This window comes from Bactrocera tryoni, chromosome 5 (genome assembly GCF_016617805.1).
Source record: "Bactrocera tryoni isolate S06 chromosome 5, CSIRO_BtryS06_freeze2, whole genome shotgun sequence".
NCBI classification, from domain to species: Eukaryota; Metazoa; Arthropoda; class Insecta; order Diptera; family Tephritidae; genus Bactrocera; species Bactrocera tryoni.
This window is the reverse complement of record NC_052503.1, coordinates 75,247,415-75,319,503: the sequence shown is the minus strand read 5'-3', so window position 1 is coordinate 75,319,503 and position 72,089 is coordinate 75,247,415. Positions and strand designations below refer to the sequence as shown.

The 72,089-nt window shown below is 39.0% G+C and overlaps 1 protein-coding gene and 1 pseudogene across 1 annotated transcript in view; both read right to left on the bottom strand.

The window, feature by feature from the left end:
* Positions 1–380, bottom strand: part of LOC120776669 — a 3,915-nt gene extending 3,535 nt beyond the window's left edge. Inside the window, exon 1 of the mRNA XM_040107543.1 lies at positions 1–380. This exon is cut by the window's left edge and continues 150 nt beyond it. Within this exon, the coding sequence (XP_039963477.1) occupies positions 1–13 (13 nt within the window). The 5' untranslated portion in view covers positions 14–380.
* Positions 381–37,378: 36,998 nt separating this feature from the next.
* LOC120778417 lies at positions 37,379–43,380 on the bottom strand (annotated as a pseudogene).
* Between the last annotated feature and the right edge of the window lie 28,709 nt (positions 43,381–72,089).

The following is a 72,089-nucleotide window of genomic DNA, read 5'->3' as shown; positions in this document are numbered from 1 at the left end:
CTTCTTTTGGCATTGCAACGGTAAATTACTACTCGCAAAGTGAACGACGCTGTTAAGCAGGGCGTTGTAGCGATGAGCGATGAGCGCGCGCACGCGTATTATACTTTATTTGTATGTACTTGTGTGTTGTTTATATTATTTGTTGTACAAAGGTAAGGAACAACAATTTAGCGCTTAAACCGGCAGTTAAACAAATAATGTTGGCGCAAACTTTCGAAAGTCGCAAAAAAAACATAGACAAACAAATGTGGCGGCACTTGAAGCGGAAGTAAAATCGAAAACGCACTGAACCCGGAACTAAATTAACAACAAATTGTTCGTTATCGAAATCCTTGTTAATTATACGCGCCGTATGACCGACGCCGTAACGCGTCCTTTGACATCAATTATCGGCGAATAACTGAATGCAGAGAGCGCGCGAGAATATAGTACGAATATAAATGCGAAAAGGCACTTCGCGATTGGGGAAAATAGAGAACATCGACAACAGACATCGTACAAAAGCGTCTCAAATGCAATAACAACAACAACAATGGCAGCAGCAAAAACAAAACGCAACAACGACAACAACAACAACGGTAATAGCAACAGCATTGGTATTGAGCAAAAGCAAAAACACAGCAAAGAGTGTACGAGCAAAATGTGAAAAATGAATGAAACAAAATCAGACATAAAACGAAGCGAACAAAAAGCAAATAGAAACACAAAACAGCATACCAAACCATAGCAAAAATGAAGCAAAGCGCACTGCAAACGCCGACAGCCAGAGCCGAGCAGCGCGCCAGCATCGGCTAGTTGGTTGGGGCAAAGGAGGCAGCCAAAGCAGAGTGCCAAACACAGCGCGCGTAGCAATGGCAGAAACAAAAGGTAGTTACATGCAGCGTTGGGTACGAGGTGGTGGCGACGCGGCAACGGAGGCACGGCACAAATTCCAGAGGCAGCAACGATGGTGCTGTGGACGGCCGCGTACAGTGAGTGCGAAAGCGCTTAGTCTACGCAGTCATAAAACGGCAATATTTTGAGGGTGAAAATAGTTTCGTAGAACGCCGACCACCACTTAAGTTCGGTTTTGGTAACCGTCTAAAGTAAAACGTAGTTTAAGTACCCATAAAGAAGCTTAACATATTATCTATCAGTCATAAGTTAGGTTAGGTTAAACTGGTAAGCCACTCATAGACCAGTTTTGGTCTTTTGCGATACAAGATGGAGTTCTGTTACTAGGTTCAAGAGATGCAGTCATCCTTTGGGATGCCTGCGCTTTACGCGAATTTTAACGAACTCTTCTCTCAGTCTTAAGAAAGCTGTTTAAAGCTCATAGTATCTAATGATTTTCCGAAGAAGTAACTCACAAGTTGGTTTAGAAGTTTGAAAGCATCTGACAAGATTAACTCATAACCAACACATCTTTTTTCTACTGAATTTACCATCAATAGCAGCACTACGACCAATAAATAACGAAAGTTTTTATTGTTAGTCCCTTTCAAACGTCAATGCCTCTATTAGAAGTGAAAATATTTTCTTCACTTTTATTATAACGAGCCCACTGTGCGCTGCCAACTATCACGGCGTAACCGGCAACCCGGCAGTGGACTACGAGTGACGGCCACGAATGTAACGAACGAAGCGCACGCTGAGATAGAGAAGATATGGCGATACCGAGGGAGACATGCGACCAAACCAAAGACCAGAGCCGGCCTGCGGTATACACAAGTACGTGTGTATGCAAAAACAATACAACAACTAAAATCAGCAAATGAAGAGAACAATCGGACAGGCAACAAACTGGCGAAACTAACAAAAATAGCGCAGAGCAACAGCAATCAAACCTGCACCGAACAACCGCCGCAGCTCCGGAAGCCAACCGCGATGTGCTAACATCCAACGCAAATCTTGGCGAATGACCGGGTAAAGGTGCGACGGAATGCGGCGGCTTGCGCTTGAACAATTGCAAAACAATCAAAAACAACACGCAAATAATGGCGATAAAAAACGAGATGGGCAAAGAAACTATAATACAGCGAGATCGGGTGAAAACGCATAGCCGGATAGCGGAAAGTCTTGCGTAGTGGATGGTGCACGGCCAGTGGGGCAAACGGCCAAGTAGTTTGCCAGTCCGTCAGCCAGCCAGCCGGCTTAACCATCAAGCCACACAACTGACTAGCCGCACAAAGTGATGAAGAACATCGATACCACAGAACAGAGGCACAGCGTACAGCTAAAAAGACGACGAACTCGAATCTGAAAATATACACAAACAAGATTACAGCAGCGAAAAAATAAATAAAGCTCAACGACACAACATTAAATGAAACTAAAAATAGAAGCAGAAATATTGCGAAAAAACAGAAAAATGAAATTCGCGACCGGTGATTTGCTTTGAAACGAACCAAACGAGCCGAGAAGAGCGCACAAAAGCGGATGACGCGAGAGCGTAGAATATGCGAGCATACAAAATACAAGCTAGGTAGACAGTATAGAAAGAGCAGGAATACAGGAAAGCTAAAAACAAAAAAAATGGTACAAAATAATTACAAAAATATTTTATGAGGACAAAAGTAAATGAAGCGTAATAGGCGAGAGCAAGTTATAGTTCGATATTTAAATTAAAGAAGACATAAACTGCAAGTAGAGAAAAGCTGCCACAGTCACCCACGGGCAACCAACTTTTTGGGGTTGTGGAGGATTGCATGCGGAGACGAGGTTGTCTAGGCTACGGCGACTATGCGAAGAAATGCATTTAAATGGAACCAAATAGGCCCAGTGAGCCACATAAGCTAGAGGAATATACGAGGCCTTTATTATAATGTCATAACAAGACTAGCGCTCCGAAATTGCAGTAAGTTGCTTAAGTAACTTCTCCGAAGCGAAAGCGAATTAGCAGTTGCTGGAAGCTAGATGCGATTTTTCGTCTACGGCCTAATCAAAGTGTGATTCGGGCCGGCATTTGGAGTTGGATCTGAAAAAACAAGGGCACTTTTTTGAAGATGACCACGCGATTGTCTTCAACTTTATATAAAAGATGGACTTATTTAGAAAACCCGACATTTTCTTATTGGAACTGAAACAATTGGCGCACTGTCTTCGAAGTCGAGAACGCAATTGTCTTCTACTCCTTCAGCTCTTTCAAGATCTTTCCATTAAGAAAACTTGACATTTTTGTACTGGAACTGAAACAATAGAAGCATTTTTTCGCAGTCGAGAATGCAATACTCCTTTAGCTTTATATAAAAGATCGTTCCATGAAGAATTCCTGGCATAATCATTCTGGATCTGAAACCAGGAGAGCACTTTCTTCGAAGTCGAAGATCTTTTCATTGAGAAAACCATAGCACATTCGAGGTTAGACTGGCCTGTAATGCATATTTGACAATATTACTTTAAATTGAGAAAGAGTAGCACTCTAATGGTGCTTTATACGCCTCCTTTATTTATGAGAAGCTCTGTCTAATGAATATAACTGATTTTGCCATATGATTGCCTATTTTATGACTTTGCCACATCAAGAAAAGTGTTTGTAGGGTTATCGCTTGGGCATAGCATTCAAATAGGCTCGCAGCCGAAGAGTTGTTGCTAATCCAAATACACTACCATAGTAGATACTAAACAACCCAAAGCAGAAAAGTTGGGAGGCCAGTTTGGGTGCACGACGCAGCACGGCAGTCTGCCCGGTCCGACAGCACACTTTGGTGGGGTATTGAGTGCGCTACTTGACTTGCAGCGAATTGGAGGCGTAGAGAGCGCCAATGTGGAGAATGCAAATGTAGAGTAAAAAAACGAAATGGGCCGAGTGCAAAACAGAAATGCAGCAACTGAGAAAAGCGAAAATGGCGCAGAGACAAAAGAGAGAAAAGGCATACAGATAGAGAGATATAGCGAGAGAGAACGAATAGAGAAAACATGACGTTTAAATAAACAGATGCAGTTGAATGTGTGCCTGACGGGTGGACGGACAATTCGTGGAGGTGGCAACGAATGCAGTGAAAAGCGAAGATTTCGTTTGCCAAGCGAGGCACGTTCGCTGTTGCAGATTAAAATATCGCGTATGTGTGTATGTATGTGCCTAAGATTTTGCATGCGAGCACTTAACTTGCATAGATGTGCGTGTGAGAGTGCGTGAGTTGATTTGTTTGGGCACCTGACAACCGGCCGGTTTTTGCAACTGATTGCGGCTGCAGCGAATGAGCATGCATAAGAGACCCAATTAGGGAAAACACATCACGACGAGCAATGTACTTTTGGTTTTCGACAGCAGCCACACGCCCCCACAGCCCCCTTCATATGGGTGGGTACACACTGTCTCTAGGCGACAAACACACACAGCCGCCTGTGCTTTGCTGTAGCTGCAGCATAGGCAAATTTACTGTTACCAACTGCTTACAACAAAATTTCGCAAGCACAGCAAAGCAGAAACCCAAATTGACGATTTGAGATTAGAGAAGTGTCGGAAGCGTCGAACATGCAGAAGAGTGAGAGCGCGAGAGCAAAGCATACTGGTTGGTCGGTGTAACTTAAGGGGGAGTGCGAGGTGGTTGAGAGCTCACAATGTGCAACAGTCGAACCGGTCGGCGACACGACGTTCCAATATAAACAATTATAGTAGTAGTTGCAGTGGCATGAAAGCGGCGAAGCAAGGAAAGGAAGAAAAAAATTCTGCTACAAAAGTAATTTTTTTTTGTTTACAACAGTACTATTTCTGGGTTTCTTATTGTCATATTACCGCCCCCTTGCCACCATGGCATTTGCTATACTTCGGAGTATCGGTTTTGTTTTTTTGTTCCTAGGTGCTGGTCGTAAGCTTGAAGTGTTGAAATGTAAACGAAGTTCGGTAGACCGGCGGAATAACTGCTGATGATTTTTTCGAACATGTAATACCCTTCAGAAGTACATTTTTCATAGCATGAAAGGGTTCACAAAGATATTTAGCACTTAAAGAAAAAGAGTTTCTCATAAGGATTTGGGTTAGATTCGTCAGTTTGTATGGCAGCTATATGCTATAGTGCCCCGATATGAACAATTTTTTCGAATATTGCAGATATGCCTCTGATATTGGTTTACGCCGAATTTTGTGAAGATACCTTGTGAAGTGAAAGAGTTTTTTTACAAGAATTTGGGTTAAATCGGTTAGTTTATAGGGCAGCTATGTGCTACAATCGTTCGATCTCAACCAATTCTTTGTAGGTTGTAGACATATCTCTGGTATTAATCTGTACCGAACTTCGTGAAGCTAATTTGTCAAATAAAAAAATGTTCCATACAAGGACTTGAAATTGATCGGTCAGCTTGTATGACAGCTATATGCTATAGTGGTCCGAAATGGACCGTTCCGACAAAAGATGTGGATCTTTGTAAAAAAAACGATGTATGAAAGTTTTCAAAACGATATCTCAAAAAGTACGTGACTATTTCGTATATATACTGGAGGACCTCAACGATTCCCATCCGGATGTTGCTCAGCCCGATTCACGAACGTACGACGATACTGGTGGTCACGCGGCTTCAGTTCTTGCGTAAATTGTAAGGACGTAGGCCAAGAAATTTTTGCAAAAATTGGCGTCAACGACGTCACAGAGATGCCCAACGCTTGAGAACGACGTGACTGATTTCGGTCTTCCTCAATTGATACGCCAGCGCAACAACATTCTCGACACTACGGGTATTTTTTTTGTCTCATTGGCACGGGAACATTTTGTACTGTGGCCTATGCATTCAAATTTTTCCACTAGACGCTCAATTGTTGATCTGACAGGACGATTATTACGACCATAAATTGAACGTAATTTCGACTCGTATATCTTTCCAAGATTAAATGAACCCTACTGAAGAGAAATGTCAAAGGATCGGGAACAATACAAAGTCGTTTGCAGTCCGACTATCGCGCTGTATCGCTCTAGTTTTGTGGCGTCCCTATTGAAAACCCCGTTAAATGCATAACAACTGCGACGCGCAAATAAATGTGTTTCGGCCCAGTTCCTTCACCGCTCCGACTAAAGCTTATGAGATATGTTCGCCTTTCAAAACTTACAAAATATTCGCTAGAAGGTTGCTCTGAGAAATGTTATTCTATGCTTGGTACCCCTCAGACTGAAGTATAGGAGATATGTTGGACATTTAGGGCTTGGAAATATTCGCTAGAAGGTTTCCACTGGTTCCAAGGTGTTATTCTTTCTCTTTATTGAATTCCTACGCAATGGTGTTGTTATTGATATTGTAACTCTTGTAGAGACAAAAGGTCTTATTAAAGCTTGTTACCGCGAAGCAGACTCAAGTGACTAGCTTTAATACCTTGATTGCGGCAGCAGTTCCTTCGGCACCTTGTGATATTTTTCAGCAGAAAGTACCTGTTTAGAGCAATTGGGTTACCATTTCATTCCAACGGGAATTAATTACTGCCAAGTGACACAAGCTAACAATAACAACATTGTAGTCGGTATTTTTAGTAAACAACGCAATAGTTTTATAATAGCGAGCAAATTTTTTGCCGCCACGGGCAAGCGGATCGAACGTAAACAAGCGTCAACGAGCTATTTGCCCTCGAACGGGCGTTGAACCCAGAAACGGCTTGTGCTGAATAATAATAGCGAAAACTGCAAAAAAACACACACACAGCCACAAATAGGGATATACATGTACTGTTACCTATAAGCGGTTAGGAGGCGCCCGATCGCGACACGTTTTCCCAGGCGCATATTTGTTGTTTTACGATTTACACGAGCTGGCAAATTAATTGCAACAAATTCGGTTTGTAAAAACCCGAGAAGAAATTTAAATAAATTGCATTGTATCTACATATCTGCAGTTGTTTGTTGTAGCTACGGCTAATAGGTAGGCATGTGCGGCGATTATTAGCAATATTTTCGCGCTCGTGCATTTGATTGCCACAATATTTCACCTTATCAAAAAAAAGTAGACTACACGTATGTGTGTATGTGTGTGAGCACTTAGAATGCAAGCCGCTCGTTGTCCGTCTGCGCCAAGCCGCCGATGTCGGTCAATGTGCGGAAGCAGCGCCAACTTACACGTGGTGGGATTATGCAGAGGTGTTTGTGTGTGTTAGTGCGAGCGTGTGCAAGCTCGCCGCGAAGCTGCGGCTGTTGACCGCATTTTCACCGGAAAGTGCGACCGAAAAGTTAATGAACCGCAGAATACATTTCTAGGTGTGAATTGGTTAGATAACAACAACGAGCACAACAGCAACCGCAACAATAACAACAACAACACCTTTGATAAATACCAAGCATGTGACAAATGGCGAAAAGTGGCGGTGCAGCGTACGACACACAAGATGTTTGTACACACACCCACGCGTTCATTGGCCCCTTCCCCAATTAAAGCACTTCACTTCAGTCATGCCGTCGCGTATTTGCAAATTAGCTCAGTCCATTGGGCATTCGCATCATCACTCAAACGCTCGTTGGGCGCTGCGTTGCTTAGTCACTACAATGCAAGCGCGCAAATGAAAACAACAAAAACAATAAGCACAATTTTTAACTGCACAGAAGCTATAATACCCGCCACAGCTGCATTTTTTAAGTCATTAAAGGGTATAACAATATCTGTTACTTGATTTTAAGTGGTCAGTTTGTATGGCAGCTATATGCTATAGTGATTCGATCGAAACAATTTTTGCGGAGATAGTAACGCTGCTAGAGACAATAGACCATGCCAAATTTCGTTCCGATATCTTGTAAAATCTAAGAGTTTTCCATACAAGGACTTGATTTTGATACGTGAGTTTGTGTGGCAGCTATATGCTATACTTGTCCGATCTAAACAGTTTCTGTGGCGATTGTACCGTTGCTTTAAGTAATAAACCATGCCAAATTTCGAGGAGATATCTCTACAAATAAAAAAGTTTTCCATACAAGGACTTGATTTTGATATGTGAGTTTGTATGGCAGCTATATGCTATAGTAGTCCGATATGAACAATATGATTTTAAATTATGGCTATGCCTTAGATAATAGTCTATGTTGAATTTCGTGACGATATCTTGTGAAATAAGCAAGTTTTCCATACAAGGACTTGATTTTTATATGTGAGTTTGTATGACAGCTATATGCTATAGTGAACCGATCTAAACAATTTATTGAAGTATGGTAGCGCTGCTCGTGGTTAGAATATGTGTGTAATTTTCTGTAGAATTCTTAGCAAATCAAAATGTTTTTCTTACACGGACTTGAGTTGGATCGGTCAGTTTGTATGGCAGCTACATATATACTCTAGTTGAAAAGGATGTGACAAACAGACGTTCGGACTGACAAACAGACAGGCGGACATTGCTAAATCCATTTCATTTTAGGGTCTCCGACGCTTCATTTTGGCTTTTACAAAATTCCAGGCCACCTCAAAATACCCTATTCAGTGTATAAATCCAAAAACCGCGGCCAGTGAAGTGCAAATGCCGCCACACTGATAGCGAAAAGTGTATGTACATAAGTAGGCGCCGCCGAAATCCACTAAACAAGTACGTTCGCATGTATGTATGTATGTATGCGCGTAGATATGGCGACAGTCGGAGGCACTGGGACAATGCCTTCGAAGGCTTATGACCCATAAAGTGCGAGATAATGATAAAAAATCAGTGCCGTCTAACTAAGTAAGCTTGTGGCCACACGCACACATGCGCGTATATGTTTGTAAGCATTTATTCACTCAATTGGTAACAGTTAATTATAACCGATTGCAATGGGGTAAATTAATTGCGCCAATTTTACTAAATAGAGCGATGAACAGCTGATGACTACTGTGACTTTGTTGTTTTTGTACATTTATGACACATGTTTGCCTCCAAAGTTGTAAGAAAAAATAAATAGGTGTGGTATTCTGAAGGGGTCACTCTGATCTAGCGTTTACTAAGTTTTTGGTACTTAAGATGCTCTGAGCTGAAGTGTGGACTCTGTGATAAGATGAATACTCTAAAAGAAAGGGAATAAAAGAGGCTTGTAGCACCGTCGTGTTGGAACCAAAGAACGCCCACATCAACAACATGAATCATGGTTCTATAGCATTTCCCGTTATATCCGCCTACATTTTTGAAGAAATTTTAACCAATATTTCCCTCCGTCCATAGAGCACAATAAACACTGACCTTTTTAAGAAGGTAACGGCGTCTTAACGATGCTTTACTTATAATTACAAATAAAAAAAGTTTAAAAGCCAAACTACATCAAAAGTATTTGTTAGCAAAGAAAGCATTATTTTAATTTTTTTAGTTTTATTAATTATCAAAATATATAATTTTAATTAGTTAATTTTTGTTAATTTTACTTAATTATTTAAATATGTCTATACTTTTTGTTTGGTAAAGTTAAAAAAAAATTTAAAAAATTTGTATTTTAACGGTTAATTTTTTTCTAACTTTCTGTAATTAGTTTTTTGTTTTATACAAATATTTTTGGTTAGATTAAAAATATTTTTTTTAAATAAATTTTTTATAATTTTAATTGTAAATTTTATTAATTATCCAAACATTTATTAAAATCAAAAAATGTGCTCTTCCGATAATTTTAATTAGTTAATTTTTGTTAATTTTATTAAATTATTTAAATATGTCGATACTTTTTGTTTGGTATAGTTAAAAAAATTAAAATTTTTTGTATTTTAACAGTTCATTTTTTTCTAGCTTTCTGAAATTAGTTTTTTGTTTTATACAAATATTTTTGGTTAGATTGAAAATATTATTTTAAATAAATTTTTTATAATTTTAATTGTAAATTTTATTAATTATCCAAACATTTATTAAAATCAAAAAATTAATTTTATAATTTTAATTTGTTAATTTTTTCTTAATTTTCTGTAATCGTTTTTTTGCCGTAAATGAATATATGGTATCAATATACTTAAATATTTTTAATTTTATGTAGTTTTTTAATTATTTTGTTATTTTTTGTTTGGTGAAACTAAAAACGCCAAAAACTTTCAAATTTTATAATTTTAATTAGTTAATTTTTATGAAGTTTTCCTAATTTGTTTTTAATAAATATTTTGATACTTTTATTTGGTAAAATAAATAAAAAAAGTGTGTAATTTTATTTAGTTAATAATTTTAAATTTCTTTTTTTTTTCTTTTAAATAAATAATTTAAGACTTTTTGTTTGATAAAATAAAAAAAAAAATTTAAATAAATTTTAATAATTTTAATTTCTTATTTTGTTTTAATTTTCTGTATTTTTTGTGCTTTAAAAATATATTTTGATACATTTTGTTTGGTAAATTAGTAAACAAAAAACGATCTAAAAAAATAAAAATAAAATATTTTTTTTTATTTAAATTTTTTTTTTAATTTTCCATAATTTTTTTTTGTTTTAAGTAAATAATTTGATACTTTTTGTTTTGTAAAGTTAAAAAAATAATGATTTTTTATTTAAATAAAATCTCTGAAAAATTAAGATAGAAAAAATAAGACCAAAGGCAATATTTGCACAGCCATTGCTAAAACTCTTGCATAAAAATGTCTCGCCATTAAACTGCTATTGCCTGTCAGAGAAATAATGCAATTAAATCAAATTTGAAATGCAGATAAATTTGTGTCTCTTTGAAAATCATTTATATTCATCGCTCACCTCGAGTGGTTCAATGCAGTTCAAAAATTGAATTATCGATCAATTGCCAATGCAAACGGCACTCAAGCAATGCAAAATTAACATATATATGTAGATATGTCTGCATAATGTAAACATATGTATGTGTATGCATTTATAGGATATATGTATGTATATGCAATTTATGCACATAAACATATGAATTCATCAAAAAAAAGTATTTTTAAGATACCAAAAAGTGTATGTAGCAACTTTGTGTTTACAGCTACATATGTTAATATGTACATACGTCTGTATGCACGTATAAATTTTTGTACCGAGAATTAATTTATATATGTAACACTGAGTTAATTTAATTCATTTTAAAATGCTCGCTGAAAGGAAGATAAATTGTTTAGAGCGCCACATAAAATCTTTAAAAGAATTTGTAGAAAATTAATAAATTATTTGAAATTTTATTTTATTGAAATTCGAAATTTAACAGTCTTTAAAAGTTTACTTGAATTGCTTAAATTTTCATTTCTGAAAATTTTATATTAATGTTACAAGAACATCAGAGTGAAGTTTTTTTTCAGTTTCAAAATTCGTTCTTTTTTTTAAGTAGATAGATAAACACAGATAGTTTTCAAAATTAATGTAGAAACGTTTTTCTGTTCGAAAATATATATTTTTAAATCCATTATATTTTAATGCATGTAGCTGGATATTACCGTTCGAAAACATAGAGGTGTGAACCTCGCTCTTTTTTAATGTTTGTATGTTGACTGAGTTTTAAGTTCGCAAACCTATTTCTCAAAAACGATTAGTTTTTAATTGGAAATACATAGATTTTCCAGTTCAAAAAGACAGTTTTCAAAATCTATTCTAGCTTAACGTAGACAGATATTTCAGTTCGAAACATATTTTTCAAAACTCGTCCTTTAATGCAAATAAATTTTTCAAAATACGTTTTTTCCATGTAGACAGTTTTCAAGTTTGAAAACATATTTTTCAAAATCCATTATTTTTTAGTATAGATTTTTCTGTTCAAAAAAATAATTTTCAAAATCCAATCTTTTTGTGTAGATAAATTTATTAGTTCCAAAACATATTTTTCGAGATCGAAAATATTTCGAATCTTCTTTTTTAATGTACATATGTAGATAGATTTTTCAGTTCAAAAAAAGGGGTTTCAAAATCTATTCTATTATAACCTAGATAAATTTTTCAGTTCGAAAGCTCATTTTTCAAAAACGATTATATTTACATAATTTTAATAGATTTTCCATTCAAAAAACAAAGTTTTTAAAATCCGTTGTTTTTATGTAGAATTTTCCAGTTCGAAAACATATTTTTCAGAATCCATTCTTTTTAATGTATGTATATAGATTTTTCAGTTCGAAAACATATTTTTCGAAATCAAAAGTATTTAGAGTCTTCTGTTTAAATGTAGATAGGTTTTTCAGTTCAGAACATAATTTAAAAAATCTTTTGTTTTTATGTAAATCGATTTTTCAGTTCGAAACATATTTTTTAAAATCCATTGTTTTTTTAGTTAAAAAAAAGGTTTTCAAAATCTACTCCATTATAAGATAGATAGATTTTTCAGTTCGGAAACATATATTGTTTCAAAACTCGTTCTTTTTAATGTAGCTAGAGTTTTCAGTTCGAAAACTCATTTTTCAAAAACTCGTTTTTTTTTTAAAGTAGCTAGAGTTTTCAGTTCGAAAACTCATATTTCAAAAACGATTATATTTAATTCTAATAGTTTTCAAAATCAGTTGTTTTTATTTTTCAGTTCGGAAACACATTTTTCAAAATCCACTTTTTTGCAGTGTAGATTGATATTGTAGAAATGTTTTGCAATTCGAAAACATATTTTTTAAAATCTATTTTTTCATGTATGTACATACATAGAGTTTTCAGTTCGAAACAAAAGTTTTCAAAATATTTTTTGTAAACAATTTTTGAGGAGAAAAAGTTTTCAAAAAGAATAACATTTTTAAATTAAAATTTGTAAACTATTTTAAAATCCCAATTTTCTATTTTTAAAATTTTTTAGAAGAATATCACCTAAGGCATTTATTATAGTTAGTTAGGATAGGTATGTGTTAAGGGTTAGGAGTAGTCAAAATTTTAAGCTTAAAAATATCAATTTTTTTAAATTTTTTAAAATTGATTTTTTTTGAATTTAGAAATATTTTACGATAATTTGCAGTATATTCGAAACCGACTCTGTAGATTTCGATGAACTTTACGCCGTCACTTTTATTTAAAAATCATATATTTTTCAAAAATATTAGTTTATTTTACCAAAATAGCAGTTTATTTTCAAAAAGTCACAGCATTGAGTTATGCCATTCTCGATTGCATAAATCAGTTGTATGTGCATAGCACCAAGTGCGTCCACTTGCAGACCTCGTGCAAAATGCGCTACGCAATAATAGAAAAGTTGGCATAGGTTGCAGTCATTTCGACTGTTTATTTACATTTCTAAATTCTAGTTTTTATTTGCCAGAGCGTTTTTCTGTTTTTTTGCAACATTTTCGTTTTTATAACAAGTCATGCGTCTGGTGAGTGGGTGCGCCACACACACCCACACCCACATTTACACACACAGTGATATTAATACGTATGCATAATGAGCGAGTGCTGTGCTTGCGAATAACAGCCAAATAGAGGCGAAAAAAAAAGGAACAAGCTAACACAAAAATCAAAAATAAAAGCTTGAAAGTAAAAAGAAAAAAAAGTCGAAAAAGCCAAGCATTTGTTGGTCATAAAAAAGTTTTTCGCAAGTTGTGCGAATTCACAATAAAACTGTCATCCATCCATCCATCCGTACACCCACTCGAGTGGTTTGGGCGCGCGCCCGTATCAGCGCGCCGCTGGCAGTGCATTAGCATGCGCTTGAGTTCGAGTGTGTGTGTGTGTGCGCTTATGCATAAGTTTGTTATGCATTGCGGGGGGTATTAGGGGGCGCGCTGCGGCGTCTGGTCTGTTGGCATTTGTTGTGCGTGCTCGGGCGGGTTTTATAGCTTTTTTGAGGTGCCTATTTTCGGTTTAGTTACCTATGGTTATAACCACATATGTGCATGTGCAGTGCCACAGATTACATACATAATTTTTTTATACATAAATATCAGTGTGCGTGTGTCTGCTAGCTGGGCGCCCATTTGCAACTGCCGCCGCCAGCACACTTTTGACTTTGAGTGCAAAATAATAGAGTTTTTCGGTCGTTTTAAACAGGCAATTAGCTTGCAAAACGACTGCGACGATGATTACAGTAACGGCAACAGCAACAACATGCAGCAATGTTATCTATTTACATACATACATACAAACATACATACATATGCATGCAACAAATACGAAAAATTGCCATAAAAGTTGCAGCACTTGGCTGGGCTTTCGCAGTAACTAGTTGAACAAACTTCCAAATGCACGCACACTTGCATACAAACATACTAATACATATACAGATAAGTGTATAGAAATGCAAGCTTAAAAGTATGTTTGCGTATATATATTTCATATGTGTGTGCAAATGCGTCGTCTCATATGCAACTGCAGCAATGCAACGGCAACACAGGCATATGTTTGTATACTTATAGAAGTGTGTGTATATGGATTAGTTGTACATGTACATACGCACTGCCATTTGTAAAATGTACAAGCACAAACAGCAATTGCAAGCAGCAACAATGCAACAACAACACATTCAGTTAGGCTCACTGTCAAGCACATGCGTTTGCTAGCGCCCCAGTAGGAAATTTTTCGCATCGCAGAGCTTTAGAAAGGGTTTAAACGCTTTATGATCATTAATAACATTATATATCTATATTTTTAGTTATAAATATGCTTATACAGGGTGTCCCAAAATGAACGCAAGATTTAAATTCACCGTTATTTTAAAATTTCTTCAGAGTAGACTAAGTCAAATCACTATTGCGATCATATTTTTTATGTAAATTTCGAACTGCGCCCGCCAAACTTTCATTATTTTTGAAATATGCTAGTACAGGGTGTCACAAAACTATCGCAATATTTAAATTTGCCGCTAAATCAAAATTTCTTCTCTTTCTAAAAACACTTTTTATTGCGTAAAGCTCAATTTTTACTGAACCTAAACCTTCAGCTGTCGACTTGTGTTTTGTTAGGGTTGTAAACTATTTATTATAATGGGTTGTCAAAAAAGTCTTGCGGTATTTTTATTGAATTTTTTTTTTATTGAAATTGAAATGAATTTTTGATGACTCATGCCCAGCACTTGACCGATGCTACGGCTGCTACTATGCCGGTCTCTTTCGACCAATTCAGGATTTTATCGCAATTTTCGACGACAGGCCTTCCGGAGCGTGGCGCATCTTCGACCACCTCTACACCAGAACGAAAACGTTGAAACCATCGTTGTGCGGTGGAAATGGAAACTGTTTCGGGTCCATAAACTGCACAAATTTTATTGGCGGCTTGAGATGCCTTTTTGCTTTTATCGTAGTAGTACTGTAAAATATGCCGTATTTTCTCTTTATTTTGCTCCATGTTTGCGACGCTATAACTCACGAACGACTTAAAAGAAACAACAATCAATCTAACACGTGTTAGCGCGTGAAATGAGCTTTCCAAAAAGGTATAGCATGACCCGATGCGACGAATGAAACTAGAACTACGCGCTTTCAGCGCCAACTAGCGAAAATACCGCAAGACTTTTTACATTAATTTCCCAAAAATGTTTCCCATTCTCATTTCCCGTTCTTTGATTGAATCAGTACTGTTTGAACGCGCCTTAAAGATGAACACCAGCATAACGAAAATGAAATTCGTTCCATCAGGACAGCGGCAAGCAACACATATCGATGGTGGATTGCTAGAAGCAAGCTTAGTAGGAGGACCTCATACGCATCCACTTTATAGTCTGGACCTCAAACTTCGAAATAATTAGACACCTTTTACTGTCTATGGCGATCGCTTTGCTGCTGAAAATTTCGCTTCAAGAGTTTTAATGCAAAAATAATGGGTCCAAGGTCTGCCATGAAATACTGTCTATAACACAAAAAACACAAAACTTTGCTGATTGGCTCAATCCTTTGCGAGACCACACCGTTTGTACATTCCAAGTGCAATTAGGTCGCTATGCATTTGGTCTCTCCATTGGATGCCTGCTTTTATTGTCCAACCACGAGTCACGAATGAAAGAAGCATTTCGCTAGAGCATCATCTTTTATGTGAACGAACTAGCCAGCGTATTTGTTGCACATTTATGGACTTAATTACAGTTAATGGTTCAGCGTTCTTACGAGCAGCTCAAAGCCCCTGCGGAGAACAGTACTTTCGAATGTTTTAAGTGCTTTCTCATCTCGATTCGTCATTGTCCTTGATCTGTGCGGAAAATATGACGTTAATGAAGAGAAACTTATAGAGCGTAATTTTTGTTCGTCGAGCGAGGGATCGGCTTCTCAATTACCTACCGATCCGAAAGTAGCACCTGTTGGCAAGAGTTATTCTGCGCTGGCTATCCAGACATTGATTGCTGGTGGCATTTCTGCTGGTTCTGAGGTAGACAAAGTAATTCACTATTTAAAAATTATCGTTGCGAACAATGACTTCGTTCCTAAGAGGCGAGGATCAGATATTTTGTCTTCCCCTCGCTTACCATAAGCCCGTTTTCCTTCTTAGCTGTGGAGAGCAGCTTTTAAATCAATATAAAGGTGTTGGGTTTCGACCAGTTTGTCGAGCGTCTTTTGCAGTATTTTGACGCATTGTGAAAACCAGCTCTGCATTGGATTTGGCAGATCTAAAGCTGCACTAATATATCCCCTCGGTTTATTTACTGTCGAAAGATGTAAACTGTTTAGTGTGTCCAGTGAAGCCCAATTTCTACTGGGTTCACACAGCGCCTATCACACATGTCGTGCTTTACGCACACATGCACCCGGCTTCATAAAGTTGTACGGCAAATGAATAGCCTAAAAATCGGTCAAATTGGCCATAAAAGCCACACAATTCAAAGTTACCACCCTTTACGCCCGAGCCCGGACTCGTAACTACAGCAACTGGTTTTAAATTGCCCAGCTTACAGCTTATGCTACGTACGTAATTCCCATATGTGTGTTGTTGCACTATGTGCATTATGTGCATATGTATATTTTATTTACGTAAGTGCATTGAGAGTCCACTTAGCAGTTTGTTGCGCTTCTGTAGGTGGCATTTGGTAAATGTTTGGAAATTCGTAAATTTATACAATTTTAGAGAAGCTGCAATTTCGCTAGAATTTAAACGAAAATAGGGATTTTGGTGAACAAAGTAGATTGCCATGTGTAATACTTGAGTTGCTGGGATTCTACATAGTGCTATTAAAGAGCTTTGAAGCCACTCATACTCAGTTCAGAACTGTTAAGGTCCACGGTGCGAAGTCTACTGCATTCATGCGAGCTACTATTAAGCCCTAACTGAGCAGCAGGAATGCATTAATGCATAAAACAATGTAGGAGGGCAATCCGAGACCTTTGAGAATATGTCTACAAAAGTCCACAGGGGTGTCAAGATCTACTTAAAGCGCGCAATTTCGTTATGCTTAAATGAGATACCGCCTCGCCTTCAAGCATTATAGCGATTTCCTATCTCTGTTTCGAAATAAGTTTTCAATTAAAACAACATTCTGAACAACCTTTTCGTTCTACTAAAAATTTCGAATAATTAAGTTTCCATTGGCCAACCTTTTCTTTCTACTAAAAATTTCGAATAATTAAGTTTTCTGAACCCTACATAAACATGACACTGTTGTTAGTACGAGTCGATATTAGAACCTCGGAACTGGATCCGTGTGTATCACAACATGATCGATCTGGTCGGTGGCTTTTCGATCCGGAGACAGCCAGGTGGCTTGCTGGAAACTAGTACTACTCATAACCATATTTCAGACCCCGGCGAAGTCGATCAGCCTCAACCCATTTGGGGATGTCTCATCATGGAGGCTGAATTTACCACCGTTGTGCCAAAGATACCTTTTTTGCCCACCCTGGCGTTACAGTCACCAAACATTCATAGGTGCGCTACAAGCGCTCATAGAAGGCATCGTTGGTCAAATCATCGTTTTATTGCGGCGGGGCGTAGCCGCAAATCAGCGATGTGTTCAAAAAATTTGCTTTGATGCGGATTGTGGCTAGACGTTCATCCAACGGTGTGAATTCCAGGAGTCGGCGACGGAGTCTCTCCCCCACCACGAATCCCACACCGAATTTGCGCTCCTTTATATGGCCACTGTAGTAAATGCCACAAGGACCTACTCGTCTCAGTCCTTGTCCCCTTCATCGCACTTCTTGGACGGCGGTGATGTCAGCCTTTTCTTTCACGAGGACTTCAACTAGCTGGGCAGCGGCACCTTTCCAATTAAGGGACTGGATATTCCAATCGTAATCCTTAATGCGTTTGTAGTGATCGTTCATTAAAAGGGGGGTTTCTCTTCCGAGATCTTTCCTTACTTGCGTGAACTTTGTCACGAAATTTGGTACGAATTATTATTTGAGAGCACACTTTAATTTTCAAAAAAAAAAGCTTGGATCGGTTTACCAATGTACCAAAGGGAACCGACGGATCGGATTTAAGTGCTTCTATGGAAAACTTTTGATATGGGCAAGATGTCATCACGAAAGATGGCATAGGTACCTGGCCATCAACGGTAGCAACTCTTAAGGAAATGGCTGTTAACGTTTTTTCTTGTTATTATTATTTTGATTCCTTTTTTTTGGTTAATTTCAACAGTTAAGGGGCCTAAGCAGTTGTTGTATTACATTTTCGAACAATGTCATACTCTGAACAACTTCTTGCATTTACAGAACAGCCTTCTTGTTTACGCCAGCCTGCCACTGTCATTGGGTCCAATCCAACTCGACTAACGCGATTTTCTTGCAAGTTTTCTTCGATTATTCGCTTGTACCACGACGCCTGCGTAGCTTATTTTTCCGCCACAGATAACCGAGTGCGATAAACTGTTGACGCTGCAAAGCGAGGTAACTGTGACAATAGTTGTACGTAGAACAACAACAACAACGCTGGCTAAAATAAATGTACCTACACCAATGTAAGCTTAAAGGCAGTTGGATAGTCGGCTAACAGCCGATAAATATTGCGCGACAACAACAGTTCCGTCTGCAGCCGCGGCTTACCTATCTTAACGGATGCACATCAGCGCCGCGCCATACGGTGCAAATAGCAAATGGCTGTTTGTGTTTCTTGGTCGCTTTGTTTGTGTTGTTGTTGTTGTGTTTGTGTTTGCTTAAACGGTGCAACGTTTTGGAAAATAAAAGCGAGCAAATAAAAAACGCGCCGAGCCCGTCAGACTGGCAACACGGCTAATGGCAACTTTACTCAGTGCAACGTGCCGACTTTTCAGTTGATTGGACTTAGCTGCCGGTTTGACAGCCCACCGCTGGGCACTTGTTGATACGAGTACTTGCACAAGCTAAACGATGGTGAACTTATGTATATAAAATATATAAGCGCATATGTAAATAAAATGTTGAACAGAGCCAGGGATACTTATACACTCTTTAATTTTACGAGCTTGAATCTTTCTAAAAGCCAAAAATCTCAATATTTTTATTTAGGGTACAAATTATTGGTCATGCTTTGAAATAGTTCCGCTGGCTCATTACTATAGCAAAGCTTGGCTATTTCTGTGTCCCTTTTGGATATTCTAAGGCCTAACCACATAGTTCTGTGAGCCAGGAATCCGTCGTATTTTTAGAGGTCTATAAAGTCACATATTTAAGAGCTTTCCCAAAGAAATGCCTATAACTGCGACAGTTTGTAAGAAAAATGGATCAATGACTTTAATATCGGATGCAAAACGTTGACTTCAGTTCACTTGGGAGCTTTTACTGACCTAATCCCCCACCCCAAAGCAACTTATGAGATTCTACTTCACATCACCAAGCAGAAAATAAAAAAAAAAAAAACATTTTAAAAAAATGGAAGGAAAATAGAAAAACTTCAGATTAAGTTAGTTTATGCTTGATGTCTGATCCAGAAATCGCACTTGGAAAACTATATACGGTCCTTTGTGAAGCCAAAAAGACAGGACTTTTATATTCGAAACTCCAAGTCATCAAAGTGTCTTGTGCTTAGTAAAAATTTGGTCATTTTCTATTACAGCTACAGCAGCTGGTGCCCGGTAAGATTCTTAACCTTACGACATGAACGCCGATAGGTCAAAGACCTGTTAGATTCCCAACAACTAGGAAAAGGCTAGCCTTACTGAAGGCAAAAAGCTTACTGGATTTCTTACGATCCATCTTGGACTGAAAGGATCTTAAACCGATGTAAGCCCAGTGCTTGCGAAAATCCCGAGAAACCCAACTACAATGTGGTAGAAGACACTAGGAGAGAAGAGCACGAACTTGTCCACATTCTACTGATAGCCGGGCAAGGGTGCCCTTCCTTGCCACCTCATGAGTTTTGCAGTTGCCTGCGATTCCATTGTGGCCTGGCACCCATACTACTCTTATCACAAACTGACCCGTTGTCATTGATAACGAGGTTAGGTATTCCTTAACCAGCTATGAACGCACGGTTAGTGAACACAGGGCTGTTATCGCAACTCTGTTAAGAGATTGGATAATAGTCACTTCTCTGAAAGATGCTGCACTGCCAACCTTCATAGCAGAAAGTTCGGGTTGAAAAACACTATCACAGTCAGGAAGTATGAAACTGAATTTGATAGAAAGTTTCTGACAATATATCCCTCGATTAACCTTCCCACTAAGCTTTGATCCATCCATAAAGAAGCTAATTTCAACGGCTTTTACCCAGCATTTGGTTTGGCCTCTCCATGATCCAAAAGATCCGGTATAAAGTCAAAGCGTGTCAGGATTTCCGAACGTTCAGACATGTATTCGTTCAGAAATCCAGATTTCCTGAGTCTAATATCAACTTTCACAGTTATTCACCTTACGACGGCATGACAGTCCGTTACCGCATAAAAAATCCGGGTCCCTCCCGGTGATTGTGATTGTTCTTTTCTAGTCCCTTCCACCACACAAAGGCCCCATAGAACATAATGGACTTGATAATGGTGTCGTAGAGAGCCAGAGCACTACATTCGGTGAAAGACCCCATCTTTTGCCAATGGCTCCTCTTCAGCACAATGACTTCTTGCTGTATCCTCGATATTGGGCTCCCATGGCAACTTCTTATCTAGAACGGGCCCTAAATACTTCACTGTATTCGCAGATTATATGCGGATATTTTCCATTTGCGGCTGTGATGCATGCGGGATCTTTTATCTCCTACTTAGTAAATAAAATCATCTGAGCTTTATTCATGTTAAAGCGAGGCAATGTGAAGAGTACTTAGCAGGAAGGAATGAAGTACTCGAAAAAGCCTTTAGCTACATCTCGCAGGAGAACGGAGTAAGAATCTGCTGCTTCAGCTGCTCGACGTTAGAGTAAACTTTTGAGTATACGGTTCCAAGTATTTGTTAATACAAACGAACTTTCGCGAATACCAGCATTATTTCTTTATATTTTCTCAATCTTCATCATAATGCACTTTATTCATACATACATGTACCACATGTCCACATTTCATATTTTGAATGATCTATATATACTATATATATGGATATATTCCACAAATGAAACTGTTTAGATATTGTCCACAAATGTAAAATCCGATTCCAAATAATCGTCGTCGGTGTACAGCAACAAGTCCAACTGACGGCTTTCCGTGCGCGACGGTGGCAGCGCGCCAGCACGCATGGCAACAAAAATGGCGACGGCAAAACAATAGATACCGAATATTGAACAAAAACAGCAAATGAACTGACGCGATCTGGGGGACGTTAAAAAATTCGCTGGTCCTTGCGTACCCTGTTCCATATTACGCGCCGTTTGTGCAGACAGCATGTTGACTCGAAGAAATCTTCAAACTTTTGGTTATATTGTACTGTGGACGAAATGTCAAAATCCCAGCATTGAAATAAAATTATGGTAATGCCACAGTTTGCTATAAAACGCCTTCCAAAAATATTCTGTTTACGATTTATCGTTTTTTTATTTCTATTTCTGTTTTTTTTTTTTTTATGACGTTTGATTTGAAATTTGAATTTTCATTTTTTTGCTCTGAGAATTCGTAACAATTCTTTTTTATACAGCTCCACTATATTTGTAGTCTTTCATAGCGACCTGTACGCTGCTTACAACCCAAAGAAACAAAGCAGTTTGGCCTACAACTTTATTTTTTCGTTCGCAATTTACATAACCTCCAGAAAAGTAAAACCAATATCCAAACAAACGTCTTCCCCGCTTCGCCAATGTCCGATCGCCAGGCGGAACAGGCAGATGACGCCGAAGATGAACGTTCCCAAAAACGTTAAATAAAGAATCCAGAGCATGCAACAACAGCAACCGCAAGCTAAAGTCATGCTTGTCAGGATTGGTATATCGTTGGCATTGTAATAGACTACGTCATTCGGTGCACTGTATTGAGCACCCGAGCGCATTTGATTGTGGTCTACGACGGCAACAGTTTTGGCGTGCTCAACCGATCCGTTGGGCTCTTGTTGAACTTGTTTCTTCGATTTTTGGGTGCTTATATATGTCGGCTTCTGAGTTCCCACCGCCGATGTTGATGTGTAATTAATTTCTTTATGTTGAATATACATATGTAAATATATATACATAGTATGTAATATATGTGGAATTTATTTTCTATGCCTCTTCTGACTTTTATTGATTTTATTTTCCTTTCGTTATTTTTAATTTTTTTTGGTTTTGTAGTGTTCGAAACGATATTATACGGAACTTGATAAGTTCTTTTAGCATTAGGTTTATAGAAGTTTGTGTTTGCTCACCAAAAAACTTGCTTGGTAATTTCGTAAAACAATTTTTGGGTTTCTACCGCAAGCGGTAGCATTTGGGCCATCATTACGCCCATTGCACTCCAGGGTGGTAATGAAATCAAGCCCTACCTTCCTACTCTTCTGATTTGGAAAAAAAAAAATCTGATTTTTTTCTACCCTATATATCTATTCTATCTGTATTAAGTTGTAGCATTGAGAATATATAGAGAGCCGTAGCATATATGTATGCTGTTTCATTCGGTTGAAGGCTGGACATTCGCAAAATCCACTTTTCGACTTTGTTGGAGTGTGATCTTAAGTTCAGGCCAGATATAATCCCCAAAATATTACAAATTTCCACTTTGTCTGCAATTAGAAGCTTTTTGGTCTATCCATAATTAACAGAGCTCCAAAAGAACCTTTTGGTATGCCCTGTGTGAGAGTGATTGTGTTCCAAGGCCTGAGATTTTCCTCTAAGGTACATTGCTTCAAAAAAACCTTGAGGGAGTCGAATGCTCTGAAGCTTATTGTGTTCTTCACCATCAACATCTCGAAAGTAATTTTGTAATACGCGCTGTGTTGATAGTGTTCCAAGGCCTGAGGTTTTCCTCTAGGATATATTGCTTCAAAAAATCTTGAGGGAGCCGAATGCTGCCCCTGTCTGATTTTTCGTTTCCTTCTATTTTTATACGTCAATGAACTTGCTGGTTAGAGTAGAATCCCACTTGGCACCTTCTATTATGTCAACAATTTTTGCCCGAAAGACAAAATTTAGTTTGAAGCCAGTCTCGGCATATGGATTACTGCAGAAGACGTCCAATCATGTTCCTATTGTACCCTTTGATCCGTACGAGAATATATAGATTTCGCCGTTTCGCCTGTCGATCACAAAACCGGTCCATTCTTTTGTACTGGGGAATGAAAATATTATGTTTAAGTTCTCAGGGGACGGAATATCGAGAACAAGCTCCAGAGCTGAGAAATTTGTTAATGTCGTTTTCATTGCGTTCGTAATCTCTAGCAAAAAGGCCCTGTTCCAGAAGTTTAATGCAGCACATTTGCGGCATCGACATCCATCACACCACTGTTCCGTAAGTTAGTATAGGACGGATGACCCTTGCGAAAGGCAGTGGCTCTTCTGTAAGAGTTACAGATTCGAAAGGCTTTGGATGCCATCTCCGCAATGTGCTCTCTCCAGCTCAGTTTATTATCTAGGATAAGTCCGAGATGTTTGACCGAGCTCAGGAATGTAATAGTGTCAAGGTCCCTTTCTATGAGCCGGAGTAGCCGATTAAATTTATCCCTGATCAAACGACAACTTGGTCGTCCGCTTAGCAGAAGCTCCCGCTGTCGCGTAAAGGTATTAATTCATTCCTTAAGATGACCCAAAGCGAGGGAAGCCTACATGAGGGGCGCCACAAGTGATCCAGTAAACGGTTTTTATACTTTCTCCATCTTATATGGCCTGTCTATTGCTTAGCATATGACTTAACGAGACCATCAGACCCTGATTAAACCATAGATATCTCCTTAGATAGACTTGTTCTGAAGAGCAAAGATCATAGGTCACTCAGAAATAGCATTAAGCTGAGTTTGCCGAAGTAAATATACCCAAATGCCCGTTAACTAGACATCGGTTCGACAGAAATAGTTTTCTGTCAGGTAGAAAGCTCTGCTAAACATATATTTATGCAAAGTTCCTTATTCTCTTTCCTACTTAATATATATAGTTAATAATCTTCAGAACTTGAGTAAATTTCTCGCTCTCACACCCTCTCAATGATTACATATATATCTATTTTTAAATAACCAATATACATTAGTAATTAATTAATATACAAATAACTATGGGCATAAATTAAGCTTCGAAAAGACATCATCACCTAATAAATGACAACTGTGGCAAAACGGAAAAAGCCGCAAACAATCACTCCTCCAGAATTAGGTGACTACTAGGCCATACTCTGCACTTAACTGCCACAGCATTTGCCCAAATTAAAGCCGTAACGAGCACACCATCCACTTAGTATTCCACACTCCAACCGCGTACACAGATTTCCTCCAGCATTAGCGTTACTTATCTCGTAAACACTCGTATTTGTTTTGCAATTGCCTCGGAGTGTATGGCAGATATGTGCGCTCATGGCATGTCATAGAAGTATTCCGTATAAAGCGCTCCCCAACGACAAATCAATGCCTTGAATTATTCTAATTGCTCTTCTGTTTCGAATATGTTGGTTTTGGAATTACTGCGGTGCGCCTGCTCTTCATGTGCCGCACGACATTGCTCTCGTTACTCAAGCGCCAAGTTGTGTTTGTGAAATTTCGAACTTTCCGGGTTTTAAATAATATGCATGCCGCGCACAAAAGTAGGCTTCTCTTGTGCAGAGACTAAATGCTCACGGCTTATACTTGTAAGCTTATGTGTACGTTTGTTGGTATGTGCTTGTAAGCAGCGTGTGCCACTTAATTGTTTCGGAAAACATTATTGGAAAAGTTTCGCCATTAAGCCGCACTCTACTACAAATCGATATGTATTCACACATATACACATACATATGTACAACGGCATAGCGTACGTATTTACATAAAATTATTGGCAATATTTGCATACAGTAATTTCCATTGAAATGGAGTGCGCGCAGGCATTAAAGGAGGCTGTGGAAAGTACATATGTAGGTGTGTGTTGCACAAGTTGGATTATGTGGCGTATCTAATTGTGATTTGCGCTTGGTGGCCTAGAATTGCATATGTATGCGCAGATAAGCTATAGATATATAAGATGTGTAAGGAGCAGAGAAGCTCTTGCGGTACTAAAAAGTTTGGTTTAAAATAAAAAGAAAAAAAACAAGGCCAACAACAAGAAAAAAATTTGGTTTACAAAAAAACTAAAGAGAAAAACTGTTTACTTCGGTTTTTGTCGGATTTCGTTGAGATATCGCCTCTTATAAAAAAAGTTTCCATACAAGAATTTGGTTTTGATCGGTCAGTTTGTATGGATGTTATATGTTATAGTGCTCCGATCTGAACAATTTTCTTGGAGATTACAGTGTTGCTTTGGGTAGTAATTCATGTCGAATTTCGTTCAGTTATCTCTTCACATAAAAAAGTTTTCCATACAAGAACTCGATTTTGAACGCTCGGTTTGTATGGCAGCTATATGATATAGTGGTTCGATCTCAACAATATCTTCTTAGATTATATTGTTGTAATAGATAAAAATCCAAGCCGAATTTCGTGAAGATACGTGCTCATATAAAAAAGTTTCCATACAAGAACTTGATTATGATCGTTCAGTTTGTATGACAACTATATGCTATAGTAGCCCAATCTGAATAATTCCTTCGCAACTTATACCGTTACTTGAGGTATTAACCTGTGACGAATTTCGTGAAAATATCTCTGCATATAAAAAAGTTTGCCATACAAAAGCTTCATTTTGATCGCTTCCACAAATGAGTAGCTTCTTGTGTAGAAAAATACGTCTAAAAAACTGAGGAACTAGCTCGTCACGTTAATCATTTATAGCACATACATTTTCATAGGGTCTCCGAAGTTTCCTGCTGGATGTTACAAACAGAGTACTAGGCCAGATAAAAGAAACCTTACGATTAAAAAATGGTTTCAAGTAACTGGACCCTAATCAGTGCTAGATAAGAGTTATTGATACTTAGTACATGCTGTTTATTAAGTAAAGCTCTGTTAAATCTCATCTTTTGTCTTCAAAAATGAAAAGCTTGTCAATAACAGAACATTTTCAAATAATATTGAAGAACAACCTGGGTAACCAAATAAAAGGTTACCCTACTTTTGAAAGAAATAACACAGAAACTTCAAATTTTATGCGTATGTTTATTATTATTCAAATTAACATTATTTGTCATTTACTTCTTGAAGATTATCTTTTTCAAATGTTGGCCGCGGCTATGTCTCAAATGTTTCATCCATTGAGTCCAATTTTCGATGACTCCTTCCAGCATTTCAACTGGTAACTGGCGAATGACACACGTGATGTTTTGCTCTATATCTGAATCGAAGCGGAATTGTCTGCATAGACTTTATACTACATGTCCACACAAGAAAAGGTCTCACAAGGTGATATCACACGATCTTAGTGGCCAATCGACCGACCCAAAACGTGAAATTATCTGCTCACCGTGGTATTCTTTCACTAAATTCATTGCTTGATGCGATGTGTGGGAATTGGCGCTGTCTTTTTGAAAGCAAATGTCGCCGAGATCACGAGCTTTAATTTTGTTCATCAAATACTCTGTTGTCATGGCGTGATAACGGTTAGTGCTCATCGGCATCATTTTTGAAAACATATCCACCAGCCCACAAAACACACCAAACCGCTGTTTTATCCGGATGAAATGCCAACTTTTGAAACTCTACAGGTTGCCTTTCGTCCCAAATGCGGCAATTTTACTTGTTTACATACCCATTGAGCCAGAAATGGGTCTCATCGTTGAAAAAAATTTGGATCGAAAACGTCCGATCTTCTTGAAACTTGAAAGATAGAGCGAAGCCATGTCGCTTTGGAAGGTCGAGCGGCTTCAGTTATTGCACAAGCTGTATTTTGTACGCTTTCAATTTAAAATCTCGATGTAAAAGGCACCGAGTCGTTCTATATGTTGGGTCTCAAGATGAGGCCACTTCCTTAACACAACAACATTAAATAAAAGCTTAACAAAAACAAGTTCCTCAGATCAATGTAATGATCTCTATTATATATTTTTCAAGCATTCCTGTTATCGACTTATTTAAAAACCATCAGTAAACCATTAAAGTACACAAAGACTGTCTTTCAAGAAATTTGTACGCCAAAGCTAAATCAAGAAGTAGTGTCTACGGATTATGAAAACAATTCACTTATCTGCTAAACCTAAAATGAAATAAGAAGCACTAAAAGCAAAAATATTTCAAATTATATGGAACACTTCAACTTTTTAAGCAAAACAAACACACGCACACACACACGCAAATCAGTAATAAAATGTCTAAGAAAAGTTGATGCAGATTTAGGCAAGAAAGATTGCTACTCGAAATGCCTCCACACCCCATAAAAATATGAAATGAAACAGCAACAACAACAACAGTAAACAGAAAAGCAAGAAGTAACCAAATCACAAACCACAATTTTCAAGGCATCGACGAAAGCAACAAAACACAACCAACAGTGAGCGCTGAAAAAGTGCTGCACCGCAAATGGCAAGACCGAACACCGACCGCCAACTGTCCGGCTGTCCAAAGTGAGCGCTAAGCAAAAGGCGGCAAGGGAATTGACGTTTATGGACACCGCGGACTGCTGGTTTTCGGAAAGCATACAGCGTCGGCGGAGCTGGGCACGCGGAGGGTGGCAAGCGCGCTGAATTGCGGCACACTGTTGAGTAGCGCGTTGATTGGCGTGGCGTTGGTGATGGCGTTGCTGATAGTGATAGAGCAGCTGCTGTTGTTGCTGCTGCTACTGTGCTGCTGTTGTTGGTGTACGCGCCCGACGCTGCGGCCTATAACGCTCCACCAAGCCGTAGATTGCTGAGCGATGTAGAGGCACAATTTTAAACTGGCCTATGTTGTTGTGCTCATTTTATTGTTGTTCTTTTTGTATTATTGGCATTTGCAGTGTTGATTTTGCTGCTGCTGCTGCCGGTTTCTCGTCTTCTATTGCATTGTATAAATAAATTAAAGCGAATTTATTATGCGTAACGCACAACGATTTTGGCATAAACGATGAAATAACTACAACAACAACAATATACGTGTGCATGCAACACTAAGCGTGTTGATGGCAGCAACGAAAAAAACTCTTACAATGCCTGAAGCGATGAGCTCGGCTAACGCGTACATGGCCTGTAAGAATTCTGAAGCGTTGAAATTAAAAAAAGAACTGAAAATGGATCTTCAGTAGTTATACTTTCGGTTAAGTCATAAAAAATTAGGGTAAGTTAGTTTACATTGGACGTTGTAATGACTGAAGTTTGGAGCTTGCATCAAAGCTTTTTGCAGGGTTTAATAGAGGCTTGACATCTAATTCTGACAGTTCATCCAGTACCTTGAACTGCGAAGCTACTTGATATCTAAGCCGCTTTCTAGATACGGCTGGATATAAGCCGAGGGGCTTTTCCAGACTATTTCTCATGACTGCTTTTCTATACGTTCTACATATGTCAACGACAATAGACTCCATACAGCTCTCATATGATGCCAGAAAGTCGTGACCACTGACTAGTTCAACAACCGTAATGCAGTCTTTTCGAGACCTATATAGTTTGCTTGTTTCCTTCCGCTTTCTGGATATGATTTTTCGAGATCGTGTGAGTAGAAGTTTGTGAGTTTTCCTTCTGCTACCGTGAACAAGATCTTTGCAATTCTACACCCTAAGGAATTCCATCTCACTTTTATCCGTCAGTCCTTTCGAAAATTTCATTGTGTATCGTTTTTAGCGACTTGCATATTTCGTGAACTGGTTCGATAGCTGGACTGTTGGCTCTTTTCACAATCACATATTCTATTTCATTTCCTGCTATGCCCTTGGAGCCTGGTATGCCCAGTATGAATTCTGCTGCTTTCCGATAGTCACTATATCTACTCTCCTACGGCTTCTAAGTACTTTATCTGACTCTTGGTTAACGGGTACCATCGTAAATATTTATATATTTCCTGCGTTATTAGCTATCTCTGCAGCTTTCATGATCGCAAAAGCTTCTACCTGGAAGATACTGCAGTATTGCGGCAGCTTCGAGAGTCACATGCGGTCCAGCGCCGCGCAATAGAACTCGGCGCCCACTCCGTCAGCCATTTTGAATGCGTTCGTTTAGATGTTGAAAGCTGGTGCCTGGAAGATACTGCCGTATTCCGGCAGCTTAGAAGGTCGCATGAGATCCATCTCCGCGAACTAGAGCCCGGCACTCACTGCATTAGCCATTTGGGATCCATTCGTATAGATCGTAAAAGTTCCGCTGGTGTTTTTCACACTCCTATAACATTAACCATCATCCTGAATGACTTGGAACCTTTTCTCTCAAATAAAGGGTGAATTTTATCTATTTTATTCACCGAAACTGGCCCATCCAGCTATGCCCGAAGGTTCTTGCGGCTTCTTTCACTGTCGAGCTCTTCACTGCAATATTAATTGGAGGCAGTATCATTAACCCTTCAGGAAATTATACCGAAAATTCCTTGACCATTTGCTTAATCTGTGGGTGATAACCAAAACGAACCAGACACCAGTTTCTTAGTGGGCGCTAGCAATATAATCCATAAGAAAATTGATGAAAATATAAGATTACATATATTATATATATAAGGGGTATGTGCGTTGCTGCATTTGCAATACAAATCCGAAAAGAGGCAATTTGAAGTCGTCAAGCATCACAGCCGCTATGAAGCTTACGAATTGCAGCGCGCAGAGGGAACGAAGTGGCGCGGAGTGTTGTGAGTGTAGGCCACGGAAAAGACGGTCGAACGCACGCACTGGGCATTGAAGCGTTTGAAACATTTGATGCTGTCCAAACGCATTGAGGTTAGGCGCGCTTGAAGTGCCCGAAGTGGCATGAAATCAATAGCAGCATCAACAAGCACACCAGCAACAACACCAAGAACAGCATTAACATGAGCGGCAAAAACACAACGCAGCATACATACAATGGGCAACCGAATAGCAACGTAAATATATCAACAGGAAATATGATACCCATTTGTGCAACGCATTGGACGCCGCTCGCTGGCTAATGGCTGGGCTTCGCAGCTGACTGGCTGAGGTTAAATATTGGACGTGACGTTCTGGGTCAGTCGTCCGTCAAGCCGTTAGGCAGACGTTGTGTGGCGCGCCGACTTGCCGCTCACTAAGTACTGCTCAACTTAACTGCTTAGCAGGCATTTGTATGGCAGTCAGCCATTGTTTTGGGGTCGCTGCTTGCTAGTTGGCGTCGTTGTTTATTGCGCCACAGCTCCACTGGCACAAAGTTTTCTCAAACGAAACTTTTTCCTGCTCACTTCTGCCAGTTTTACAAACACCCGCTTACACATACTCAAACTTAGCTGCGTTCATTTGGTCGTCCGACGGTTGGATCCACAGCCGATATGCCAGCCATTTGTGCCTTTCATGCTTAAGCGAAAATTTCTGGAATAATTAAGTAAAGCTGAGTTGATTGAACGGAATTGATGCTGAGCGCGTTCGCATTCACTGCCTGTTGTTGTAGTTGTTGTAAGTTTGCTGAAATTCGATAAGTGCCTTCATGCACCGTGGATTTCTAATAGCGCTCTACCCAGAACTGGGTGAATGTGGTTTGTTTGCTCGCGTTACTGCCGGGCACATGTTGCAAATCACATCTGATGCTAGGCGTACGTAATTAGCGCTGTTGAAATCGTACCCTGAAATTTTAGCAAAAAGGTGGCGAGGAGTTAGTGGCAGCTGTTAACGGTGCTCCTAGTTTTAAAGAGCTGCCGAGCTTAATTTATATTTGGTTAAGAGCGTTGGGAAATTTGTAAGGAATTTTAGTTTCCCAGTTTGATTATGGTGATTCTCTGAAGATGTATAAGGTGTAAAGTCGATGATAAACCAAGAAAAGGCACCAAATTACCACCAGGATGGCCACGAGTATTGGTTCCCCTGTCTCCCCGCGTTCTAGCGCTGGTTCTATGGGCTTCACGTGAGCTCAGCAAGCGTTGGTCAGCAACCAGCATTTGTAGGGGTTCGAAACCCTTCTGCTAGCTCTTAGCAAGGCTCACATCGCCGCACTAATATACGTTCTACTTGGATTATATACCATTGGAACTCACACTTTGAGTTTAAAGATTTTGTAGCACAGAATTTGTCGAAAGTTGTAATGACTAAGATGAGGTGGCAGCATGAGGATGTGGAAGATAAGATGAGGTGATGAACTAGATGTTTCTTAGTTACTTTCTTCTTCACTGTACAGCTTAAGACAGACTGATCTTAAAACATCTCGACTGTCATACTTTTACGGATTCGGCGATGTGGCTGGAATTGATATATAGTAAGCCACCTGAATAAATTTGTAGCAGGCTCTAGACGTTTCGTTGATATGCGACAGTATCTTTGATCCATGATTACGGTTTCTGTGCATCTCAACGGACAAACGTCTCTAGCAGTCTATGTGAGAAATCTGCCTATTCACCTAATCTAACCTAACCTAACCTGTGATCGATATTCCATTTCTATTTGAAAATTGAAGAATATTGTAAAATTTCTTCATATTCCTAAAGCTTAAGACGTGCTAGATCTTTACAAAAACGGTCTATGTGGGCTTTACTAGACATCTGCCTATTAATCTAATCTAACCTAATAAATTCGGCGCTAACATCTATTAGTCAATCTGGGTCAATATAAAACTAGTAGTTCTTCCTTTGCGTTCAGTCTTAAAGCATTGGTTCTGAAGATCTGTTCAGGAATCAGCATAAAGTATTGCGTAATGGAACCGTTTGGAGTTCAATTTTGGTATCGTAATTAAGTCTGAAGCTTCAAGTGCCTTCTCTAAAAATACAAAAAACAATGATTACCTCCCAGCCACAATATCAGATTCCTGTTTATACCTTCAACGGGGTATATGAAGCTTGCCGCAAAGTTTATAACACTCAGCAATAAACGTCAAAAACAACAATAACTGTTAGCGTGACGAGTTACGTCGATTTAGTGTTGCGCGTCTGTTTATCCAACTGCCCGTTCGTCTGGCTGTGTATACGCAAACTTTTGCCTCAGATTTTGAGATATCGCTCTAAAATTTTGCACCCGTCCTTTTCTCCCTAAGAAGCTGCTCATTTGTCGGAGCCACCACTAACGGACGACTATAGCATATAGCTATCATACAAACTGAATGATCAAAATAAAGTTCTTACATGAAAAACTTTTTTAGTTGACGAGATATCTGCGTGAAATTTTTCATGAGTTATTGCTGAAGAAAATGCCATCGTATCTGAAAGAATTTTCTGGATCGGATCAGTATAACATATAGCTGCCATACAAACTGAACGATCAAAATTAAGTTCTTATATGAAAAACTTCTCTAGTTGATGAGATATCGGCACGAAATTAGACATAGAAAATTTTCCAAAGCAGCGCTACAATATCTGTTAAAAAAATTTCAGATCGGACTACTATAGTATATAGCTGCCATACAAACTGAACGATCTAAATTAAGTTCTTATATGAAAAACTTCTTTAGTTGATGAGATATCTGCCCGAAATTGGACATAAAATATTTTCCAAAGCAACGCTACAATATCTGTAAAAAAATTTCAGATCGGACTACTATAGTATATAGCTGCCATACAAGTTGAATGAACAAAATCATGTTTTTGTATGGCAATTTCTTTATTTATGTAGGGTATTATAAGTTCAATGCAGCCTTTGTTACGATTTTCTCCACTTTTATATTAGGTATGTTAATAGATATGATCTATAGTGTACTGGTCACTTACATAAACAAAATGTGCTATCCGATCGAGTAGAACTGCCGCTTACAAAGAGAACTTCACTGGTTAACACGAATAATAAGGCAATTAAGATTTTATCGAGAATGAAATGTGATAAGATGCAAATAATGGCATTTAATTAACATATTAACATACATTAATGATAACACGCAACAAAAAAATCAACTCAAATGGCGAAGCAGTAACAACAAACAATAAAGAGAGATAGAGAGAGAGATGCGGAGTGATAAAAGCACAGAAATTCGCAATGATTACGGGCATGCAATACGAACACGGTTAAATTTCGTATATAACTACAATTATTTATATATAGATATATATATATATAGTATGTATATAGATACAACAATTGAACATTTCAGCGTTTCAGCGAGCGACCGGTGCACAAATAAAGATCTTATCGTATATAGCCGGCCGTATAGAACAGCGTATATCTGGTTATGAGCTGTGAGCTGTGAGCCAACAACCAACAATGTTGCTCAACTGACGGCCTTCTCAATGCCAAACTAAAGTAAACACAAAAACAACAAGTGACATACTATCTTAAAGCTACACCAAACACTATAAGAGCGCTAATCGCCGACGAGTCGACATTTTAAATAATAAACTGACGCTTAGATAAATGCGACGAAAAAACTATTATTCATATACATATGTATGTATTTAACGCAACACAAATGCACACGAATAATATACACTAAATGGCATTTAAGATAAGCCACGCCAAGACAACGAGCCGCATTTAATATGACAACATGCGCTGCGCTTATCGCTAAGAGGACGTCGAAATATATTATATGTAGGTATAGCTTACACATACGCGAAGATATATAAATAGGCGCTGAAACAGAAAGTTACTAAAGAAATTCAAAAAAAAAAAAAAACAAAGAAATGAAATACTAAAAAACAAAAACAAGTGAAAGACAAAAACAAAAACTAAAATCTATTTCGGGCTTTATGATGATAAGAGTAGTCTGGTAAATTTGAGAGACAGTTGAGGTCGTCATAACAAGCAGTGTGCAGCGCCAAAAACAACAAGAGTAAATTAATAAATAATAACAACCGAAGGAAAACAAATATATAAAGGATAAAAGCCGTTAAGATATCAGCGATAAGCCGTGAAATGACGAGCATGAGACGCCTGATTGGCACGGCAGTAAAAGAGATGAGAACTGGTGGCAAGAAGGGCAAGAAAAAAAATGTATTTCGTAGATATGAGCATAAATTAGAGCGTGTTTTGTTTTCATTTTTTTTTCTGTTAAAACTTACTAATAGGTTAGGTTAGATTAATCTGATAGGCCAATAAGCCACCCATAGGCTAGTTTGGTCCTTTGTTTGGTTCTTTGCGATGGAGTTGCGATACCAGATGTAGTTCACTTGATAAGTCCAACAGCAGTAGTCATTGCAGTAGGTTGCCTGCGCTTGCCACGAATTTTAACAGACTCTGCGGCCTCACTGCCAATACCTCCTCCAGTGTATCATACAATGGGATCCCTAGATGCTTACAGCGTAGTCTTACCAATGCGGGACAAGTGCACAAGTGATGCTCCATTGTTTCCTTGATGCCTAGCTCTAGGCATTTCCTGCAGTATTCTCGATTTGCCAAACCCATACTGTGGGCATGTGTCTCTATCAGACTGTGACCAGTTAGTATTCCATTCTTTTTCCTACAGTTTCTTCTATCGAGTGCCAATAGGAATTCTATGTACTTCGGATCTACCGTTTTGCAGATGACTTTTGCAGTTTTGCAACCAGGTAGCTCGTTTAATCGGGTTTTGATTTTCTTTACCAAGCTTCTGTCCAGCTTTTCGTATAAACAGTGCCTGGATTGCCCAATCACGTTTTCGGTTGTTAACCGTGCTCCATTTTTGGCAATCTCGTCCACTATTCCATTGCCTTCGATGCCTGGCACCCAGTAGAAGTTAAGTTGCTTGCTTCTGGCACACTTTCCACTGCTATCCTGATTTTCAAGACACTTCTGGGCGATATGCAATACGAGCTTACTGCCTTGATCGCTGCTTGGCTGGCTACGACCTCAGCTTGAAATATACAGCAGTGGTCCGGCAACTATAACTTAACTCTGGACAGTACATTCCCGCAGCAACTTCATCGTTCATCGTTCGAGCCATTAGTGTAAATGTTTAAAGTGTTGCGCGTAGCAAACGTACCTTTTCGCCCGCTATCTTTTTCTATGCTTACCTTAAACCTTCTTTCCCAGTTTAAAAGTGGGGTTATGTAGTCGGTGTTTGCCCAACCACCAATACCCATCGAGCTATGCTCGGAGATTCTATATGTAAATTCTCCTGCAGGCAGTAGTCGTCCCGCCGATTTTGCAAATTCGCAGTTTCCAACGAAAAGGTCTATAGTTGGCAGGTCTAGTGCCAGCTCAAGAGCGGCTGTTGTAGTTGTCTTTATAGCTCCCGTTATTCACAGCCAAGTGAGCCTCTGAACCTTTTCCACTAACTTCCGCTAAGTGGATTTTCGTACACCTGCCTATCATACTACTGCTCTGTAGAGCAGAATTGGTCTAACTATAGCTGTGCAGCACCAGTGCATGAGAGAGTATGAGAACTCTCAGTAATGCCGATAAAGAACGCAAGTTACTGGAAATTATATAAATTTCTTCTTTAATTACTCTTGACGAGCCTAACAGCTTCCAGCTTGACCTGGCAAATTATGCAATAGAAAATTGTAAATAATTCCAAATAAATTACGAAAGCAAATATTGACTTAAATAACTAGAAAGCAACGTTGTTTATATGTAATATATACTACAAAAATAAATAAAAAAGTACAAAAAAAATACTAGAGAAAAAAAACAAAGGAACAAAAGTCAACAAATCGCTAGACAAAACAAATAAAATGCAACTACAAGGTATTTCTGTGTAAACAACAACAACATACACACATATCATACAAAGGTATGCAAACATACCGTTACACATACACATGTTATATAAATATCTACCTAAGCGTAAGGCTAATTAAAACTTAGTTGGTTATAAAATAAATTACAATAGTTAGCGCTGCGCTGCAAAAACAATAGAAATGCAACTGCTGCAGTGATAATTCAACTAACAGACATGTAAACAAAAAATTGTTACAATAGTAACAATGAAATTGTGCTGCATTAATTAATTCGGCTTGTTAGCAGGCATGCGAATATAAATAAATGTAAACAATAACTTGCTGTAAAAGCAAAATTAGTTCCACCATTTTTGCGATAACGAGCTGGCATTTCTCACACGTGCTTTTCTACACAAGAGTCTTTTTTTGTCGGGATTGGCCATATCGAACCATTTTAACATATACATATGTACATAGCTGTCATACAAAGTGATCGTTCAAAATCAAGTGCTTGTATGGAAAAATGTTTTATTTTACGAGATATCTTCACGAAATTTGGCACAGTTTACTTTCTTAGGCAACTCTAAAATATCTGAAGAATTTTTTTAGATCGGACTGCTATAGCATATAGCTAGCATACAAACTAAACGCTAATCCTTGTATGGAAAACTATTTTATTCGACAAGATATAACCACAAAATTTAGCACGAATTATTGTGAAAAGTAACGGAACCATTTGCGAGCAAATTTTTCAGATCGCCCTACTATAACATATAGCTGTCATACAAACTGAACGATCATAATCAAGTGCGCGTATGGACAACTTGAATTATTTGAATACGTATCTTCATGAAATTTGGCGCGGGTTATTGTCAAAGGCAGTGGTGAAATCAGACCTGCTTGTGATGCTCACTTCTGGGTTTTATTGGGAGTGGTGGTCAAAATATTACTAATGGCCGGTAGACACCTACTCGTTACTACTACTATCTTGGGGGCCTTGCCTTCAAGTTGCTTAGCAACTTATTCACCACTACATAATTTCCATAGAAGCGGAGATACATGCATAGCACTTCACCTTGTGGAATACCTATACATATTTCCTTTGTAATTTTAGTGTCCTTCCATTTTGCTCGTCTCCGTCTAGAGGTCAAAAAGCGTCTGATCCAGTGCTGTATAGCAGGGTCAACACTTATCGACTGTATACTATTCAGAATATATTTTGTAGAGACGTTGTTCAACATACCCGAAATGTCCAGGAATGAGCTATTACTTATATTCAAGAGCCCTTTCGGCTTTGAGATTTGTATGGGTGGATTGAGCTTAATGCCCATTCTATTTTATTCTCGGTAAATATGGTAAATATGTGTTAGGAAACGTTCACTGCACTACTCTCTTCATAGCTGGAACTTACCGCGTCCTTACAGCCTGGAAAGTGCATATTCTCTCCAATGAGTCCTGGTAGTTGTCTATCTACTTTCCGCAACTTTTGCGAATTAGACCGAGCGTGGTGGGGCTTTTGGACAACAGTTTCCAAAGTTTCGCCACTTCGTGGGTCTTTTCAAGGTCTAAGTCTCTTGCTTTTTGGTATCTGCCTGTAGAGATTCCAGTTTGTATTCCTGGGATTTCTCATAACCTCGTTTCTGATCTTTGCTTTCGATTAATGGAGAAGTAGATGTATCTATGGTTAGAGAACGACGGTGTGCTTAGCACTCTCCAACTTTAATGTTGAGTTGTTTAGTCGAAGATACCGAAACCCATGTCGTCGTCTTCCTCGGACTCCGACTCCTCCTTTTTGGCTTCTTCCTTCTTTTCGGCAGCAGCGCCCGTACAAGCAGCTGGAGCAGAGGCAGCAGCAGTAGCAACAAACTTGCTAGGGTCCTTGATGAACTCCGTGATGGTAGCAGCTTCCTTGCAGCAATAGCCAACAGATTCTTGAAACCTACTACTAATGCATCTCTACTTGTGTATAGAGTTATGTCTTGAACGTACGTTTCTGGAAGTTGGTCTTATATAGATAGGTTCCTCACCTCGATTAGCTACCACTAAACTGTATAGCTTCAGTGCAACCGAAGTCTTACATTCTCTTCGAACAGTTTGCTTAATATGCCTTTTCAATATAAAAAAGCACTGAAATCATGTCTTTGGTATTGCTCAGTGTCAGTTTACACAGCCGTATTAGTTTTGCGGGGTTACCAAATTCAAACATCGTGGCATAAAGGCAGCTCCTTTTCGTGCTGTCAAAAGCAGCTCTAAAATTGACGAAGAGGTGGTGTGTGTCGATCCTCTTTTCATGAGTATTTTTCAAGATTTAGCGCATGGTGAATATCCGACCAGTTGTTGATTATCCAGACCAAAAGCCATAGTGATAAGGTCCAATCAGTTTGTTTATAGTGGACTTTAATCTTCCACACATTACGCTCGATAATATTGTGGGGTCTGCCTTTTTGTGAACTGGGCAGAGCACACTTAAATGTCAATTGTCGGCCATGCCAACTATATTCTACAAAGAAGATAATGCATGCTTCTTATCACTTCTTCGCCGCCATGTTTGATTAGTTGCGCCGGCAATCCATCGGCCGCCGCCGCTTTGTTGTTCTTCAGACTAAGAGGGTAATTGCTATTCGAACCTCATCTTAGTCGGCCATTGGAACATCCACTCCATCGCTATCGATTGGGAAATCGGATTCACTAACACCTGTTAACTCTGTGTTAAGCTTTCACTGTCATTCAGCAGGTTGGGGGAGTGTTTCCTCCATATTTTAATTTTCCTTTGGGTATCAGTTGCTAGATCACCTCTGGTGGTTCTACAAGAGTATGCTCCGGTACAATTTGACTACAATACAAAAAATCTCACCTGCTATGAAATTTTTATCAACATTTCGGTTTTAGATATCCAAACTTAACAGAACAGAGCCTCTAGTATCGCAATCATAAATTACTCTGAACCAGAATTCCAGTCTTGAAACCTTCTGCTGGTCGCCGCATCGTTTCGTAGAATTTTCAAGCATTCCCCTGTCGGTCAGCTTGTCAAGCTCTTCATACTTAAACAGTTCGACCTCCCTCTCAATTTTTATCTATGTATGTATATTTATTTAAAATTATTTACTTTTCCAAAATTTATATTTGTATTAAGGCATAAAATAAACAATAAGTGAATATCAGAGCCACACTTCTTCAAGGCCCTCGTATCAACACTTCAGCTGAAGCGCATCACTAATTATCATATCGCCATTAACTCGAAATATTTTGTGCTTTTCTAGAACGCTTGAAGTACCTTAAAGTAGTCTTGGCTTTGGACGAGGTCACTAAAATAATGGGGCAGGTGCTTAAGTGCACACTTTCGGGCGCGTTATAGTTGGTTCGAGTGCGGCCGACATGAATTCTTAATAATTAATACAATAACTGCGGGCTAATACTTAGAATAGGCGCATACTCACAGTGTGTACGTTTGTAAGCAGAATTTATGTAGGCAGCATATGCACGCACTGAAACTCTAAGAGGAGCCATCAAGGAGGCACTCGACAAAACGATCGTGTGTAGAACGCGTGCGTGAAGGCGCAGACAGCGCGAAACAGCAATAAAATGTGCGGAAGTAGAGCTATTTTTTTATTTTAGTGCTAGTGTCATTACATATGTACGCATGCGGCGAATTAGCATAAATGAAGTTGTTACAGTGGCGCAAAGAGCCAAGAGGCAGTTATGGGTTTGTCATGTAAATAGTTATGCCAAGCATAAAATTAATTTTTAGTTATCTTTAAGTGTTGTATTACATGCAATAGCTGGCTGGCGGTATGCGCGGTGCGTGTGTTTGTATGTGCGCAGGTGATTAAAAATTAAATATATATGTATAGCGCTGGAAGGTGTGCATGAAAAGTAATGTGAAATGCATTTGCATGCAAATGCTAAAATACATACGCAGCTTGGAGGTATGAAGCTGAATGTGGCGCGGCCAGTCAGCTGCTGGGGACCCGCATCAGCGTCATGTAAGCGCGTCGCGCTAGTGGCTGCCTTTAAGTTTTGGCTAACATACTAGCGCGCACTTCGGTTTGTCAGCGCGCTTTATTTCGCATAAAACTGCGGTCGGCTGCGCTTGCATGGCTTGTGGTTGTTGCTATTTTAATTTGTGGTATCATGAAGTGTGTGCAATGCAGCGCGAAATTCCACTCATATTTTCCACTTGAGCTTCTTTTATTTGTTTGCACGCTTGCGTATGTAATTTACATGCAAACACAGTGCCTACCGCACCCTTTGCGCGCCGCGTCAGCGCTTTCTATGTCGTTGGCTTGACGACACGGCCGCGTTGTATGGCTTGCCTTTGTTACAATTGCCTGCATACTTTTTTATTGTTATTGTTTCGTGCTTTGTGTCGCACAATGTGAAGGTTAAAGTTATCAGCAGCGCAACAACAAAGGCAAGCAAATAAAAGTGGTATGCAAAAAAAAAATCGTCAACAAAAGGGACTTGTAAATTGACGCAATGAGGCTGCAGGCGCATGAAGCAGCAACGCGCTTGAAGCCAGTACGCGCACGAAGCAACAACGCGCACGAAGCAAGAACGCGCTTGAAGCCAGTGCGCGTATGAAGCACCAACGCGCACGAAGCAAGAACGCGCTAGAAGCCAGTGCGCGTATGAAGCAGCAGCGCGCAGCACAAGACCGCAACGCAGCGCTTTCAACGCGTCGCAGCGCACACACCACAACGAAGCGCGCTGCCACGCTAACAGCACAGCTCAGACCCGCATAGCCCGCAGCGCAGAATAATTATCATTTGTGGCAAGCGCATTCTACTGCGCTTCGATTTACACACCAAAGCTACCGACTGCCAACCTGATCAGCAAGTTCCTGCCAACCTTATCGTGCAAACCAGCTGTATTGCGCCTGCTGCCGCCGCAACCCGCATAAATGTTTACACGCTAGAACTTTTTCACTTGGCAGTTAATCAGCTGTTTGGCTAGTAGCTGCCGCTACTCCATAGCAAGCACAACAACAACGCCCGCTTACATTTACCTTTCAAATCAGCCGATTCACGCAAACGCCGCGCCCGTACGCTACATCGCCCGGCATTCCATGCGCTTTTCAGCTGTTTTATCTTCATGCCAATTCTACGCTGTTTCATCTCTGCCGCCGCCGCCTCGACTCAGCTGTACAGCGTGGAGACTACGCATTTGAAAGGGTAATACCGGATACCCAACCACTGGCATCCACCTAAACACACACACACATGTACTGCGGTTCATGTTTTCACCGCGCTACGCCGCGCAGCTGTATGTGCTACGTACGTGTACTAGCCAAGCAACAACACACACTAGCATTGCAACAAAGTCATGTTGTATGCGCTCGTCAGCAGTTTTCAGTATCTCTTGGTTCCTTGCTAAGAAAAAAGAAAAAAGTTATTTTCACATTTTTTGCGCCCGGTGCATATCTCACATGCCTTGGTCAGTGAGGCGAGAAATATGCTGCGCATGTAAAGAAAGAAGAAGCAGCAGCAGCAAGCAAAAAGAGTTGGTCTACAAAAAGCTTCTGCTTATTCTGACATAGTAACACAAACTTATTTAGAAGTAGTTGGAAATTAGCAGGAAATGCAATTTTCCCTTTCACTTTGAGTTCATAGCACAAAAAAAGTCACTGCCAACAACAACTGCAATGTTCTCTATAAACGCACCACTGTTTTATAAGAAATAAAGTTAATTTGTGTTGCCATTTGCAGAAATGAAGTCAGCGTTAAGCTGAACGCGCTCTGTGTGGTCTTTTTTATGCATTCAGTAAGCCATCGCTGCGCTGACCCTAAATGCATTTGATGGCAAGTAATGATGGTTTTTATGCCACAATGAATGTCTTCCAACAACTTTTATGCACCGAAATTGCATTTTACTGTCCAGCATGTGGGTAAGGCGTTCGATTCAAAGTTTCTTCAGGTTTTCTTGCTAGATTTTCCTTGTATTTTTTTTAGTTTCCTTAGATTTTTTTCTATGGTTTAAAAAAGCCTGCTTAAATCCAACAAGAAAACTTTTTAATTTCGGTTACACCGGAGCTAAAATGTCCTTCACAAATACAAAAGTTCCATACAAGAACTTTATTTGGATCTGACAGTTCATATGACTATATTAATCCGACTTGAACAATGTCTACGAAGAGTGCACTGCTGTCTTAAACAGTTAACAGGTTAACTGAATGTTCAGAGGTCTAAAATTATATGGAGATCCGTTCAAATTTTCGAAAATCGCGCTCCGTGAGTTTGTCAGCTGATTATTGCGGAATTTAGAGCCTTATTTAGGCAGTTCATGAGATTCTATGAGAGCACTTGCGGTCAAAAATATGCTAGAAGAGAATATCCGACTGTCGTATGTATAGAATGAAAAAAAGAACCCGGAAATTGTAATTAAATTCCTCGAGTAACTGAAGTTAGTAGGACTGTCCTTAATTACTATGCCGAATAGCAGTTTCCTTACATCAGCAGTTTAAATTGGTACACATCTGTAGTGGGTAACGATTTTTACAATAGATAGAACTATCGAAGAAAGAATTCGTCTAAAATTTTGTATTTCTACCAAATTTCGTATTGCGAATGTTGGAGAAGGCTTACGGTGATTCAGTTTTATCAAAAACACAAGTTTAGGAGTGTTACAAAACTTTCAAAGACGGTCGAGAGGTCGTTGATCCTTCGACCTTTTCAATTGATGAAAATATTAAAAAAGTGACGGATATGGTGCTAAAAAGTCGTCAGGCTAGTGTTAGAGAGATGGCAATAGAGCTAGACATCTCTCGCGAACCCATTCGAATGATTTTGGTGGATATTTTGGATATGAAACGCGTTCTTGCGCAACTCATACCGATAAAGCTGAATTTTTTGCAAAAAGCGTACTGTAAATAGGTCTATTTGGACAATAGATAGGTAAATGAGACACACCGCGACTTTTAGTCTATTGTGCTCTCTCCTAAATCACAAAGACTCACCTAGCCTCAGCATATTGATATAGTCCAATATACTGCTGGATGCTAGCGAAGCGATGTGATCTCTCTTTAGAAACATGGATCCAAAGGCTTGCAACCTGCGTCTGCAGACTGCTAGGCAGTCAATTTACAGGTCTTTTGATATTTTAGGCTCTCTGTCGCAGAACCGGAAATTTACGCAAGAAGTTAGGCCCATGCTATATAAGTGCTCTTTCAGTTTACAGTGCCCAGTGTAGAATGCGACAAGTAGTCTGGAGAATGGTTGCGTTGGAGGTTTATTTCTACATACCGACTTATGGAAAAGACTTCTGCGTGAAAAATGATTGGAAAACTTCCCTCAGGTATAGAGAGTTTGGTGCGCGGTCCTGCGATTCCTGCACCAAATACCTCCGACATTTTCGAGCCGTCAGTGTACCACTTGATTGTACTATTCCTTAACGGTAGCTCTAGAGTGGAATCATTTATTCATTTACTGCTAAGGGTAACATTGAACTTCTTGTGAAAGTTAATCCTTTTGATAATGCTGTATCTTAGGGAAAGAGTATTACACCACTTAACTCTTTCATCCGCGGGGACGAGATTACCTTACCTCTGCCACACTCTTTTGCTGTCATTTGTAGCAGTTGATGTTTGGCTACCTGACCAATACGTCGCAGAGAGTGTCCTCGCAGAATGTGTTACATCTGTCATCCGCCCAACCTGGTGGCTCCTATCAAGGTTTCAGTGCGCAGTACGGCCTCAATACATCTGCGCACTGTGCTGTCACTTTCCATTTCTCCAGTGCCCTGGATATGCTCTTGTGATACGTGTTGTCAAAAGTACTTTAGATGTCTTTGAAGACCCAAACCATCACTTCCCCTCCTTCCAGCGAACTTTCTATCTCCGAAGTTAGGTGATGCAGAGCAGTATTGGTTGGTCTGCCTGCTCTGTAAGCATGCTGGTTCACATGTAGGGGTGCATTTTTCAGCGCCTTCGACATTATTTTACCCTTGGACACGCTTGATCGTGCGAATTCGGTTCCCACATTAATGGAGAGCAATATTACTGCTGACGAGACATGGCTTTATGAGTTTGACATGCAAATAAGTCAACAATCATCAGAATGGAGGAAAAACACCAGCCGAAACCAAAAAAAAACACACCAAAGCTGCTAAAAAATCAAGGTGATGCTCACTGTTTCTTTCGATATTCGTGGTTTGGTGCGTCATGAATTTACTGCGGAAGGACAGACAGGCAAATGGGCCTGGCAGTGAACGAGGGCAAGACGAAATATACCACAAACGAACAGTGGCTCTCACGTCACTGTTGGCAGTCATAACTTTGAAGTTGTAGATAATTTCGTATATTTAGGAACCAGCATTAAACACCACCAACAATGTCAGCCTGGAAATCCAATGCAGGATAACTCTTGCCAACAGGTGTTACTTCGGACTGAGTAGGCAATTGAGAAGCAAAGTCCTCTCTCGACAAACAAAAACCAAACTCTTTAAGTCACTCATAATTCCCGTGCTGCTATAAGGTGCAGAGAATTGGACAATGACAACAACTGATGAGTCGACGTTGCGAGTTTTCGAGAGAAAAGCTCTGCGAAAGATTTATGGTTCTTTGCGCGTTGTCCACGGCGAATATCGCATTCGATAGAACAATGAGCTGTACGAGATATATGACGACATTGACATAGTTCAGCGAATTAAAAGACAGCTAGGTCATGTTGTCCGAATGGACGAAAACACTCCAGCTCTGAAAGTATTCGACGCAGTACCCGCCTGGGGAAGCAGAGGAAGAGGAAGACCTCCACTCCGTTGGAGGACCTGGCTTCGCTTGGAATATCCAATTGCGCCACGTGACGAAAAGAAGAAACGACTGGCGCGCTGTTGTTAACTCGGCTATAATCGCGTAAGCGGTGTCTATGCCAGTAAAGAAGAAGGACAGACAGGCAATAAGAAGTTCTATCCCAAGTGTATTATAGTTCATTTAGTGGGAATTTATTTTAAAGCGAAAACACAAATATTGCTGAATAATTAAATATTTTGCTTTTATTTTAAATTTCTGGGCACTTTTTTTTTACAATGTATACCCTATTCATTCTATACCTTGCTGGTAAATTTTATATATTTCGTATTTGACGCAGCTATGAGTCTAAACTATTTATTTCTTTAAAAAAAAAAAAAAAAAAACTGTGTATCTGTTAAGCACTTGAGGCAAGACAGAAATTTCGCCATCATTGTATTTTGCTATTGTGTCAACACAAATATTTTTTCATATTTTCAGTGTAGCTAATTAATTGTGTTAGCTTTGCAGTCGCGTCACGTCAATTCCATTTGCAATTTTAATTAAAATTTTCCATATTTCCTTTTCGTGAAATTACTTGCAGCTTTTTAGTGCCACAGTCGCTCAATAAAAATAACAATAAATACTAATAACCATTATTGCTTGTAATCCACATAATAATGACAACAAGCGACGCTGCAGCAATAGCAGCAACAAAAACAACATACGTCACATATGTAGTAACGGCACTTTGGTTGGCTGCATGGCGGCCGGCTAAAAGGCATTTTGCGCGCAATTTTTGACAATTTGCCAAAGCACGCAGCGTCACGCAACGCATGCACTGCGCTTCCTACTTGGCCACGCCACGACAGCGGCGGCAGTGGCACTGTGTGGCTATAGCGCTTTGCGTTCGCGCTTTGGCCCATTAGAATTCGCTATTATTTATATTTTATTATTGTTTTTAAGTTGACAGGCGCGCAAGAGCGATAAACAAACAAGCGCGCGCAACTAAAATTAAAATATGAAGAAAGCGCAGGCAACAACAACGGCATAGAGGCGAGCGCATTGCACCCGAGGCCCTCCTCAAAGCGGCCACATTGACGCGGCTGCCATGACGCGCCAAAACAACGCAATGCAAGGCAGCGCAAGACGAGACGCGCATGGCGCGTGAAGCGGCCGCGGCCGCGACCGCCTGGCATTAGGTGGGGTTTGTTATATGCGCGCTGTTGTTTTTGTTGCCCACTGACGCGCGTATCCGCCTCAATTTTATTAGTGGCGCCGCAGCCGCTGACGCTGCCTCTAATGCCGCCGCTAAAATGTGTGGCATTTAAGATTTTCACTTGTGACAGGCGACATTACTACGCTGGCACTTAGCGCACATACATACACATACCATATGTGTGTGCGTGTAGATATGCGCTCGCATACTTATGCGCATACTTAGCCACTTATGGCTGCGCGCCTTCATTGCTGCAGTCGCTTTCGTCCTAGGAGAATATATCCATTGCATTTCTAATTGTTCGCCGTTGTAATTTTGCTGTCATGGATTTTAACGGCTGACTACTGACGACTGACGGCTTCTGCAAATGGCAAATAGTAACAATAGCTGCTGCAACAACAACCATATCTAGTAAGGAATATTGTTGGCTGGCAAACAGCAAATATTTTGAGGCGTTAGTGCAGCTGTTTTCTGCCGGTTTGCTATTGTTGTTATGGTTGTTGTTGTGACTGCTGTTTTGCTTTGGTTGCTGTTGCTGTTGTTGTGACTGTTGTTGTTATGCTTGTTGTTGCTGTGATTGCTGTTGCTGTGACTGCTGTTGTTATGCTTGTTGTTGTTTTCGCCTTAACTGCCACTTACTCGTAATCACGGCGATTTGTTGCCGCTTCAGTCCTGTGGCTGCGCGGACGGACGTGCCGTTTTAATTGCTGGCGCTTTTGTTGTTACTGCTGGTTGTTGTTGTTTTTTGTTTATTATTTAGCTGCTTTGATTTTGGCTTTTCTCCAAGGTATATTTTAAATAAATTGTAAGCACTTTTGCCTTGCACATATAAGTGAACGCAGTCATACGCTTAGAAAGTGTGCGCACAGTGGGCTAAAATGCAAACAAACAAAGCTAAAAGCATACAGTAAGGAATGTTGCTTGTAATATTTGGAAAAATTTTAATTTGGTTACAACTACAATAAGCCAAATTAAAATATTTTATTTATAATTATATGTGGTGATTTAATATAACATGTTCATTAACTGCTCCTAAACGGACTTAAGGCGGCACTGAAATAGCTGCAATATTACTTGGAATGCTTTCTTGATTTGGTTAGTGATCTAGTCATATTACTGTTCTCAAACTCAAACCGAAACTCAAATACATACATATGTACATATGTGCCAAGTGGCCTTGCCTGGTATCACTACTGAAGCATACTTTTAGGCTTTGAGCGCTGATATTTACCAAAACAGCGTTGAAAGCCTAAAAATATGCTTCAATATGATGATCCCAGCCAATATCATATGGAACATTTATGGAAAAAAGTCTATTTAAGAATGCAGGTGCTGAACAAAACTTGAATTTGAAGCCTACTTTAAGGCGTTGAGCGTTCGTTTTGCTAATATCAACCTCATACGTGAATTAAAATGAATTTGTTGTGAAACTAACTTGAATTTGAACAAAATATTTATTATATTTTAGCACAATCGGCATAATACAAAATAACATAACCTTGCGTAGTATAACTTAGAATAGAATAACACAGAACACCCTAGTGAAAACATGGCATATTCTAGCGATAATACTTCTTAGAATACAAATAAAATAGCAGCATAACATAGCACATCAGAAAAAGAAAATAACATAACATATTATAACGATAACATGGTGTAAAATAACATAGCATTATATAACATGAAAAACATAACTCAACATAGTGTAGCGTAACATTAAATAACAAAAGATAGCAAAGCGATAACATAGCAGTTCCTAGCAAAGCATAACATATCATATTGAAGCGAAAATATTGCAATGGATAACATGGCAAATCACAACGTAACATAGCATACCACAACATAACATGGGGTATCATAGTATAACATAACATAATATAACTTTGCATAGATAACATAACATAGCATAGCATAAGATGGAATATCATAGTTAACATTGCACATCCTAGCGAAAACTAAGCATATCAGTTATAGTGATAACATGACATGGAATAACAGGACAAATAACAACATGACATAGCACATCGTAGCGAAAAAATAACATAGCATAACAAAATCTATCTTAACATAACATACGTAAGATGGAATAACATATAGTTTAACATATCTTAAGAGAGCAAAACGATAACATTGCCAAACATAACATAGCATAGCATAACATAGCACGAAATAACATAAAATATCATAGCAAAACAACAAAATATAACATATAAAACCATAACTCAACATAGCATAACATAGTATAGCGTAACATTGAATAACAAAAGATAGCAAAGCGATAACATAGCACATCCTACCAAAACATAACATAGCATATTAAAGCGAAAACATGGCAAATCACAACGTCACATAACATACCACAACATAACATAGCATATCATAACATCGCATCATATATATAACATCACAAGATAGCATCGTAACATAACATGGCATATCATAGTATAACATAGCATAACTTAACATAGCTTAACATAACATAGCACAACATAACATATCATGGCATGACATAGCGTGACATAACATAGCATAACATAAAATAACATAGCACAACTTAGCATAACAAATCACCACATACTTAGTATTTAAAGCTCATTATAATAAACCATTACCCAGCTTAACTTATTTGCACCTCATACCATTTCTATTTGCTGAAACCACACTCTCAGCCCACTTTGCAAGACCTCCGCAAGATGCGGAAATATCACAGCAGATTTACCGTCCAGTATAAGCGCTGATATATAACTTTTCTGCGTGGTGGATTTCAGATTTCATGCAAAGTTTTCGCCGTTTGGTCGCCGCCGTCGTCGCAACACAGGTGCGGCCAGCAATTTTAAGTTTTCCAACGAAATTTCCTAACATTTTGAATTTTTTATGATTTTCACCAGCGCAGAGCAGCGAAATACGGCAAATGACAGGCCGAGATAGCTGCAATTAAGCTTACTTATAAATAAATACAGCTCGGCCAGTACTTGCCACACACACGCGCACACGCAAGAGGCGCGCGTTACAGCAGTACTTGTACTTTTAAGTGCAAACAGTTGCTGCAGAAAGTGTTTGCATATTCATACTTATGTATGTTAATACACATACATATGTATGTATATAAGTATGTACACACATGGCGGCATATATGCAGGAATATAAATATTTATGGCCATTAGCTGTTGCAGAGATACATTTATGAATTTATATTTGATTAGCAATCGTGTACTTTGGCTTGCTTTAGTGCACACGCACACACACACACACATAGTTACATATATACACACATGTGTACTTGTATGTGTATATTTATTGCCGTGGCGATCTGTATCTACGCACATATGCGTATCCAAGCGAGTCAATGCACCTTCGCCGCAGAGCGTACATCGCCACAGTTGTTGCTAGTTTGTTGCTTTTACTGTTGCTACGTAGTCTTCTGCGGCAATCTTTGCATAAGCACATATATTCATGTATGTACATACATATTCATATCCATATTCATATTCATTTTGATATTCATATTCATATTCGAAGTAGTGTGTGTAGCAACATAATTGACTCAGTGTGTAATTTCACCGTAATTAGCATTTTAAATTTGCTAAATGGAAAGCGTTATTAGCAACAGCTAGCGATTTAAGTTCCCGATAGCTACGGGCAACCGCATGGACACACACATATACATATGCATTTTCTTTTAATTGCATATGCATGCGTGTGTTGAAGATTTGTTTTCTAAGTTATATAAAATGCCAATTATTTGTGGAAAATCTGCATGAATTGTTAATGCCACGCTTCTCTTACAAATTTGCTGCCGATAGCTGGTAACTAACTGCTACGTGCATAGATATCATTGCAATAGTTAATGGATGCGTACACGCACAACTACATAGAAAATTTTTGCATTTTCAATGACTGTATTTGGTTCATCATAATAATGGGCAAAAACTAGTAATACTTTGTTCATAATTATACAACTCTTAACTTATTCTTCAAAATCTATATCGTTCCCCTCAAAATAATCTCACTTGGTCCCGATACACTTCTACCAACGTTTTTTCCAATCTTCGAAACAGTTTTATAAATTTCCAGAATAGCCTTTAATGCGCTTAGCGATTCACACTTAATGACTTCAATTGAATCAAAACGGTTTTTACGGAGCGATCATTTGAGTTTGTTGAATAGCCAAAAGTCACACGGCGCTAAATCAAGCGAATTCGGGGGTTGTGGCACGATATTGGTTGAAAATTTGGCGATAAACTCATGAAGAACCAAGGCGGCATGCGACGGTGCATTATCGTGGGGCAAACGCTACGAGTTGTCGGCTCATAACAAGAGGTGACCTTACGGCTGGCTGCTAACTGCCTCTATAAAAGAAATGTAGACCCCGTGCCTGGGCAGTGCTTGTGTGGCTCTCGCGCCGCAATGTGATGGGATATAGAAATCATGCGTTGACATCATGGAAAAGTGCCTTCCTCTATAAAAGAAATGTAGACACTTTCGAGATGTGATGTCATTTAAAAGTGATGACGTGACCTCACGGAAAGCTCGTTGCCAGCTGGCTTCATAAAAGAAAAGCAGACGCCATGCCGGGCAATAGCTTATGTGGCTCTCGCGTGTTAAATTTATGTGATTTCAAATTCTAAAGGTGAACTCACTGAAAGCTGGTTGCCAGCGGGCTGTATAAAATATTGACCCTAGTAAAATATAAACTAAAGGGTGTTTGATCTCTTAAAATGTAAACAAAGGTGTCCGTGACTACATAAACTGTAAAAAAAAGGGTCAGGCACCGCAAACGTAAACAAATAGTATTCCTTGTTGACAGTTTGGCCAGTCGAAACGAATTCGGAATGCACAACACCTCGTTAAACGAAGAGAACTGTCAACATAACCTTGACTTTTGACCTGCTTTGACATGATTTTTTCGGTTTCGGCTCACCTTTGGCATGATGTTTGACCGATTGATCTTCTGTTTCCGGGTCTCAAGCATAGATCCAATATTCCTTACCAGTAATATAACACGTTACCTTACATCCTAGCAATCAGAAAGCATTTTTTCACAGAAGTTAACGCGTCGCACTTTTTCGACAAAATTTAATGATTTTGATTTGAAATGTTCTTTCAAAATGGTTTTAACTGATCCTTTCGATATACCAATGCTGCCAGTAAGACCTCTGACATCAATATCATTATTTTAATGACGTTTTGATCATCAGTTGATGTTGATGGCCGTCATAGACGTGGTTCGTCGTCAACGCGTTGTCGACCCTCTTTAAATAATTTGTACCTAATTGGTACACACCTGATCGCGACAAACTATTATCAACGAAGACTTTTTTTTTAATATTTTGAACGTTTTAAAATTAAAATAGAATTCCGCTCACAAAACGTAGTGGAACTTCTTTGTTGGTATTTAACAAAAGTCGCCGATTCCACCTTACGTACTTCACAAAGCCAAGCCTGTACCATACATTAATGATTAATTTGATGCGACATTTGTCATAGATGTCACTGACAGTCATACCAAACTAAAAACAAAAAAAATATTTCCATGATATTTTGATCGATTATTGATTTACTCGTATAAGCAATAAAATTAGGGTTCTGCGCCCTTTTTTTTTACATACAAACATCACATGATCCCCAAGCTCAGGCTTTTTACTAAAAAATATGCGAAAAAAATATATATAGAAGGTTTACTAACAAATCAAACTTGGAGATATATAAACCTATACTTTTTAAATGCAGAGTGGCAATCTCTCTTTTCGTTTCAGAAAGAAATTCTCATGCAATTAGAAGCAATTTCGCCAAATTTCCAGAAAGCGCTACAATCTATCAGCGGATGTGAAAGGTAGGTGGAAATATCTATACAAAAATTATTTTCTCAAAATGAACTTAAGTATTTTAAACTTGATTTATTCACGAATGATAAAGCAATTTGCCAAGCGTTGGGTGTAGAAGATTATTGTTTTAATTGCATTTTTGGAACATTTCCGAAACTTGGTATGAAAAAGTTGAAAGGTGGATAATTTGTTGACAATTCATGAAAGATTCAAACTTTATCAAAGTTATGTCTACTCCGAAAAGTGAAGTTTGCACAAGTTTAGTATTGGTTGTCGAACTTTTCCTAGGTAAAACAATATGGCACCAAATTATGAAGAAATTGTCGAATATACTGGCAAACTTTAATATTTTGAAGGGCTGGCTATACCTGTGAAATCGGCAAGGTCGTACATTGAATAGTTTTTGAATGGCATCCTTCTAAAAAGCGACCGCTCGCAGGTACAATCATATATGAGTGAAACTTTAAACGCTTTTTTTCTCGAAACGACATTTTTCAAAATTCCTGACATCATAACTCAACGAGATATTGACCGATCGTCTTCAAATTGGTTGAAAATTGTCAATTTGGCAATAAAAAAGACGACGTTTTTTTTTATCTAAAAAAACTGTTTTTTTCCAAAAGTAGGAAATATCTTCAAGTTTAATAAGCTTTTTGATTTTTTTTTTTTGATTTTTATTTATTTGATTTTATTTATTAATGCACTTAACTCTGCACATATTTCCGAGAGATATGACGGTCGGCGGAGTCTCTGAAGAAGAATCAAAGTGAGCTTTTTCACTGCTAGATCGAAGCTCAAGGGGAAGGTTAGAGGTGGTGTCTTCTCCTCTTTTAGGTAGTTACGCATCCACTTTAATATCAGGGATGCCATACAGACCTTTTGCTCGCCAACATTGAGCTCAAAGCTAGTCAAGGAGTGCTTGATCTCATATACTACTTCCATATTAAACGTTAAAGGCCACAGCGGAATCGTCGAATGGGCTTTTAAGAAAATACACCCTCATCTAAATTTTATCAAGTTGGGAACCAGCAGCGACTCCTCTGTCTCATACAGCCGAGCGTTGAATCTAAGGGTTTCGCGTCAGCAATCAGTACTGGTGGGCTTTCGAAAGCCTTCTGGCCGAGAATAGTACATAAAATATACATCGAAGGCGTCCTATCTGGTCACTGTTACATTGCGGCTGAAGATTTTGAAGGACGCAATTTGTCAAAAATTTTTACAAACCCGGTGAATTGGCTGGAATTGATATTAACCGAATCAATAAAGTTGTGGCAGGCTCTAAGCATTTGGTAGTTATGCGACGGTCTATTTGATCCTTACCTAGGAGTTCTAAGGATCACAACGGAGTAGCGTCAATAGTATTCCAAGAGGCATTATTTGTGGTCTGATGTGTAATAAGCCTATTCATTCAATCTAACCTAACCTATACTAATGTTGACCACATGATTCTATTTCTATTTGAAAATAAAAGAAAATTGTAAACTTTCGTTCTACTACTAAACTCTAAGACATGTTCGAGCTTTACAAAAACAAAGTTTTAGACAAAGTAATTTCAAGTAAAGTATTCAAAAGAAAATTCTCCTAAAAATTTTCTCAAGCGAAAATTTCGAAGATGTGACATTCGAACTCGAACCAAATTTGCGGGCTTCTAAATGATTGCGTGCCACAGCAAATTCAACGTCTGTTATATAAAAGACTTTAGAAGTCCGCAGCGTTTTGTGTGCCTTTCGCCAACGTCGAATATAAATCACTCAAATTTCTACAATTCTGTTTATTATTAGAGCGTAAAATATCTCCGCTGGGAAAATAGAATTTCAAAGGAAAATTGCTCAATTCCAGCAACTGCACAATAAGCGCTGTGAAACATTTGATTTTAATTAAAATTTCCAAAACAACAAGGAATTTGTGGAAGAACTCACTTGTTGTCGATGGCGTGGAGATAAAAGCAGCGCTCATTAAAATTGATTTGGAATTATGTGCGAGTATTTGGTTGAGCTGTCTAAACATGCAACATTGTGAGGAAGACGCACACACTGGCAGTTAGACATAAAGACGCACATATAGCACACACATACCCATATACCACATATATTCATACTCCCGACGCGACGTCAGCAGCAAGGGGAGCGACGGGCAGGCAAGCATACGGCATGGAGTTGTAATGCATACGAAATGTAATTATTCCGAATAATAAATCAAAATGTTTGCTTTTTTTCACATCTAAATCCCTGCCACAGTGATGCTGCAGAACAAAAGTTTCAATTACAAATCAGAAATAATGAAGAGAAAATCAAATGTAATGCGGAAGCAAACAAACATTGCCGCATAGTGGCAACTAACCGGCAGCAGGAGTGCGGCGCGCGGGCGTGCGGCAAGCAAATGTGCCACGGTTGCTGCCAGCAACATATGTGAGCGATGCGCGTTTAAGCTGGTGGCAGCGCAGGCAATTGAGCGCGCCACAAAATGTGGCATGACAACAGGCGCAACTCGTGAGAGGCCAATAAATAAACGGCGGACAGGCAGTGGCACAGCATAAAATGTGCGTGAAAAGTTGTGGAGCTGGGTCTGTGGTGGTGGTGGTGTGAAGCAAATATTTTTTGGCAGATGATTTACGACGCGCGCAGCCGAGAGCCGAAACCGTTTTACGCTTGCATGGCAATGTTGCAAGCGCGCAAACAAGTGCATTGCAACACTATGTTGCACATATGGTGTAAGGCGCAAAATTTCAATTTCATACAATGCCAGCAGCCGCCCTAAACCCGACCTGCCGTCCGTCGCTGGCAGCCAGCAATCGCTATCAGCAGAAATATTGTGGCGAAACGCCAAGTGGACACTTTAAATTAATTTTATTTGCGGTTCAGAGACACACAGCGCTTGCTGCATATGTGAGTGAGTCTATATTTTTATATATGTGTGATATGTGTGCGTGTGTGGCAAGTGCAACGCATGTTGCACCACTAGCATGCCACAAAAAGTGCATTTTTCAAGCAAACAGCAACTGTCACCAAGCACCAGCTACTCCACCGCCCCAACTCTGCCTCCCGCGCTGCCAGCATGCTTTCGCCTTGCCCGCGCCTTCACCAACGGCGTGCATGTTTAGCCTACAGCGTACATGCTCCGCTCTGCCGCGCTGTAGCTCCACAATCGAGACGCATAAATCTTTCACTTTTGCCAGCGACTGCCACATAAATAAATATTTCATTTCATATCATTGCATTTTAAAACTGTTGTTGTTGCTTTAGTTTGCTGTTGCAACAGCTGCTATTTTTATTGTAATTAGACGCAGCGCTCTAGCAAGTTAGTGCCTGCAATCACAACAACAATGTGTTAGACTTGGCCTGTGTGACAATGCGTGTTCTGCTCATTGCTCGCTGCGTGGGTTATTGTAATTGTTGTTGTTGTTGCTGTAGTACTAAGAATCATTTCTCAAAGCATATGTGTGTTGTTTGCTGTTATTGTTGTATGCTTTGAAACGAAATATGGCAATTAATATACATATGTATGTGTTCAACAAGTGAAACTCTCACTTGCAAGTGATTAGTGTTGCTGCGGGCCCCTCGAGTGCATAGGTTGATAGGGTTAATTAGGTGCAAGCGAAATACATCACTTCGGTAGGGGAAAATTTCAGAAAATAAAGCAGGCAATCGTCGTACTAATTCTCTTCTGATTTCTGAATGATCTTGATTTTTTGAAGTTTTTTCTTTAAACAAGCTCAAACCCTCGATCTGATTGGAGTTATTAAAACGTGATTGTTGAAAGGACCCTCTTCTTCTTTATTGTCGTAGCCAAGTTTACAACAGCGCGCCAGCGCGCGTTTTCCCTCTTCGCCAATTGGAGATTCCAAGTGTAGCCAGGTCCTTCTTCACCTGATCTTTCCAACGGAGTGGAGGTATTCCTGTTCCTCTGCTGTCCCAGGTGGGTACTGCGTCGAATAGTGTCAGAACTGGAGCATTTTCATCCATTCGGACGACATAACCTAGCCTGCGCAGTCGCTGTCTTTTTATTCGCTGAACTATGTCAATGTCGTCACATATCTCGTCGTTCGATCGACTGCCGTATTCGCCGTTGCCAATGCGCAAAGCACCATAAGTTTTGCCCAGAACCTTACTCTCGAAAACTCGTAACGCCGACTTATCAAATGTTGTCATCGTTTGGTCTTTGTTTGTCAAGAGACGACTTTACTTCTCATTTGCCTAAAAGGCCCGAAGTAGCACCTGTTAGCAAGAGTTATTCCGCGATGATTTCAAGACTGACATTGTTCTTGGTGTTAATACTGAGTACAAGATAGACGAAATTAGCTACGACTTTGAATTTATGACTGTCAACAGTGACGTGGGAGCCAATATTTCGTCTTACACTCATTCATTACCAGACCCATTTGCTTCGCTTACTTATCAAATCTGGAGAAAGCAGAACTAACGGCAGCTGTACACTTTTGTAGAAGATTGTACCTTCTCTATTTAGCTTTGCAGCTCGGATTATTTTCTCCAGCAGTAGTTTGAAGAAGTCGCACGATAGGGAGTCGCTTTTCTAAAACCTCGTGTGGTATCGAACGGCTCGAAAAGGTCCTTCCCGTTCCTGATGGAGCTTACGGTATTGCTCAACGTCAGTTTACGCAGCCGTATTAGTTTTTCGGGGATATAAAATTCAGACATAGCGCATTACGCCAGAGAATATACTGGGTTTCAGTCCACATGGCTGTTCTAGGAAACAAAGTAGCTAATAAGACCAGTTCAGGAAATATGCAAATCGTTAAAAACGAAACTATGAAATTTCCGGATGGGGATGACAAGAGGCTCACGATGAGATAAAATACCTTAGGGGCATGGAGAATTGCTAAGATCCAAGTTTCCAGAGTTTACAATATACTGGCATCACATGGGAGCCGTATGAGCAATATAACCAATGACACAGTGCAAGGAAGTAGGCATAAAAGAGACGCTGGAACACTTCTAATTCTAATGTTTGGCCTTATCTTGAACTTGTCTTAGATATCTAAGAGCTTCGTAGTTGCAGGGACTGGAGGAAGTATTAGACTTGTTTATAAAAAGCATTGACGTACTTCTTCACGAATACTTTAGCTCAAATTTAAGTGGAAATACTAAGTGTCAGTATGGCGTGTCAGTCGGCCAGTACATTCGCGTGAAAATCTGCTCAGCTCGGCTTTAAGCGTTTACTCTGCGTGCCCCCTAATCTAACCTGTACTATTTGGGACATATTTTATTTGTATACCCTGAACAGGGTATATTAAGTTTGTCACGAAGTTTGTAACACCCAGAAGGAATCGTCGGAGACCCAATAAGGTATATATATAAATGATCAGTATGTTGAGCTGAGTCGATTTAGCCATGTCCGTCTGTCTGTCTGTCCGTCCGTCCGTCTGTCTGTATATATACGAACTAGTCCCACAGTTTCTAAGATATCGTTTTGAAATTTTGCAAAGGTCATTTCCTCTTCAAGAAGCTGCTAATTTGTCGGACATACAGCTGCCATACAAACTGAACGATCGGAATCAAAGTTCTTGTATGGAAAACTCTCACATTTGACAAGATATATTCACAAAAGTTGGCACAAGTTATTTTTTAGGGCAACAATGTAATCTCCGAAAAAATTGTTCAGATCGGTTAACTATAGCATATAGCTGCCATACAAACTGAACGATCGGAATAAAGGTCTTATATGGAAAACTTTCACATTTGACAAGATATATTCACAAAAGTTGGCACAAGTTATTTTTTAGGGCAACAATGTAATCTCCGAAAAAATTGTTCAGATCGGATTACTATAGCATATAGCTTCTATGTAAACTGAACACCTAGTTACTAAAAGAAAGCAAATGTGAAGGGTATATTAGCTTAGGTGCAGCCGAAGTTAAAGTTTTTTCTTGTTTTGGTTAACTAGCGCCACTTTCTTCACTGTTTTACAAAAGAAAAAATATCTATTGAAGAATCGGTAACGTTTATGGAAAGCCCATCAAACCCAAAAAATGGATGAATATGCTTTGTACGTGTATTTTCAGAGATTATTAGAACATTTTCTCATAGATTTAACAAAAAGTCGACAACAATGCAATAATCTAATAGAAAAGAATAGAAAAGCGCAGAAACACCCATGAAAAGCGAATGCAAATTTCCGAAAACCATTTCTTAGCGAATGTAAGATCTTCAGCGCACAAAAGAATAGGCTTTTCAGTAATGATTTGTGTGGATTGCAACAGGACGCGCTTTCCCACATCCATGCTCGTGTCATTCAAATGCTAAATAGGCTGCGCTAGGGAGTGGTAAAACTTGTTGTTAATAGGCAACTACATATGAATATGCGTTGTGTGCGGGGCATGCGGACAATAGAAATATGAGAATATCAATGGCAATTCGGATGATTAATTCGATACACAATAAGCCGAGGGTATTACACAAACAATAGCGCACCGGCGACGCTGAGGTAGGAGAGCGTTTTTTTGTGGCACGGATTTCCTTGTTAAGGAAATGTAACCCTTTTGCATTACCACTTTCACCCAAATGCACAGGAAGGCGAACGGACGTGCGAGTACAGGCTGTTGATTGAAAAGCAGCGCATATGAGTAAAAAGCATTTTTGTAAGAAGAAATTTTTAAGTACGAATATAAAGGGAAAGGATTAAAGGCATCTATGGCATACATAAATGCACACTAAAGCATACTTATGAAGTTGGCTATTATTGTAAGGACTTTTCAATAGTTTTACTTTTTATACGGCATATTTTTTCAATATTTTTTTTTTTCGATTTTGCTTTGAAAGCGCCAAACAATGCGCAGCTTAGCAATAAATGCCTGGCAACTAGTTATTATTATTACAATACTTTTCATTTCATTTTGCTGGGGTTGTGCGCTTGTGTGCGTTATGTGTGTGCGTTGCGCTGGGAAAGTCTTACTTTCAAGTATGCAGTTACTATCCTTAGCGAATTTGCTACACAATGTTTTTCCCTAGCAATTTTCCTCGCTTACGTACAGTGTTACATTGTATGTGTATATGTATATGTGTGTGTGTTTTGTTTGTTGTACTTCACGTGCATTTTTTTTATTCCACCTTATTGGAAAAACTTATGAAATTCGTTTGGGTATACTTATAAATGCGTTTCGTTCATTTATTGTTAGGCAAATTTTCTATTTTCAATCTTTTCATTTCGACTTCATACTTTTTTCGGCAAGCAAAGCGCACAAAAGCAAAAATTTATGCACAAAAATATTAAAAATGGAAAATGTTGTTAGGGAAATATAAGACAATTGTTAACTCGTACTCTTGTGGCACAAAAAAAAACAAACAATCTCACATAAGATATAAAATATTGGCTAGTCGAAAAAGTTTTTTCGTATTTTTAATTAAACTTCAACTTTTTTTTATTTTTAATGAGCTTTAATGAACCAAATATATGCCACTTTGGTCGCCAACTTATCGCCATTTTTCCGCTAGATACATTATTTTATCAGTGTTAAACTTTTCTTGTTTCTCGGCAAAAACCTGCGACAAGTAGTTTTCACAGTCTGCTCTTGAAGCCAACTTTACTCCATTAAGCGAGTTTTGCATTGACCGACACAAATCCATTTTTAACAAATAGTAGTCCGATGGTGCAAAGTCAGAACTATATGGTGAGTGTATCAAAACTTCCCAGCCAAGCTTTTCCAATTTTTGCCGCCTCATCAAAGATGTGTGTGGTCTGGCGTTGTCCTGATGGAAGACGAAGCCCTTTCTGTTGCTCACTTCTGGGCGTTTTTCTTCGATTGCTTGCTTCAATCGCATCAGTTGTTGACAGTAAAATGTAGAATCAATCGTGCGATCAGGCTGGAGCAGCTCATAGTGGATGATTACTTTCCAATCCCACCAAACACTTAGCATAACCTTTCGAGGCGTCAATCCTGGCTTTGTGACCGTTTGTTGAGCTTCACCACGCCTGGACCATGTTTTCTTTCGCGCATTATTTGTCGTATTTCATCCACTTTTCGTCTGCTGTTACCATTTGCTACAGAAATGGTTTGATTTCATTTCGTTTCAGCTAAGAATCGTAGATGTTAATTCGGTCCATTAAATTTTTCACAGACAATTCATGTGGTACACAAACATCGAGCTTCTTTTTGTAGCCAGCCTTTTTTAAATGAAGCAAAATCGTTGGATGATGAATGTGAAGTTCCTTAGAGATGTCATGGCTGTTTATGTGACGGTCCTGGTTAATATTTGCCATAATTTCATCGAATTGCTCAACGAAAGGTCGACCAGCGCGAGGTGCATCCTTCACGTAGAAATTTCCAGAACGGAAACGAGCGAATTATTGTTGGGCTACACGAACTGATACAGCATCGTCGTCTCCGTAAACTTCACAAATTTCATTGGTGGCTTGCGTGGCATTCTCGCCTTTTTTATACCAAAATTTCAAAATATAGCGTTCTTCATTATTTTCACTCATTTTTGAGGAGCTGTAACTTTTTTTCAACTTTCCCGAATTTAATTTGGTTTAATGAAGCTTAAAATCTCATCTTTCCAGCACTAAATGGTATGAAACAATGTGATCGGTAGCACTGGAGATATGCGTCTGCAATGTCACCTATTGACAAAATACGAAAAGACTTTTTTGACTACCCAATATAAATATATCTTTTAAAGCTGTGAAATAAAATGTGAATTGTCGACTCAAGACAGTGGCAATAAATAAATTTCAATTTCTCAATAAAGCTGTTTGCAGCCGGCTTAGACTTTCCGCCACAATTTCTGGAGAATCATTTTTTTCACACTTTTTTTCAGCTTACTTTGCTGGCTGCCACTTTTGTGCGCCTTACGTCGTAACTCCTGTGTTTTTTTCTGTTTGTGCTGCTGCTACTCCGTACTTGTTGTTGCTGTTGTTGCTTCACTGTGGTTGTTGCTGCTGTTTTTCTATAGTTGTTGCTGCTCCTCCGTGGTTGTTGTTGTTGATGACGCTGCTTGTTGATGTTGATTGCATGCTTGGTTGGCTCACAGCCCGGCTGATTATGCGTACCCTGCTGCCTGCTGCTGAGGCCCGCTTTCGCGTTGCCACAACGCACTGTCTCACCGCCACACCGCTTTCCTATACAATTTATTCCCGCTGCTACACGAAACGAAATTTCTTTTCGCTCCTTTTGCTGACTCCGTTGCTGTGCTGCGGCAGGAAAGCCTATTACCAAGAAAAATATATTAGCATACTTTATTGTCGACATATTATACTGCTACACGCAATTCTGCAGGCCACTCAATGGCGTTATACAAAGTCCTGCTCTTCAGCAGCAAGTACATATATATACATATATATATACATATATATATGTATATACACATATATATTCTCTGTCCATATTCCATATGTATGTCCGCTTTAATGTTCGGCACAAGTGTGTCGACGCATTGCCGCCTCAAGTTGTTGCCGTGAGCGATGACTGCGTATATTTGCAGTCTTTTGTTGCAAGGAGCTACAGCACAACACCTTCAAAACGATGATCAGCTACCCTGTAAGGCAAAGTAAAAGCATTCGAGATCTCGGAATTTTCTAATAAACGGTTTGACAAGCCTAAATTTGGCATCCATAAAGGATAAAATGTTTTTTATCTGCCAATTCATAACCTTTAACAACAAACTTCGGCATCCATTGACCTGTGAGTTTGCGACCCACTAACAGTGAAAAGTTTTCGATCGACTTATAGCGTTTGTTCCCAAAAAATATTTTTTCTCGACCTATACTCGAGTCCTTACTTATGAAAAACTCAGATATTTTAGTGTGAATCTGGAGCAGAGAACACTCCTTCAACTTATACTTGAGTTCTTACTTTAGAATAATTATGGGATCTTGTGGAGTCGAGAACATTCCTTCGACCTCTGCTGGAGACCTTACTGGCTGGAGCGTTTACTTTAGAAAACTAAGGTATCTTGGTTCAAATGTGGAGTGGAGAACATTCATTTGACTTATACTCGGCTCTTACTTTAGAAAAACTCAGTTATTTTGGTGTGAATGTGGTGTTAAGAACATGACTTCGACTTCTACTCGAGCTGTTTAGAAAAAATCTGCTATATTGGTGCGAATGTGTAGTAAAGAACAGTCCTTCGACCTCTACTCGAGCTCTTCTAGGTGATAGCCTTAACCTGAAAATCGGTTTTAAATCCCAACACAACAGTCTTGTGGATCTAGCACTAGTTCGACCATTTTACGCTAGTTTTATAGTGAGGAGAAGCTTCGTTGCCTTAAAAAATATTAAAGGTTCTTCAAAAATATCTACAAATGATTCGGCAATCAAGCCTTATTTCGATTAAATACGCTAAACACCCCAAAGACAACATCGGAGGCACATAACACATATTTATATGTATATAAAGGATTAGCGTAACGAGCTGAATCGATCTATCGATCATCCTTCTACCCGAATTACAGTATAAACGCGAACTAGTCCAACAATTTTTGTGACATCGTTCTGAAATTTTTCACACGTCCTACGCTCCGCTAGAAGCTGCTCATTTGTCGGATCCACTGATATTGTATTACTATAGCATATAGCTGCCATACAAACCGAACGAACGGAATCAAGTGCTTGTATGGACAACTTTTGTATTTGTCGAGATATCTTCACGAAATTTGGTATGGCTTATTGTCTATAGTAACGGTACAATCACTGTAGAACTTGTTGAGATCGAACTATTATATCATATAGCTGCCATACAAACTGAACGATCTAAATGAAGTTATTGTATGGAAACTACTATATTTTTAAAGGGCTTCTTTGCAACAGAAATTAACGTTTTTTCTTTATGAGTATGAGACATTATGTTGAGAGAGCATTTTTTCCAACTTATTTAAGGTTTTCATTGAAGTCGTCTTGTTTTTGATTTGAGAGAATTTTAAGTTTTTTTAAGCATTATTCAGAAGTTCAGTAGAAAACGTTTTACGAAAGCTTTCTATCACTCGAGCATACAACTTTCAACCATGGATCATTTTAGTGGACTTAAACCATATATTATCACTCTTCAAACATGCCGCTAAGGTTCAAGCAATCCGAGGTCAGTAATAGCCGACAAGATATTCACGTTTACATGCTTTGCATAAAATTTGTAAAACTCTTAGTGCCACCAAATGAGTTTTGCTTCTATAAAAGTAAGAAATGTTGCAAGAAAAATTAATTCCTTTAACGCAAATTTTTTTTTTCAAACTCTCAACTTCCCGGCAGGGTTTGCCTCACAACTCTTATCTCATTGTATGCGTGTATGTATGCACATATTGACACTGCTATATCTTTATTCCACCTTTGAATTGATGCATTTATTTGTAGTCATGCCAAGCCTTATATTTTTTATAAACAAACACATATGTTTGTATGCACACAGAACAAGAGTAAACACACACACATGCATACATAGATCAGCCAAGCATACATAGCAAGAACAGCCTATTGGTGTCTATAAACTCACCTTCTTTGAAAAAAAGGAATCAAAAGCAGCATAAAAATAAAGAATGAAATGCAGCGCATGCAAATGCTGCACACAAAAAAGTATGCCTTTCTTCGCCAGTTTCTAGATTTCTTTGTATTTTGTTGTTCTATCTGTTGTTGTTGTTGTGTTGGCTATGCGCCGCTGCTGTGAGTAGGCACAATGATGACATTTAAAGTATCTTTGCATAAAACAAACAATGGATTCTTTTATTTCCTTTCAACACCGTGTGGCCCTACCTCAAAGCGCAGTCAACCTCAACGCTGCTACTCGTCACTGCTGGCCTGCCCCTCCGTTGTCTTCGTAGTTCGCTGCTGCAGCGCTTTGCCGGCGTGTTGTGCCTTCGTTATCTCCTAGTTTATAAACAATTCCATTTGCCAGGTTTCTATTTGTACCTCGATATTTCATTTGAATTTCATTGTTTCGTGATTTCGCTGCTTTGTTGTTGGTTGTTATTTTTGTTGTTGTTCTTGTTGTGTTCTTTTTGTCATTGTAGGTCTTTGCTTAACCACTTTGCGTAAAGTGTCAACGTCGCTAGGTTTTCCAGCGTCCAATTACAATTTTTCCACAAACTGCACACACTTACAAACTTTCTTATTCATATACATATGCATACTTGTATGTGGCTGTGTGCGTGTGTAATTTTTCAATTTGCGTGTCTTTTGCGGTTTTGGGTTTCTAATTAAATCTAGAGAAATTTGTTCGGAATAATAGGTGGCATTTACATTTCGTTAGTCTTCGTCACATCCCAAATTCTGTCTCGGGCGTATTTCATTTCTATCATTCCTCGAATGCATGTTTTTCAGTTACTATAACAGTGTATGTATGTGTGTGTGAAATTAAGGTATTTCTTTGAATCATAAGGTGTTGAATTCTGCATAATAAGTTTTTGTGTCGAACAGTGAAGTTGGAATGTGACACTAAGCATTCTCACGTGATTCAAAATTTATTTTTTTTACTACGAATTACTTTGCATATTCAAATGGCTTCTTTTCAACGGTTTTAAGGACAGCTTAGACCAAAATTCTTTAATTTGCCATGTAAAGATCTCAGCAGAAATATACTATATGAGAGTATGGTAGATTATATTCTCTGGAATATCCTCAACTGCAGGAAAAATTATCTCAATCCAGGTTTCCTAATGTTTTAAAGAAAAATAACAGAAACTTCAAATTTAATGGGCGGCGGCAACGTCTCAGATAATTCATCCGTTGAATCCAATTTCCGATGACTCGTTCGAACATTCCGACTGGTAACTGACGAATGATGTGCAAGGCCTGAATCTAAGCTGTCCTTAAAACCCTTGAAAAGAAGCCATTTGAATATGACGATGCGTAATGCTATGCTCCAAGGCCTGAATCGAAGCGGGATTGTCCGCTTAGACTTTAGACTTTACATATCCCCAGAGGAAAAAGTCTAACGGCGTGATATCACACGATCTAGGTGGTCCATCGACCGGCCCAAAACCGTCTTGTTGAAACCAAATGCCACAAATATCACGAACTTCAATTTTAGACATGAAATAGTCCGATATCATGGCGTGATAACGGTCGCCACTGATGGTCACATTCTCACCGGCATCATTCTTGAAGCAATATGGACCGATCCACAAACCACACCAAACGGTTGTTTCCTCGGAATGAAGTGGCAGCTTTTGAGTCTCTTCAGGTTTCTCTTTGTCCCAAATGCGGCAATTTTGCACGTTTACATACCCATTGAGCCAGAAATTGGCCTCATCGCTGAACCAAATTTGGCTCGAAAGCCTCGGATCTTCTTGAAATTTACCAAAAGCCCAAGCGATATTGCTTGAGAAGATCGAGCGGCTTCAGTTCTTGCACAAGCTGTATTTTGTACGCTTTCATTTTAAGATCTCGACGGAAAATACGCCAAGTCGTTCCATACGTCAATCGGAGTTGCTGCGAACAGCGCCGAATCGACTCTCCACGGTCTTCTGCTGCTATAGCGGCCGCGTTTGGTAGGTCACGTTGTCCGCATGGATGAAGCGAAAAGGAAAAATGACTGGGAGCTGTTCTAAACTCGGCTGTAAAATATAAACCTGTAGAAGTTATCTACACCAGGTAAGTATCACACAAATGTTGGTACACGTATTCTCCTCGCTGAACCCGAGTGACCAGCAATGACATCAGCTAAAAGGAGTGAGCTTTTTTATTTCACTGAATAAAGTTGCTCAGTTGGAAGCGTAGTTTTACATGTGGCATCAATGGATTTCTAGGAAATTTCATTCCAAAAAAAAAAAAAAAAACGGAAAAACTAATATTTTTTTGCCGTTTAAACTCCTTAGTGATCCTCGCCTTTTCAACAGAAAATTAAAATATTCGAAATTAACTCTAATACAGCATCAATTTAACGAATTTACAACTCCTTTAGTGGTTGCCACAAAGCATGTGCATTTGTCTATAGTAGATATAAGTAAATGTGACCTTACAAACAGATTAAAGAGGCCATACGGCAACATCTGGTAGCAGTTTCTCCTGCCTGCCTTAATGCTGATCATGTTTGCATGTATGTAGTACACATAAGCCTAGGCCTACACATGTACATATGGCTACACATAATCAGACCGAACTAAACAAGTCAAATCAAGACGACCAGCAGCGCGCAGTGAACGCGCAGAAAACCCGAGAAACGCCTATAACAAAGCGTAATAAGGAGGAGGGGGAAGAAAAGCATCAATTTACAGTATACAAAATAACGCCATAAAACACTTAAGCGCGCCACGAATCTAGGGCCGCGCAGCACCCAGCATAGCAAGACAATCAGCAGTTTATAGCCAGCCTAAGCGCGGCGGCAGGAAATGTTGAGCGCATACAATTAGAGCATCGTATCTGAAATTGTTTAGTACAAGCATGGCATGGCATTGCAGCCACCTCGCTGCGCGCAACATTTGATTGAGCGCGGATGAGTTTGCGTCAGTTGCTGAGCAGCATGTGGCTGCCAGGCCGCCGCCTGCAACATATTTTTATGCGCACATTACATTATCTAAAAGCACAGCGCACACATTTTGGGCCAGCAATTGCTTATTTCCTTCATAAATTTCACTTTTATTTCTTATTTAATTTTTTTTTTTGCTTTCCTCCACTTTTTTTCTCCTGATTTTCGCGTTTTTATTGTAAATTTTCATTGTACTTAATTTTTGTTTTTTCGTGCAGCATTTTTCCAATCAAATTAATGTTACATGAAGCAATAACAAAATTGTGTGCGCTTGGGGGGATTTAATATTTTGTAACGAACACTTGTTAATTTTTTCTCAATTTACTTTTTTGTGTGTGTCTGCTGCCAGCGAAGCGTTAAGTAACCCCTGGGGATGGGCGCGTGGGGTATGTGCGACTGTGGCACAAATCCACAAATCGCAAAAGCGGCAGAACACCAAGTGGTGTTTGTGCTGCCACTTTTTGCCACTTCATTGCGTACAACATGAGCACTGGCAAAATTTGATGCCACATTCCGTGAAATGGTTTCGTGGCAGTTGTAGGCAGTATGTAGGCTCAGGCTTTACCAGAGTCCAATGTATCAGCGTGAAAGATATTGAACTACATTCCCTAAAATGCAAAATAACGTAACATCACTTTTCATAAGTTTACAGGCGAAGGAGAAACGCTATAATAGAAACCAGTCATATTGTTAAAAATTCGAGTTTTGGTTATAAAATGGTTATATATTGGTTATATATTGGGTATACATTGGTTATATATAAAGAAAAATCATTTAATAGAAAACACTCATACTATTGATACAAAATTCGAGTTTTGGTAATAAAGTGATTATGTATTGGTTACATATTGGGTATACATTGGTTATGTATAAAGAAAAATCATGTAATAGAAACCACTCATATTGATAGAAAATTTGAGTTTTGATTACTAAATGGTTATATTTTGGTTATGTATTGGTTATACATTGGTTATATATTGGTTATGTCTAACAGTGGAAGCTGAAAATGTTATGCTTCTATATGTAATATGATGTAGTGAATCGAAGCAATAAAAAACTCAATTTCGATTTGTTTGATGATACGTTGTTTTGCATTTTAGGTGTCTATGTACTATAAATTGGGGAGTCGAAAAAGTTTTTTCGTATTTCTAATCAAACTTCTACTTATTATACGACGGCAACGGCATCTATTAACAAAATACGAAAAAACTTTTTCGACTACCCAATATATATGTATATATATAAATATTTGTCAATACTTTGCAAAACAAATTAATCTATTTTTATATGAAAACCTCATATCTAACTTCACTTTGTTTAAAATACAATTTTCTTTCATATTCTCTAACATTAGAGCCTCTACAGCACTTGCTTGATGAGAAAGCCATTATCGCCATATTAACTATGCTTCAAATACCTAAGTACCTGCTAAGTGTATATGCATAACAGTATTCTTTCTATATTTTAATCGTTACACACCGATAATGACACCTTATCCATGAGCCATGCCTTGTACTCCCTCATTATTTTGTGCATTATACAAGTATTTTTGCTTCCTCATATCAAGCGTTATTTTTATTTACTGCCAAGTAATCCCAGCGGGCAAAGAGTGACAGCAACGTGCAACTGCAATTGCAGAGACAGCGAACGTATCTCAACTCCAATCACATACTGGCAACAGCAAACATACTCGCACGTATGCCAAATGAAGAATCCCCCACTCGGTGACTGCGGCAGCGTTTTACTGCCAAATGCGTATACAAAAATCTGCCACTTTCTGCAGGCCTCATTACTTGTGTTGACGTGGCGTGTCTGCAAGGCCTCCCGCAGCGACACGAGAGAATGAAATGAGTCCGTAAATGTCAGCGCGCAAGAATCCAAGTGAAAAATGTGTTCCACACATGAAATATAAATAAAATTCTCGATATAACACAGCAGCAGCTATCGATGAAGAAAGTAAGCAATAAAATGGTACATATTTATATCCTACAATAAGTGCTTGTACTGACTATGAGGTTAAGGCTATGTTATGTTAGATGGCCGAATCTGCAGCATGACAAGGAAAGCACACTGAGACTGCTTTGTTCCGTACTTTGACGAAACACTTCTTTAGTTTGTTATTAGCTTGGAAGTCTAGTTGCCTTTTTATTTAATTTAGAAATTTAGAATCTTGGGGCTGCTCAGCTGCTAGTAGTTATCCAACAATAGCTGAGCTGGGCTGAGACCCAACAGTCCCGTAATAAATCCTTAGAAGCCAATAGAAATTCTACCCCATTCCGTTCCCATTCCGCAGTTATTGTGACTCAAGTGCCTGTTCTGGCAAGCTCATCAGCTTTACTGTTTCGTGCAAAACCGCTGTGGCCAGGCACCCAAGCCAGTTTATTCATAAAATAGCTCGATACTAGCGTTGAGGAGTCACTAGTCTTTGGTGCACGGTCAGCGAACTCATGACTAATATCACTGCCCTACTTTTGGAGTGCATAGTCACAAATCTGAAGAAGACTGCGATTTGAAGCAGTAGAACTACTGGCAGCCACTGCCGCTTGGAAGTCGTTGCAGTGGTCAGAAAGCCTAAAACAGGAGCTGGTGGAAAGTCGTTATAAAATAAAGAATTAATTGACATTGACTCTTTGTGGAGTCCATAGGTTCGGCTGAACTTCCCATGAACGTGGCTTGTGCAGATCATCTATTGATTTCGCTAAAGAGCTGTAACTGCGGGATATTCAACAGGAAAAAATATAGATCACATAACTGGATATTGAAGACGCATTCATGGCAGCTTTTCTAGGACCTGTAACTGGTGGATATTCCAGATGAAACTGCCTGGATGTTCCATAGGAAAGAATATAGCTCTTATAACTGGATATTGAAGACACATTCATGACAGCTTTTCTAGAATCTTTAACTGCTGGATATTACAGCTGAAACTATGGGATATTCCATAGGAAAGAATATAGCTCATATAACTGGATATTGAAGACACACACACGACAGCTTTTCTAGGGCTTGTATCACTACTGCCGTAGACTATACAATTCTTGAACATTTTAGGTTATATTAGGTTATACTAGTCTGATAGCTGCTCGTGAGTCCCCCATAAAGCAGTAAAGTAAAAAGTAGAAATTCTTCATATTGCCAGCGCATGACAACAGTTAGTGTTGAACTTCTTTTATATTAGGTGTTTAGGAGATTCAAGAAGCTCTAAAACGATTTCTAACGAAGGTAAACGGACCGACTATAAGTCCAAGACTAAGTCATACCAAAAACTGTACCAAAACCTGACTATTTCCTACTGAAGTTGGTCAAATCAAGCCAAGTTTTGCTGACATTGTTTTTTTTTTGAAGTTCCAAGAACTTCAATTCATTTTATATATATATAAATCTGTGCCAAAGTTGGTATTGGTATTACTTATGTATCTATATGATAAGATTCGAACGATCCGCAAATGAGCTATCGCTAAGATGGACTGAAACAACAGCAAACGTAATACTCTATTAACATCAAAAGGTATGAAGAGGCCGTGCCAACCAACAACTCCAACTAACCAGCTTTCTTCGCTATAAAGTTAATGTTGTTGATTGTAATGGAGATGAGCTCCCGCCACTGCTTTTGTACTTCAGCTGAAGATGATGATGAGAATGTTTACCTCTACCGTACTAGCACAACAACAGTCGGCTGGCTGTACTCAAGCACGGCCGTCAGCGCCTTTTTGATGAAGCTCACGAGAAATCGCCGTGTTTCGGCAAATCAGACCGCCAACCTGCCGGCAAACCGAGGCCAAACAATGATAGTCGCAGCAGCCGGGAGAATGAAGTGGAAACGCAGAATTAACGCGCTGCGGATACTAAGCTAAGGCAGCTAGGGGCGGGGGTCAAGCAGATGATGGCAGAATGATGATATGCTGGTTTTGAAAATAATCACGATTACTTACAGCAAAGAAGCATTAGCCATAACATTAGCAATAACAATAACAGAATAATAATAACAATAATAGCAACAACAAATCCATTGTGCTACAATAATAATGCAGTGATGCGAACAAGCGCAAAGCCATTGGAAAACAACTTCACTTCAATTAATACTAATCTACAAAATTATTACATGCTGGACCGGACGGTGGGCGCGCTACCACTGTGAAGCCACTAGAAATCAAGAGAAAATAAAACATAAACGAAATATAGAATATTTCAGCACCAAACGCTGGCTGGCTGAAGACGTGGATGGGTGGATGGGTCTAAGCGGAAAGCAGCAAGAGCGGCACTGGGCATTAAGTTAGCATTTATGGCGCCATAAAGCGTTGTAGCACCGAGTTGAAGATAAGCGTTTGGTTGGAATCAGCAAATAAGCGGCACTAGCAGAAGACGGAGTAGGGCATTATGTAGAAAATTAATTTCATCGTTAAAATTAAGAACAAATTTATCTACTATTACTGCGCGTTAGCGAAAGGTATATTATTTACTTTACTATTGCTAATATATAGCAAGATATGTTTATGGGTAGTTACATACCGGTTGTTGATTGCTCTCCAAGAGGTACACGCATGTACCTTTAACAGCGCTTTGATGGATAAGCACACGCTGAATTTGAGGAGCATCAAAAAGAAAGACACATATTTAATGAGCACATAAGGTGTAATGCTACGGTTATAATGCCGGTAAATGTGGTCATAAGTGGTGCTGGGAAAGAATTATATGGCAATTTCTGCATAAAACGTTATATGCGTCCGTGCTATGTAGAAAACCCTGCGCCTGGGAGGGTAAGGAAAGTGCCTGGGAGGGAAGAGAAACTGTTACGACAGCAGAAATAATTTCGATTATGCCAAATATATAACCTTTACATGTTATTTATGGCTACTAAAGTAAAAGTATTTTCACTACACATATGTAAATGCAGTAAAGCTTGGATATGATGAACACTGAAATTTCGAAAAAACTGCGAAATTTTTTTTTTGCACAAGTTCGTTGAAACAAGAAAAAAACGTCTGTTTTGGATGCATCGAAGCTATAATACCGCCACAGTTGCATTTTTTATAGCATAAAAATATATATATCGTGATTTTATCATTCAGTTTGTATGGCAGCTATATGCTATAGTGGTCCGATTTGAATAATTTCTATGAAAGTTGTAGCGATTCCTAAGGAAATAATTCGTGCCAAATTTCATATCGATATCTCGTCAAATCAAAAAGTTTTCTCTACAGCGACTTGATTTTGATGGGTCGGTTTGTACGACAGCTATGTGCTATAGTATTCCGATCTAAAACATTTCTTCACATATTACATAAGTGACTTAGGCAATATCACATATTACATAAGTGACTAAGGCAATAATTCGTGCCAAATTTCGTGACGATATCTCGTCAAATCAAACAGTTTTCCATACAAGAGCTTGATTCTGAGCGCTCAGTTTCTACGGCAGATATATGCTATAGTGCTTCGATACCGATGATTCCGACAAATGAGCATCTCCTTGCTGAGAAAAGCATGAATGCAAAATTACAGCTCGATATGTCAAAAATTGGACCAGTTCAAGACTAGTTCATTTATTTAATAAGGTCTCCGCCCGTATTTTCTAAGCGTTACAAACCTCAAAGCAAACTTAATATACAATTTTCATGACATAAAAATAATCTTAATTTCAAATTTTTAATTCGAATGCTTTATATCGAGTTTACACTGCAACATAAATTATATACACACCATGGGTGCGTTAGCCGCTAGCTGCACTATGTGCCTGGTATATATGTATGATGGCTGGTATATACTTATGTAAGATGGCATAAACAAATTTACCTTTAGACTGCCTTGTACCAACTGGCAGCGTATTGAAGCAGTCATAAAACTGTCAACAAAGCCAGGGGCACATTAGCGCGCCAGCACGTCGGAACTCGAAGTGAGCGATGGCCTCCCTCATATACATAACTGTGTCCATAGCATAACACAGCATAGCATAGTAGCATAGCCGGGAATAAAATACCAGCGCAGAGCAAGTGTCATAAAAAAGTGCATTGTAATGTTAATATTAATAATAACAATAATAACAGCCAACGATGATAATAAAACATATTAAGACAATTATTTCATGCAACACAACGCATGTATGGACGAGTATGTGGGTACTTATGTACATATTATGGTAGATACATATACATACATATGTATGTATATATGCTATGTAGGTATTAATTTTAAACGCCATTTGAATGTGGCTACAAACGCTTAATGAAGTTGATGTGCTGTGGAGATGCTTAGCTGTCAGTCCC